The sequence below is a fragment of the Schistocerca americana genome, chromosome 3 (assembly GCF_021461395.2).
Source record: "Schistocerca americana isolate TAMUIC-IGC-003095 chromosome 3, iqSchAmer2.1, whole genome shotgun sequence".
NCBI lineage: Eukaryota > Metazoa > Arthropoda > Insecta > Orthoptera > Acrididae > Schistocerca > Schistocerca americana.
Genome location: NC_060121.1, coordinates 335,057,350 through 335,129,438, shown reverse-complemented (window position 1 = coordinate 335,129,438; position 72,089 = coordinate 335,057,350). Strand labels below are relative to the sequence as shown.

The window sequence follows — 72,089 nt, the reverse complement described above, 5'->3', positions numbered from 1 at the left end:
TATCATCTGCATTTCTTCTTGGTGTAGCAATTTTAATGGCCAGTAGTGTATTATGCGGATATTGTTTTAAAGTAATTACTGATCCTACAGCACTCAAATGATTACTGAGACTTAAAGATCCACCTATTACATTAACTCGGAGGACATTGTATTTTATTGCGTTTGATTTCCAACTAATACACCTCCCAGGAAGGTCACGCACAAATTCAGCCGGTCTGAGTCACAAAGTGCCTCAGAGATTGCGAAACGATGTATTGAGGCAAGTCCAGGAATTGATTTTAACTTGACACGCTGATCGCAGGGTAACAGAACGTAGAGTAGGGCAAAATTACTGAATTGTAACACACAGACAAGATATCGATCGTTACGTGCAGAAACGTACACCATGTGCACAAAGGGCAGACCAAGATAGCAAGTGAGTTTCTGCTAGAGTATTAGTTACTCTACATGTTTTACAGTCGTCCTTAATAAAAACTGATAACACGAAAATCTCACTAGACTAATTTGGAACCACTCTATCGAATGGGCATATAAAATCTTACTTTGAGAACCATACTGTTTGTAATTGGAAACAAACTGATGTTTTCTGCTGACACTGAGCGCTGCATGAAAGACGTATGAGTAGAATTTTTTTTGGGTTGACCTCAGCTACACACTGAAAAGTAAAATTACAAATATCTATCAAAACACAAGAGATAACTTTTAGGAGAAACATTTAGTATGTACAGACAATACAGGCTGACTCTCTGTAAGGGGTCCGTAGGCCCTTACTATAAGTTTGCACTCGGCACAGGTCGAAAGGGCAAACAATCGATAGTGTCGGGTTGCGAGAGCGAGTGAGAGTTGAGTCAGTCAATTCCCAGGTTGCGGGCCGAGCCGTGTGGAGGCCTGTTGCTATAATACAAGGCTGACCGACAAAGGGAGTGGCCATCGCCGCGGTTTAACCCCTTTGTGTTAGAATAATACGGGAAAGTGAAGACGTACAATTACGAGAGTGCTCAGTGATATTTCTGTGCCGATATTTTTGGTTTGGCGCCGGCATCATTTGGATTGCAGTGTTGGATTACAGTGATTGAATCTGCGTGTGACAATAATGAATAACGAAGAGGCCTGTGCTGAGATTAGCCGTAATTAATTATGTATGACGAAGGCAGTGGCTGTCTCCTTTTTCTTGTGTTTTTGAGACGAATATAGGTCTTGATTAGTGAAGCTGTGTTGTTGATCTCCTTGTTACCAGACATTTCATTATTACAGCATTGAGAAGAACAAAATGGAATGTAACAACTCTGTAGCAGTCAAATCCGATTGCCAGCCCCATTAGGTACACGGTCACATTAATTAATATTTATTTGGGCTGCTATCTGATCCCGATCGAGCGGGATACGTAAATCGGACATGTTACATCTCCTAAGACTCGTCAGGCACCTTTCCCCTGCTGTTTCGGCAGATTTTTGGAGTTTCATTTTTCAGTGTGTATTTGGACTCTCCCAAACAAATACTGCTCATCGCATCTTTCGTGTGATTACTAGTGTCAACGGAAAGCAGCAGTTTGCTTCCCGTTAGAAACAAAATGGTTTTTATGGTCGAATTTTGTGTGCCTGAGCCGTGGAAAAAAAATTGCTGTTTTGAAGAGCGCGCCGCAGCGCGTAGTGTAAAGCAGCCGCCCTCCGTTTCTGGCGGTGGCGCCGCTGTGGTAATCCCAGCTTTGGTGTCTCCCTCTCGTGGGAAAGGGGAAAAGTTGCCTGTTCACGTGCCTTTAAGGGGTGCTATAAACTCGCCAGAGTCGGTCAGTCGGGCGAGTCTAGGCAGTTGGTCAGTCTCGGCGAGTCTGGTCAGTTGGTCATCCAGGTCAGTGTGAGGCAGTCGGTGTCTGTCGTTCGGAGTGCTAGTATGTGTTGGGCAATGTTCATTGGCGGCTAGATCGATCGGTTGGTCGGTCGCACACTGGGACACTGGATGACTTGTCCGTCTTGAGCGTCGGCGCATGTGAGGTCGCCACGTCAGTCCAGTGGCCGCGCCGTATAGCGAGGCGTAGTGGCTTCGCGGCCAACACGGGAGCAACAGGAGTCAACCCATGACATCGGTCTGGCCGGTGCGAGCTGCGGCGCCGTGAGACGGGAGGTCGGCGCGCCATTCTGCGTCCGTTGAAGCGGCTGGCGGCGGACGGTTCGGGAGAGCGATCTGGGGGTGCTGCGCCAGGTCTTCGCCAGAAATCGCAGTTTATTAGAAGTTAAGTGACTCGTGATATGTTGTTTCATTTACTTGTTAAATTCTACTTGTTCAGTGCCATCACTGCATATTTTGTATTATCAGTGTGTAAATGCAGTCGGTCCAAGGAAATACTGCTCATTACATGTCTATGCGACTTCTAGAGTCAGTAGAGGGCGTTGGTCTGTTCCCCTCTACAAACAAAATTATTTTCAAAGCGGAATTTTACATGCACATGCGATAGAGCGATCACAAATGAATCTAGTATGATATTAAGAGGAGCACTAAGAAGCATGACTTGTACTCCAACAGCGACTGAGCAGCGCTGTTGCTTGGCGGTAGCAGTTAGCATGTGGCAAGGCAGCAAATGAGTTGCTGCTGGATGCGTAGCTATTCTTCGTGATTTTCAGTCCCGGTTAATATTAGTCGATATAACGGATTTCGCATTCGTGACCACTTTAAAAATCATTTTGTTTGGAACAGGAAACAAACAGACGCTTTTTATTGACACTGGGCGTCGCATGAAACATGTGATGAACGATATTTCTGTAGGCGAGTTGCATCCACACATTGCTAAAACAAAATCGCAAATATATACTGAAACACCACAGATAATGTGCCTGACGACACTTGAAGAGTCATTCGGTGTACATACATTCTAAGACAAAAGAAAAAGACGCACTACAGAGAAATTATCCGAATAGAGCGGAAATCGGTAGAGCGAAATACTTGTACAGACATACAAAAGATTAAAATTTCAGAAAATTTGAATGATTTATTCAAGACAAGAAGCTTCACAAATCCATCAAGTCAGTGACGCCTTGGTCCATCTCTGGCCCTTATGCAAGCAGTTATTCGACTTTGCACTGATTGACAGAGTTGCTGGATGTGCTCCTGAAGCATATCGTGCCAAATTCTGTCCAACTGGTGCGTTAGATCGTGAAACTCCCGAGCTAGTTTGAGGGCCTGCCCATAACGCTCCAAACATTCGCAGTTGTGGAAAGATCCGGCGACCTTGGTGGCCAATGTAGGGTTTGGCAAGCACGAAGAGAAGCAGTAGAAACTCTCACCGTGTGCGGGCAGGCATTATCTTGCTAAAATGATAGCCCAGGTTGGCTTGCCATGAAGTGCAACACACCGGGACCCAGAAATCGCTGACGTACCGCTGTTTTGGAGTGCGCAGCGGATCACAACCAAAGGAGTCCTGCTACGAAAAGACTGTCCCTCCTGGTCGATAGTGAGGCTGGTATCCCAGCGCTGTTCAGGAGGTCTCCATACATGTCTTCAGCAAGGAATCTCAATGACTGGAGGAGAGTTGTCTTCAGTGATGAGTCTCATTTCGAAATGAGCCCCAGCGACCAGCAAATATAAATATGTGAAATTGTGGCTTTCTTTACATTCAGTATCATGCCTCATAAATCGAAACACATTACAGCAGACCTCAATCAGAAACTCGAAATTTTAGATAAATTGGATCGTGATTCTTCGCAGAAAGCCACCATTGCTGCGGACAATGTTGGACCAGCTATTATTTATGAAAAAAAATGTTTTTTGATAGTGTGCAAGCCAAATGGAGAGCGAGTTGGGAAAACGAAAGGTTATGCGAAAGAGTGAGAATGAAGTACTGGACATAGCTGTTTCTAGATGGTAAAGGAATTCTAGTTAGTAGCCCAAGTACAAAGAAAAATGCAATTGAATTTAAAAAACTGCTTGGTGGCAGTAACTAGTTTATGGTTCAGTTGGCTGGTTATCAAATAGAAAAAACGACATGGCATGGGGCAACTGACAGTCACCGGGGAAAGTCACTCAATGAGCAAAAGAGGTACAGAAGAGTTTCTGAAAGAAGATGTAGAAGATAAAAGATGGCAAAGATTTTAATGCTGATGTCTTGTACAATGCTGATGACAACGGCTTCCTGTACAAGATAAAAACTAAAAAAAAAACCTACTCCCGAACAGGCCATGAAGGTCCAACGGTACCGACCGGCCGCCGTGTCATCCTCAGCCCACAGGCGTCACTGGATGCGGATATTGAGCGGCATGTGGTCAGCACATCGCTCTCCCAGCCGTATGTCAGTATCCGAGACCGGATCTCTTACAAGGCGTTCTCTTCAAAAATCACAAAGAACCAGAAGGAAGTTCGTGAGTATGGACAACAGAAATAGAGCGCAGCATTAATGGCGTGTGGTAACGCAGCTGGGAGTCAAACTACCGCTCATGGTGGTTGGAAAATCACAACATTCAACTTGTTTTCAACACAGTGATAGAGATACAATGTCAGTGCGATATTGTGCTCAGAAGAAAGTACGGCTGGACAGAAAAATACTATCTCGATGGTTTTATAAAACATTTGCAGCAGCTATGAGAAAACGGCTGAAGAATTGACTCTAAAATCGAATGGTATACAGACACTCTGTTTTTCCACTCTATGTGGCATCCCTAATTCAGCCCTTGTACCAAGGAATTTTGGAATCAGTTCGACATTCATTTCTTGTCTCCTTGCTGAATAATCGTAAAACTGCTCTGCTGCATCTATGTTGAAAGTGTGGAAACCAATCAACTTATGTTGTTATCGAAACATCAGAGGAATGGGATGAAATGGAGAACGCTACCATAATGAAGAGGTGGAGAAAAGCGTGGCAGTCCATTCATACACAATTGGAACCAGTACAGATCAACAGCGAAGACCCAGTCAATTCGGAATCATCAACTATTAACACTTCGTACACTGAAATGTTCCACAAGCGTCCAGTATGAGGAGGATAAACTGATGAAGAAGATATTCCTACGTCGATGAATGAGGAAAACTGTGAGGTAGACCAAACATCCAGATAAAGATGTAATCAAAAGTGTGCAGAAAAGCAGTGGTGAAAATGATGACGAAAATACATAAGAGAAGAGAGCACGACGATTTCTCGCACTGCTGAAGCTGCAGACATCATCCTGGAATACATTATCCAACAACCAAGAGCATACAATTCCACTGTAATGGTCGTAATGCGGCTCTGTAAAAAAGGTGCCACCATCGCTTGTCATCATTGTGACAACTAAAAATCTGGTCATTTAGTAGAGAAAGATAGTACTTTATGTGTACTCTCTGAGACTAAGTTTTCTTGAAAATAAATAGATCTTTGGATTCAACAGAGTATGGCCCAAATGTGTTTAAATATCGAACAGTCTCAACAATCCGGTACCTAAATTAACCCAGCAGCCATATATGCAAGAAATGGCGAATTAGCGACAGTCTAGTGTACATTCGGTTCAGATATTTCCAGAACAGAACCGTTTAAGCTGTCGTAATTCGTTTTTTACGAAGATGAATTGTGAGGAAGTCTTCTATAAACGGCGAGAGATATTGGTATGAACTTCGCTTTACAAATGGAGCTATGCAAATTATTGCTGCATGTATCGCAGTTCTAACAGAGAGAAATTCAACAGCGCTTCACTGTTCAAAATCCAATTACCAGTTTTGGAGTAATTATGATATTTAGAACTTAGAATTGATCTGTTTTGAACATGAAACTGATAGCTGTCTTATTCAGAAGTTCGTAATTTCATACCCAGGTATGGAAAAACATCACATCCGATAAGGAGGAAACAGACTGTAGAAACTCTGCAGGGTGACAGTTATTGAACTATACGAAAAAAAAAAATTATGGAGGATACACACTTTATCCACGCTTCATTCTGCGTGACCCGCTGAAGTGTTGGAACACCAATGATGTCGATGACCTCCTGAATAGCTGTTTTCAGCTTAGCAATGGTCTTGGGGTTATCGCTGTACATCTTGCCTTCAATATAGAACCACAGAAAGGAGTCGCATGTGTCCAGATCCGGAGAATATTACGGCCAATAGAGGTCCATGCCAGTGACCTCTGGGTGCCCCACAGCCAGAATGCGGTATCCCAAAATGCTCCTCCTGTTTCGATGCGGTCGAGCTCCGTCTTGCATGAACCACGTCTTGCCGAAATGAGTGTCACTTTGGATAACAGGGACGAAATCATCTTCCAAAACCGTCAAGTACCGTTCGGTAGTCGCTGTACCATCAAGTAATATCGCACCGATTATTCTGTGACTGGACATTGCTCACCTCACAGTCACTCTTTGAGGGTGAAGTAAGATCACGATCGGGAAATGCGGATGCTCAGTCCTCCAAATGCGCTAATTTTGCTTATTGACGAACCCATCCAAATGAATGTGGGATTCGTCGCTAAACCAAACCATAGATGCGTGTACTAATTCCCATCATGTTCTGCGGCCAACCGTGTAGTTTGAACGTCCTAACGCAAACCGTTCAGAAGCTATGACGATTTTATTTCGTATAGTTCAACAATTGTCACCCCATAAAAAAGGCACAGAGAAAATGTAGCTTTCATCCTCTCCATGTTGTTCACATTTGACACCTGCTGGATGGTTTGAAAAACAACATCTTTCACAAACTTAGATATACTGTTTCTTTAGAGATAACGCAGAAGGAACTTCAAGACAACAGTTGAGTTGTATACATAATGCAACAATAAAGTAATGAGACTAATTTTCTTTGCAAGATGTGACAACTCTGCAGGCTTGTGTAGGCACAATATCTTTGGTCTATAAGCTGCTTCTAGTCCAAGCAGCAAATCGATGCAACTGCTCAGTCGTGAGTTGTGCTGTAATAAGTTAACACGTGTTTGTGTCTCTTATCACGGAAATGGAAGCGCACAATATTGTGCAACGGTATACCATTTCTTTTTGCGTTAAATTAGGTGAAAACGCGACGACAACTTACGGTAAGCTTCAGAAGGCTTTTGGAGAGGAGGTTATGTCAAGAGCTCAAGTTTTTCGTTGGCATAAAATGTTTAGTGAAGGAAGAACGAATGTTGAAGATGAAGACCACAGTGGACGACCATCAACCTCACGGACGGATGTCAACTTGGCCAGGGTGCGTGAACTCGTACGATCTGATCGAAGATTATCCGTGAAAATGATTGCAGAAGAACTGAACATCAGTCGAGAAACGGTTCGTCTAATAACAGTTGGATTCTGGATCGCGATAATGCGCCATCCCATATTGCTCTGTCAGTACAGCAATTTTTAACCCCAAAACGAATTTCAGTACTACCACAACCACCTTATTCACCAAATATCGCTTTGTGCGACTTTGTTCTGTTTCCAAGAGTCAAAACGGTGGTCAAGGGACGCCATTTTCAAACAACACAAGATGTCCAAAAAGCTGTGACTAGGGTCTTGGAGGATATTCCAGAAGATGAGTTCCAGAAATGTTACCATAAATGGCAGAAGCACTGGAAAAGGTGTGTGCAATCAGAAGGGAACTACTTTGAAGGAGACACTTACCGTAAGCAACATTTTTTTTCACGTCAGTCTCATTACTTTATAGTCGCACTTCGTATACATAAGTATTCCGACAGACAGAGTCCAAGAATAACGATTCAGTGAAAGTCTGAAAACTGTTATTACAATGCCACTGAAATACTACACAGAGGCTAGGAAATAAGGGTAGCAAACGAAATTGATATCTGGACAGTTGCTCTGTAATGTCAAATCTACATTGTCCACATTTTGCGCGCAAACAGCTTTCATCTGCAGCGTATCACTTCACCAGCAGATACCCAGTGGGACTAAAGAAGATGTATGGACTATTCTCTCGGTTATGATGCCACATTATGTCATTTGGTTGTTTCTTCAGAGAGTTCTCTTTAGCGGGAAGTTACCTTTACAAATCATGGAAAGCTGAATGTAAGAAACGCACGTTATTGAGCCTCTGAGACTCTGCACTGGCTAAAACCGTCGGCACACTAATCGTGCAGTCGAACGTTGAGCGTGCCAGGTCCAGCGTGATGCTTAATGCTCAGAAACGTTGTGACTTGCGCATAAAGTGTATTTGCATAACACCGGATATTATAGAATATAATCTAATAAGAAAGTATAAGAATTTATTGGAAAAAGCGAAGTTTAGTAAATATATGTTGGAATCCAGTGAGACTCGGACCATCAACGTATCACCTCTTAGCCTACAATTCTGTATCTCTACTCGTTACGCGACACCGAATGTGAATAACTCACGACCATAATTTCCATCTTACCGTATCCTGAAAGCTCCAGTCGTAACTATATTATAAATTGACATTTAATTATGACAAATTGTGCCAAGAACAACGAGCTTTTCATTTATCTTCAGTGTGCCGTTGCCTTGAAACGGCATACTTTCATGATACACAAGGTACACTAATTTCTTTACAGCCAATATAATGTTTCCCGTCATTTTATTACAGCAAATCATACAATTCAAGATAGGTTTTCGAGATACCTCAGTTTGGTGATGCTTAGAAACAGAATATATTTATTTCCATATGGGTTTCAACTGAAACCAGTGGTTCACGTTCAGATACACGTTCAGTATCTGACATACTAGACATTAGTCAGCACGTTCTGAAAGACGGAAGACTTTCCACGCTATGAAGTCAGAAATTCGACACAGTCAACGTTCGCATGCGCGGTCCGTGTGCCGACGGCTTGGGCAGATAGCGGAGTGTGAATGTTTGCGTCAGCATTATCGGAGACTACAATCCGTGACTGATCCGTAATTCATTGCAGCAACCTCAATGGATAAAGGTTACACACATTTTCTTACCGAAGTGTTACCAGCTCTCCTACGGGAAGTATCACTCGAAATATGTAGATGTACGTCGTACTGGAACTGCGAGTGCCTGGCTCACTGCTCGCTTGTGGCCAGGAAAGCGCTCACCCAGATCTTTTCAGGTACCTGGATAGAATGTAAGGGCGGTATAAACTCACCTGCATGATCGCCTAATGTGATGCTACTGGAAGTTTCTCTCTTCAGTAAACTCAAAGATAAAGTCTGTGTCCAAGTCCGACGACTCAAGAGCATTTATAGCACCGAATTGTTGCACCATGTCCAATGATATCGAAGGAATCCCTTCAGACTTTCCAGAAGCGCTTGCACCATCAAATTTGTAGTGTAATAGACGGTGGGCATTTAAATCACCTGGTGATATAAGAGGAATTTTAATTGAATGTTTATGACCATTTTCTTTTGCGATTTTCTCTTTCTTGCTGTTGTGATTTTTCAATTTACTATAAACTCATGTCACTAAGCTATAATTTAACTGTCTATACACCCTAATTCAGTGTTTTACAGATATGTTCAATTTTTCATGTCCATCTTTCTATGAAGGCTCTGGCAGAAACAAGAGCAAAACTAAGTGTTTCAAAAAGGACTTAACAAATTTGAAAATTCGTATAAAGTAATTCGTTGTACCTACAGAGGTGATTTAGTGTCAATTTGTAGAGGAATACATCAAGTTTTGTCTGGCGTAGTTCGCTTGTGACGAATCGCACCGTAAGGAGCGCTAGCGGCAGTTGCGTTAAAGATGGCTGCCTTACTGAACCCAAGTGTGCGAAGCTGTGTGTTTTGGTTTGAAGAATCGAAGTCGGCTGCGACAATTGAGGGTCATTGCCGTACCATGTACGTTAAAGATCCTTCTAGTAGGCCTTCAGTTTATGAGTGGCATAAATGTTTTATAAAAACAGGGTGCTCGGTAAGATATGGGAAATCATCAGGTCGTCCAAGCATATCTAACGATGTCCTTGAGCAAGTGAAGACGACGATTGGTCAACAGCGCTACGAAATCGACCCGGCGTGCATCTCGTGAACTGCTAATCTCACATACGACTGTTTGATGTGTGTTGAGAAACCGTTTGTATTTGAAACCGTACATTTTGTCGATCGTACGAGTAATAAGAGACTGACAAAATCGCTCACAAGAACTTCTGTATGAATATGTTAAAACAGTTACATTGTTTTTTGTTGTTGTTGTGGTCTTCAGTCCTGAGACTGGTTTGATGCAGCTCTCCATGCTACTCTATTCTGTGCAAGCTTCTTCATCTCCCAGTACCTACTGCAGCCTACATCCTTCTGAATCTGCTTAGTGTATTCATCTCTTGGCCTCCCTCTACGATTTTTACCCTCCACGCTGCCCTCCAATACTAAATTGGTGATCCCTCGATGTCTCAGAATATGTCCTACCAACGATCCCTTCTTCTAGTCAAGTTGTGCCACAAGCTCCTCTTCTCCCCAATTCTATTCAATACCTCCTCATTAGTTATGTGATCCACCCATCTAATCTTCAGCATTCTTCTGTAGCACCACATTTCGAAAGCTTCTATTCTCTTCTTGTCTAAACTATTTATCATCCACGTTTCACTTCCATACATGGCGACACTCCATACAAATACTTTCAGAAACGACTTCCTGACACTTAAATCTATACTCGATGTTAACAAAATTTTCTTCTTCAGAAACGCTTTCCTTGCCATTGCCAGTCTACATTTTATATCCTCTCTACTTCGCCCATCATCAGTTATTTTGCTCCCCAAATAGCAAAACTCCTTTACTACTTTAAGTGTCTCATTTCCTAATCTAATTCCCTCAGCATCACCCGACTTAATTCGACTACATTCCATTATCCTCGTTTTGCTTTTGTTGATGTTCATCTTATATCCTCCTTTCAAGACACTGTCCATTCCATTCAACTGCTCTTCCAAGTCCTTTGCTGTCTCTGACAGAATTACAATGTCATCGGCGAACCTCAAAGTTTTTATTTCATCTCCATGGATTTTAATACCTACTCCGAACTTTTCTTTTGTTTCCTTTACTGCTTGCTGAATATACAGATTGAATAACATCGGGGATAGGCTACAACCCTGTCTCACTCCCTTCCCAACCACTGCTTCCCTTTCATACCAGTTGACTCTTATAGCTGCCATCTGGTTTCTGTACAAATTGTAAATAGCCTTTCACTCCCTGTATTTTACCCCTGCAACCCTCAGAATTTGAAAGGGAGTATTCCAATCAACATTGTCAAAAGCTTTCTCTAAGTCTACAAATGCTAGAAACGTAGGTTTGCCTTTTCTTAATCTTTCTTCTAAGATAAGTCGTAGAGCCAGTACTGCCTCTCGTGTTCCAACATTTCTATGGAATCCAAACTGATCTTCCCCGAGGTTGGCTTCTATCAGTTTTTCCATTCGTCTGTAAAGAATTCGCGTTAGTATTTTGCAGCAGTGACTTATTAAACTGGTAGTTCGATAATTTTCACATCTGTCAACACCTGCTTTCTTTGGGATTGGAATTATTATATTCTTCTTGAAGTCTGAGGGTATTTCGCCTGTCTCATACATCTTGCTCACCAGATGGTAGAATTTTGTCAGGACTGGCTCTCCCAAGGCCGTCAGTAGTTCTAATGGAATGTTGTCTACTCCCGGAGCCTTGTTTCGACTCCGGTCTTTCAGTGCTCTGTCAAACTCTTCACGCAGTATCATATCTCCCATTTCATCTTCATCTACATCCTCTTCCATTTCCATAATATTCTCCTCAAGTACATCACCCTTGTATAGACCCTCTATATACTCCTTCCACCTTTCTGCTTTCCCTTCTTTGCTTAGAACTGGGTTTCCATCTGAGCTCTTGATATTCATGCAAGTGGTTCTCTTTTCTCCAAAGGTCTCTTTAATTTTCCTGTAGGCAGTATCTATCTTACCCCTAGTGAGATAAGCTTCTACATCCTTACATTTGTCCTCTAGCCATCCCTGACTAGTCATTTTGCACTTCCTGTCGATCTCATTTTTGAGACGTTTGTATTCCTTTTTGCCTGCTTCATTTACTGCATTTTTATATTTTCTCCTTTCATCAATTAAATTCAATACTTCTTCTGTTACCCAAGGGTTTCTACTATCCCTCGTCTTTTTACCTATTTGATCCTCTGCTGCCTTCACTATTTCATCCCTCAAAGTTACCCATTCTTCTTGTACTGTATTTCTTTCCCCCATTCCTGTCAATTGTTCCCTTATGCTCTCCCTGAAACTCTGTACAACCTCTGGTTCTTTCAGTTTATCCAGGTCCCATCTCCTTAAATTCCCACCTTCTTGCAGTTTCTTCAGTTTTAATCTACAGTTCATAACCAATAGATTGTGGTCAGAGTCCACATCTGCCCCTGGAAATGTCTTACAATTTAAAACCTGGTTCCTAAATCTCTGTCTTACCATTATATAATCTATCTGATACCTTTTAGTATCTCCAGGATTCTTCCATGTATACAACCTTCTTTCATGATTCTTAAATCAAGTGTTAGCTATGATTAAGTTATGCTCTGCGCAAAAAACTACCAGGCGGCTTCCTCTTTAATTTCTTAGCCCCAATCCATATTCACCTACTGTGTTTCCTTCTCTCCATTTTCCTACACTCGAATTCCAGTCACCCAGGACTATTAAATTTTCGTCTCCCTTCACTACCTGAATAATATCTTTTATCTCATCATACATTTCATCAATTTCTTCGTCATCTGCAGAGCTAGTTGGCATATAAACTTGTACTACTGTAGTAGGTGTGGACTTTGTGTCTATCTTGGCCACAATAATGCGTTCACTATGCTGTTTGTAGTAGCTTACCCGTACTCCTATTTTTTTATTCATCATTAAACCTACTCCTGCATTACCCCTATTTGATTTTGTATTTATAACCCTGTATTCACCTGACCAGAAGTCTTGTTCCTCCTGCCACCGAACTTCACTAATTCCCATTATATCTAACTTTAACTTATTCATTTCCCTTTTTAAATTTTCTAACCTACCTGCCTGATTGAGAGATCTGACATTCCACGCTCTGATCCGTAGAACGCCAGTTTTCTTTCTCCTGATAACAACGTCCTCCTGAGTAGTCCCCACCCGGAGATCCGATGGGGGAATATTTTACCTCCGGAATATTTTACCCAAGAGGACGCCATCATCATTTAATCATACAGTAAAGCTGCATGCCCTCGGGAAAAATTACGGCTGTAGTTTCCCCTTGCTTTCAGCCGTTCACAGTACCAGAACATCAAGGCCATTTTGGTTAGTGTTACAGGGCCAGATCAGTCAATCATCCAGACTGTTGCGCCTGCAACTACTGAAAAGGCTGCTGCCCCTCTTCAGGAACCAGACGTTTGTTTGGCCTCTCAACAGATACCCCTCCATTGTGGTTGCACCTACGGTACGGCTATCTGTATCGTTGAGGCACGCAAGCCTCCCCACCAACGACAAGGTCCATGGTTCATGGGGGGCAAACAGTTACATGAGGATGAAAATTTCTTGGACAAAATAATCTTTTCTGGCGAGTCGACTTTTCACTAAAGTGGCAAGGCTAACATACATAGCTGTAGGACTTGGACGGTGAAAATCCACATCAAACTTTGCAACATGTTCGTGATAGCCATAAACTGAACCTTTTTTGAGCGTTGAGTAAGAACTAAGTGTATAGCCCCTTTTTTCCGTGAGAGAACCATCAGTGAAATAGTGTACCATATACCACAGATCGATGAGGAAGACCAAGAACGAAATGTTTACTTCATGCAAGATGGTGCACCACCCCACTACCTGGCTAATGTAAGGAATTTTCTCAGTGAAAATGGATTGGCCGTGATGCGGCAATTGCATGCCCCCCCCCCCCCCCCCGTTCCCTAAACCTGATATCAGTAGATTATTTCTATGGGGATTCATCAAGGATATCGTATAATCGTATTTGCACCTCCTGTGCCAGCTTCTCTATCTGAGCTTTAGAGCGAGAATTTACGCCGCCACTGAGCACGTTACATCTGCAATTCTACAGCGAGTTTGGGAAGAAATTGGCTTCCGATGGGATGTGTGCAGTATATCCAACGGTAGTCACATACGACATCTTTAGTGTAAGGTGAAAGAACTTGATGTGTTTCCCTAAAAAATAGCACTAAGCCCAGCTCTACATCTTATTTCAGTAAATTTATATGAATTTTTAAAGTTGTAAAGTCCTTTTTGAAACATCCTGTATTATTGTGGGACTGACGAATCATCCTCAGATGTCAAGTGCGATTTGTACCAGTTTTAAATTAAACTTTTCTGCACCACTGTAAGCTGACTGTCTTAGCTACGTCGAGCTAAAGTGTCCCTTTCAGCCTGAAGAGACAGTTCCATATAACGCGAAGTTTCTAGTATGACAGCTGTTGGCTTCTTGTTCAAAACAGAAAACGGTAAGTTCTAAATGTTGTAATTTCTCCTAAAATTGTAATCGGATTTTGAAGAGCAAATCGCCGTTGAATTCACCTCTATTAGAACTACGATACTACCTGCAAAAATTGTAGCAATACCATTAGAAAATTGCGAAGTTCATATCGATATCTGTGTGATTAATTTAGCTATTAAAAGAGACCATACATATTGTAGTGCGGCCTTTTCGCGATTCTATTCTGTTGAAAGAGAATAACGATATCTTATCAGCTCAGCTGAATCATCCTGTGTATTGTCTTACTGCACATTATTCCTTTAGCTGCAGTAGTAGCTAGCTCGTCACCGAAGTCACCTTTCCAAAATTTTATGCATAGTTCTTAAAACTATATTTGAGCTAAATAAAAGTGGTCTATTAATCTATGTCTTTCTTGAGGATAGTATTCTTATACGTTTCCTTAACCTTCCAACGTGAACTCATCGAAAACTAATAGTGAATTACATTCACATTACTAATACGTGATGCTAATGAATCACCTGTTGCTGCTTCAGTTCTTTGTCATTTCTCATAGATTCTTGATACTTTTAATGAACTAAGCTTTCAGAGTAAACGAATTCATGATTTATTTTATTCTAAAAGAAACAGTGTTCAGCTTAATAGATAGTTATCAATCATTAAAGTTGTGCTTCCATAACCACTTACATCTATTGATCCACAATAAGTTGTGTTAGGCAAATTTTTAGAATGTCTTAATTTTGCCTGCTTCTCTGGATGTCTTACTTTAATTTCTACACGTATCTTCATTTAATTACTAATGAATGGGTACATTATTTAAATTGAGTAGTTATTCAATATTTCTAAGTAAAAGATTAAGTGTTTCCTTTAAAGATTATTTTAATACTGTAGTAAAGGTTTTTGCATGCAACTGTTTTAACCACCAATTTCATAGCAAAAAATTACAAGTTATATTTTAATACTGAAATGATAGTATTTCTTGTGGTCAATACAGTTTATAAAATTAGGAAAATTTATTCATACAAAGGAACCTGCTACAAGCATGAAAGCATATGAATGTTAAAATCGAGCTATTATTGCAAGTTACATTAAACTGTACGTGGGTGTAAAGGATAATTCTGAAAGTTTTTCAGCTTTTAAAAGTCAGACTATTGCACCAGATAAAATGACTTTTGCTAATCTTGTTTCTAAAACTATGTCATTTGATATCATTAATATTATCTTTAATATAGGTAGCGGTATAGAACACTGTTTCTGAGGGTACCTCAATTAACAATGATTACTGTGATGAAATTACGCTTTTATTTTTTATTAATGAAGAAGTTTGAAGTTTATTTGGTTTCAGCTGCCTCCATTTATGAGAAGATAAAAAATAATCTACATATTCACAACAAGGATATAGTGATTAATATTAGTATTGATGATGAATAGTTGATCCTATGCAATCTAACATGCACAATATCTTTAGTATTATTCAAGGTGACTGAACAGACTATTCAATAAATCACAAAAAATCAATAAAATGCAAAGTGGTATTGACGTTGCAAAGCTTTTGGACTTCATTTTCGGCATCTAGCATGAATCGATCTGTTTCTACTTCCTTCATCAACAATTACAGAGAGACTGAGTTATACTACATAGTTCTTAACGGTTCAGAAGTTCACTGAACGTTGAACATCATCAGCTTCAATATTTCTTCCATACTTTCGTCTACATCTATATCCGAATCTACAGCCATTCAATGAAAAATCACAGTGAAAGGCGTGGCAAAAGGTACTTCCCATTGTACAACATATCAAGATTTCTGGCCACTCCATTTGCATGTGGAGTGTGGAAAGAAAGATTACTTAAATGCACCTGTGGATGCTGTTGTTATTCTAATGTAGTCTTGTTCAATCCAACAGGAGTAAAGGCAGGGAGCTGTAGTAAATTCCAAGATTCCTGACTAAATACTAGTTTTTTAATATTTTTAAATAGTGGTAAGCATTATAGTTAGTGTCAATCTTTAAATGTGTGCCACTTCAGGCTTTTCAGTTCTTCTATGATGTTCTCCTGTGAGTCAAACAAACATCTGGTCATTCGTATTGCCCTTCTTCAATATTACCTACTAGACATTGTTGGTATATGTATCACACGCTTTAGGATGAATTACACAAATATTTTGTAAACAATATCCTTTGTAGATTGACTGCATCTTCCCAGTATCTTACCAATGAACCAAATTTTGTCACCTGATTTGCTTGTGATTCAATAAATGTGATTGATCTGTTTCGCATCCCCATATGTCAAATACCTTTATTCTTCTTCATGAACTTCATTTTTTGGGTTTTGAAATTCAAACACAATTCCTTCAATTTTTACTGTTGTCACCACAATCATGATGGAAATGACACTGAATTCTTCTTACCTACACTGAATTCATTAAGCGAACTGCAGCATGAATTTTCACTTTTGTCACTTAGAATGGTGACGGTAGCATCAAATTTAGTTTTAGGCCATAAGAGAGATCTAGAGAACTGTGGCGTTTCAGAGACACTAAAGAGGAAACAACTGTGAGATGGACTTCCTCACATTTTAATTAAATTACAACTTCATTTTCTGAATAACCTATGTTCTTATGCATCTTACCTCTTCTGAGTGCATTCAGATATACAAAATATATGTGGCCTGACAGAGTGAAGAGTGGCTGGTCCAATGTACATGCACAAGCGTGAATTTCTCACTTTTATTAAAAATTATTGAAGTTCTATATTTATTACTTAAACGTAATATTTAATGCATCATCTATCGTATAGATCAAAAAGCAACACAATCTTCACACTGACATGATGATCATCCTCAGCTGAGAGCTTTATTTCATGCCTCATTGCATAATTAACGCTCTGTTCCAAAATATTGCATCAACACTCAGTGATTATGATTTCATTTTCTTTTTTAAAACCTTTAATTAGACACGATGACAACCTCACATCTCCAGTTACCTTACAATTGTTGGTCACCTGTTACCCACTACTAAGGAAGTTCAGTAATTGTTATTATCCATCTGGCATGTAACCTTGCTATCGTCTTCACCATGCCCTATAAATGCGACTGAGTGAAAAAAGCGCTGCAGGCTTCTTAATACTTTGCCTTCTAAGTTTCACTTATAGTTGTACCACTGTCAGGTTCAATCTGGTTTCATTGACTCTTCAGTATTGACACTGCCAGCTGTTTAGAAGGAATTGAAACAGATGCTGATGACCAGTGCAAAGCCAAAAACTTCCAGTTTCTCAAAAGCCTTTAGCTTGATTTGGGAAGTTTGTGTGCAATCTAGGTGTCTGGTTTATTTCAGCTGGTGAAGAAATCCAGAGACCTGTATTGTTCTTACTTTTTCTGATACTGCCACACCAACACAATAAAATATACAATTACTGGATTTGCAAAGACAACCAGCACAACTCTTAAAGAAGAATGTTTGGGGAGTCTGTTTAATTAAAATTGTGTAATAAGTACTTTTGTGTGGATGGAAAGTAAAGGGTCTTTGCAGAGTGATACCAATATAATTCTTTATTTAATGGTATTTATGCATTGAATCAACATGAAAATTACCGTTCCAGGTTGATACAGATGTTTAGGATGTATCCCATATCCTGGGCAGAATACACAACATCTAGCCAAGAGCATAAGGTGAAGAGCTTGCAGTTGCCAAAAAGTACGTTCCAGATGCGCTGAAAAAAAAGAAAATCTGTACAGTATCACTGAAACATAAGACATAGTTATTAATGATGTGAAAATATTTATAATGTGCACAGAGAGCATGTGCTACCCATAGAAATTTATAATTGGTTTGTCAGAGCAAAGAACTACTTCACGTGGCAGAGGACAAAAGACAGTGAAGTAAACGAGAGTTGCAAGCCATAACGTTACAGGAAAGGAAACACAGAACCACAATCCAATGGATCCTCACTGCATATAATTTCCTCGAAATTACCTATGACATAGGGTCCCGTGTGATTTTTTTTCCTTGTAACTTTAAATCTTACAAGTCTCGTTTCTTTCAATACCTTCCTCTTTCTGACCAGAAGATGTTGCCTCTCCTTATAAAGTTTATTGATTTTACGTCTTCCAGGAATGGTAAATCATAGTAAAATCTTGAGGATGCTTTATATTATGCTTTTTTCATGCTATTAAAAATGAATAAATGACGTAGTAATTACTCCAAAACTGCAGTTGCTTTCACTATCACTTTTGATATATTTTCCAATCTCGGCTGAAGATATTTCCTTGGTGATGACACAGACTTACACAGATAATAAAGAAGACCCAGCGAATCAATTTCAGATGCAGACTTGGTCTAGAATTGACTGATTCAAAAGCCGTGTGGAGAAACGTGGAAAAATTCATATTTGCTTATTATCTGCTGATAATAAAACTCCCGTAAACCCATTTTTATAATAATTTCATTTATCTTAACAACTCTTATATGTCGCATACAGTGAGAGTTTTCTCGATGAGATCCTCTTCACTCTATGGGTCTCATAAGACTTTTTACGTGACTCCAAAAGACGAAATAAAATGTCGTCTTATCAGGAGAACAGATTCACAGGAAAAGGCAAAAATGAAAAATAAACTATTCCTGTCCAACATCCAGGGAATGTCTGATACAGGCATTCTCAAGCAAAAGATTTAAAGTTTGTTGTAACTCTATGCCTGGTGATGGATCTTCATAAACTCAAAGTAGTCTATATATGTGATATTTTTGACTATTGAGCATTCTACCTCTGGTGCAACAGACCTCTTTCAAGGCAGGCACTTGTGCTGGAAAGTGAAGGGTTATCTCACAGCAATTGTTGTCTTAACACTACATGAGATCTTAAGGCAATAGAAGCTGTAACTTCCATTTCCTTTGAATAGTAAGGTGGTAAGTGCTGTTGCCATATTACTATTCAAGACACATGATCCAAGGTCAGCAAGAATTGAAGCTTTAATTTTCTGTGAGGGTAGGAGCGTAGGTGCTGTTGGTACATCACACAGTTCTGTTTATAACACCAGTAGCACATACAAGTGATCCAGTGCTGACAGATTCACGTCGACAAGAATTGCTTTTACCAACTCAGAAATCCATACAGTTCATTGGCCTCTCCAGATGTTGTATTGTTGTTTCACTTGCCTAAATTCCTCTAATGATACGAAAGGTCTTGAATAAGTTGGTGCACTAAGTAGATACTTGACCCAGAATAACCTTTCAGCGTCCTAAAGTTTCAAATGCTTATCTGTACAAGAATTTAATAAATGATTCAAATACCATTAATTATTGCCATAAAATTCATACTGTAAAAACAGTACACTGTCATAAGCACTCTTAGCAATTATCATGTCAGTGCTCTCGTTATGGAACATTGTGGTTGGCTGTGCCTACTTACAGTATTAGTAACTATGTACATAAATTATATTTATTTTATCAGACAAACAAGAATTCATTCGTTCTCAAATCATATGTCCACAGTCATCTCACAACTAATTTCTTATTTATAAAGTCACTTGTTTCCTGAAACACTTGCCCATCTCTCTCATAGAAATACATTGTTGGCTTTTTGATGTTAATGTGCGTATAGGTCATACACTGATAAACCAAAAACTTATAATCATTGCCCACTGAGACGTTGGTTTCAGCCTGTTGGCGTTGCGGATGCATGACGCGGTAATAAAATTATGTCAGCGGAGGAGACACGGACGGAAGATCACCCTAGCGAAGTCATGGTCTCCAAATAGGGTAATCCATTGAGATAAGGGCAGATTATTATTATTATGCAGAGCCTGTGAACGAGTATCTCGAAAAAGGAGAAGCTGGTCGCCCCGAATGTTCACGTGCTTCTGTCGTGAGCACCTACGGAAAGAAGTAGAAGGACAGTGAAGCTACACTAGGCGCTAAATTGTTGGACACCCATGACTCTTCACAGACCGTAGGGTTTGGAGGCTTGTCTGTTCTATAGAGTAGGGTCAATGGTGATATGTGGCATCTCTGCCGAGACAGGACAATGCTTGCACCCACACAAGTGTTTCGGAGCACACCGTTCATTGTACATAGTTGAATATGGAGTTCCGCAGCAGATCACCCCTACATTTTCACATGCTGACCCATTGACATCGTCAATTACGACTGTAGTGGACATGGGACTATCGAGTTTCGACCGTCGACCGAGGGCTGCCCTTTGCATGTCACGTAGATCGCGGACGCCAGTAAGAGACCGACCTGCTTGCACGGATGACTAAATTATGTGGCACTCATCATCATAGAATGATGAGCTATTGTTACCCCACCAGCAAAGGGCTGATAGAACGTGGACACTAAACACTGAAAGGAGACCTGGTGTGTCATGATGCAAGTTGAAAAACAACCCTACCAATGGTTTTGCTCGGTCTGGGAAACACTCACGAGCGCGATTTGGACCCTTCAGCTGCCAAACGTGTGTACAGTGAAACGTTACGCCTGTCAGGAGAGTTTGTGTATTAACTGTCCTTACAGCTACCCAACTTGACAGATGGTGGTTTTATTTCTCAGTCGAGAGAACACATCTCCCGCGTCAGGCTCCAGCAAACGCCCAGACCTTAACACGACCTCACACAGAATGGTACGCTCTGATGGCATCAAACCAACGTTACTACCACCTTACTACTGCACGCCCGATATCTTTGTTTATGGCAAAAGCAATACTGCCTCATTGGGCGCTTGAAGCCTGCATGCGTCTTCCAAGAAGAAGAACCGACGAGGACAACGCAGCAGCACAATCCCGACCCAGTCCCAAATGCTTCGTCACCACCAGCTCCGGCAACCGTTGATGCGAACGTCTCAGGACGCACAACACGTTCTGGTCGACGAGTCCATTTCCATAGGAGGTTTTTGGATACCGTTCCGCTTTCCCGGGGGGGGGGCTGATGTAGCAGACAGAAGTGACACGATAGCGCAGAGCAAGCTGTGTAGTTTTTGAGCGTTAAGTTGGGGGTGCTGTCAAAGTGCTTTCGAGCCAGCCGCCAGAGGCGCTGTATTCTGTGACGCTCTTTCCCTTACTCTTAGAATAGTTTTTCATTCTGTTGTCACCTATTTTCGGAGTTAAATTTGACTACTGAACGTTCTAGTTATCGGGGCAGCTCTACCTTCACGTAAAACGCCTTGATCTAGTTTCGTTGTTAGATAACTCTTTGTGCAATTGAATAAAATGTTTATTGATTCTAAGATTAAGAGTTTCTTTCGCTACATTGGCTAATAGTACGCACACAGTAATTTTCGTTAGGCTTTGATATAGATTATTCAAGTGTTCCTAAACTAAGTCATTTACTAAACAGCGTTACACACTACTGAATGTATTGTACCTGGTTGAGACAGTCTCTCCCATGAGAGCTGTTGGGTTGCTAGCACAGTTTCCAGCGTTGTAGTCGTCCCAGCTGCCACACTGGTATGCCTTAAATCCTGTTCCTGATGTTATGGATTCGGCAAAGAATTCAGTTGACCGACCATGGCTACACGCGCCTGTGGATTTATAGAATAAAGATATATGTATAATTTTCACTATAATGGTTGACATAATCATTTTAGTATATAAAGAATTACCAGGCAGAATTATGTGGCACATGAGCAAACATCATAAAGTAATCATTAAAAAAGAAAAGACAGCAACAATCTGGAAGTAACATTTTGACTGTACAGAAACCGTAATATTTGAAGAACAAGCTGTTCTCTATATCTACATTCTAATTAATAGAAATACCATAAAATGGTGTAGTAACTAGCGACTCAACCTGGCTTTGCATAGGTAGCACTAAGTACCTACGGCAGGATGACTCTCTGTCATAGCAGTAATAGATTGTATACACAAACCTTCCTTGTGAATCAGTCTATCATTACTGAAAACAGCATCAAAATCCCAACAGTAGTTCATGGCGATAGGCTTCACATACAGAGAGAAAAAAGCTGTTGGTGACTTTAATTCATTGTAGTTCAGCCAATCTGCACGAATAGTTTATACATAAACCTTCCATATGAATCAGTCTAGTTATCAGTGAAAACTGTACCAAAATGCCTATAGTGCTTCCGGAGATTTGCCTCCACATACTGACTGAATAATATGGCAAGGAACTTTAATTAGTAATATGTATAGATATACAGAACTAAAGACACTCTATACTTTTTAAAATGTAAGGATGTTTTGTCTGAAATATTTATGTTTGAAAAACAGTACCATACTTCACAATGGATATTTACACATATGTGAATTTTTTGGTTAACTGAAATATGAAAGCTGCAACTCTTCTGTCTTCTGTATGCCAAAAACAAAAATTTTATGCAGGCAAAGTCATGTATCGTCATCTGCCACACAATTAATTCGGTTGGTATGAAACAGTTTTCATGTCAATACTTCAACCAAGTCTATTTTGGTAAAAGGACTTAAAGTGCATAATTTCATAAATAACTAACCTGTAACATCAAAGTCACAACCAGGCTGCCATTGTCCACCATTTGGATAGAAGTCAGCTGTTCCCATAGCATCATACCACCCCAGAAGTCCACCATTGGTATGTATCACCTGTACAAAGCTAGCATCACTTGCATCAAGACGGTTTGAAGTGGACTCTGAACCAAAGAGTGGTGCTGCTGGGTCCATGCCTGTGGAGATAAAATTAGATTTTTGTGGAATTGAATTCTGATAGACAAGATGAGACTATAAATTTTATCAGTATATTGATAGCTGTTTTCTTTCCCTATTCTGTTACAATTATTGCTGCAACTAAATTCGTACTGCCTTATATAGCAAAAATCTTTGGATTTTGTCATTGGTTCTTTGTGGGAGCAATATTTTCATAAATATTACATTTAAGATTATTAAAAAGTCTTGCTGTACATTGAAATTAATAAATAAATCATCGGTGAATCATCCATTAATTTCATGTATTTGTTTTTGTTCCATGCAATCAATAGCTTTCCACATCAAATAGGTAACTAGAAGAGAAGATATTTATAGAAATGTTTTATTTTCTCTGAATTAATACTCTTTTGAGTTCAGCTCTAAGTTAATTCTGCCCTACACTCTAATTACTGTTAATGTTCATGTTTGACCGAAGTAACAAGTATTTATTATTTATTGATTCATTGCTTATTAAGCCTGACCATATTAGGACCTGCAGTTTCAAAGGATCTTAATTTCCCTAATGTTTTGAGGAAGATTGTTCCAAAGGTGGGTTTCTGACACACACAATGATTTACAGAACATGACAGTGTTGTGTAGTGGTAAAGTGAGCCTTTTACTTTGATGGGAACGAGTATTTCTGCTGTGTTGTTCAGATAGATCCGTTAAGAGTTGTGAGGATAAATAGGAAGGAGAGCAATGATTGTGAAGACGATGCAGCACACACAGGGTATGATAATCTCTATACTTATCGGCATATAGCCATGATAATTGTTCATAGGCAGGAGTAGTATGGTCGATATAGCGTACATGACAAACGTGTAGCACACAAGCATTCATCGCCAGTCCCAGCTGATGTGAGCTCTCATACGAAAGTTCTTGGAGAATAGGAACACCATACTGAAGGATGGGGAGGATCAGTGACTCTGTAAGTTTCTCTTTAACCTTACGTGGTTCAGTGCTCAAAAAGTCTTTCTCTTGTTTACGCAGGTCATTTTTCGTTTATTTAATGTGATATTAAACTATCAGAATATCACCATCATTAATGAATGTTAATCATGTCTCACACATAAAAAGTGCAAGAAAGTGAATTCGCAATTATCAAATAGCGCAGCAATTTAAAAATTTAGTTGAGTTCAAATTGTGGATTCATATCACTTAAGTAAGTTACAATGATCCAAGCTTGTGATAAAAGACAAAGAGAGTCATAACAAACATGAAAGTTAGCGTCAATATTCCTTGAAATACATGGTCCAGAAGCGATTGTTCCTCTTGCAAGAAATACGTGAACAGCCATGATGTCAGTATCTAATATTTGCACAAGAAGTAAAAGCATAACGAATACAGACTTTATTTGTAAGATCTTCTGATCAATGAAACATAAAACAATGACATGAATGAGCTTTTGTAAATAAACAACATCCATCAGGACTAGAATGAGCAAAGCAGAAACGAAAATGTGTAAAGAGATAATAGAGAAAACAAACGGAAGTATGGCACATTCAGAAAACTGATTCACAAGACAAATAAAGGCAGGAAATTAATGAATCTGTGACAGATCAGCAGAAGTATAAGCTATATCTAGAGTTATTAATGCGTTTAACAAAGTGCCTTAAAATAACACACTACCTGTGATTCTGTTCAGTCTTCCTGCAGTAACACGATTGCCTGCAACACCACAGACGTGAGCACCTAGGCTGTGTCCTACAAGCTGTATGTTATTGGTGCTGGCTCCAAGAGAAGCAAGCCAGTTGATGAAAGTTGCCACCACTTCTCCAACTCCTGCTACAGCAGCTTTTGCCTGAGCGTAATTCCAGTTTCCTGCGTGGACTGACCAGTCTATGACAATCACATTGTAATCTCCAGCTCGTAACCAGGCTGAAAAATATGCAAATAAAGCGCTCTCATTATGCCTGGCATTAGAGAACTAATGAGTTACAGCAAAGGTAAAATACGAGAAGCTAATTATGCTAGTGGGATGGAAATTATGCAGTCATTTCTATTTGAGAAAGGTAACAGAAGTTACCCTCCACGCAGCAAGGCATCAAAATAATCCAAAGGATTTATATTTTTATATTTATCTTCTGTACAAGTTAATTTTCTTAAGTATAAAAAGTTTTCCTTTATGACTTTCCTGCTAGCTTTGTGAAGAGCTTAAGAATATTGCCATAGTGATTGCGAATAAACTTATACACTTCTTCAACAATTTAATTCAAAGATTTCGTAACTGGAAAGTGACAAACATAACTACAGTACTAAAATAAGAGTTAGAAATAGAGGTTATAATACCACTCTCTCTCTTTCTCTCTCTTCCTATAGTTCCCTGTCTACGGTTTATTCTAAGATTCCATTATACCCTGTAAGGGAAGAGTTGTAATGGGGACAAAGTAAGTATTATTTACTTAACTTCGGCGAAGAGATAGATAATTTCTCTGTTACAGGAACAAACATGTAAAATAACGTATCCTACTCTCCCATGTCTGCCCTGTAGAACAGCGATAGTATTAGGCACAATACTTAGTGTTAATTGCATTACATATTACAAAGCCACATGTAACTCTCTTCTGTGAGGAACGGACAGTGTCTTGCTATATATTTTAAACGAATTTAGTTTTGTTTCCTGGCAATATATAATAACATTTCAGTCCAACTGCTGCACATTTGTTACATAATATGTTTATTAAAACCAGATTATTTCTCACCAGAAAGAAGTAGTTATGAGGAGGAGAGAGACAGAAGTGCAAAGAAACATAGTTCTCAGATTTTGGACAGCATCTTTCTGCAAAGCTAACAAACACACACACACACACACAGCAACTGTTAACTCCTGGATTCAGCACTTCTTCTAATTAATGAATACTGATTTACTCTCATACACTTATTTCATGCTGGATTTTACAACAATGTCTTCAGTATTTATGGCAGTTTTGATATTTGTTTCGTAACTTGTAAAAAGAATTATAATTTGTGAAATTCTGTTAATTCTTTCTAATTTACAGAACCTATAAACTGAATCACCTGGCTGGTATTACGTATACCTGGATCAAAGAACGTGAGACTGCATGGAGGCATAGAGCTGTAGAATTTTGCTGGCATGAGAAACGAGAAAAATTTCTGCACAGCATAGTCTTCAGAAGTACAACTTCTTTTCTCCCCCATCTCGTTGATTCACTTTTCTTTTCAATCATTTCCTTTTCTTCTGAGACGCTTTTAAAATTTGTTATCACAGCATGCTTTCTCCGGTGTTAATGTGCTATCTGAAGAAGCTGCATGAATTGAAACGTAAAATTTTTGTAATACGACTACACCTATTATAAGATTGATAAGTGAAACTGATGAATTTAAGTTTGTGTGTCTGAAGTGAGGGATAAATTTATTTTGTTTCAAAACTGTTCATGAACACTGCAGTCGCACCAATTGGAAAGGATTTTTCAAACAAGAGCATCAAATCAGTAGTATTGCTATTAGTATATTTGGTTCTGTTTAATAATTTAATGAAGATTGTTTTGTATTCGTTTCAACCCAAGTAGACTGAAGGACTTCTTTCACTGTAGATACCTGACATGCGATATTAAAATATTCCAGTAACCATAAATGATAATATTTCTGTAACCTGTAACTAATATTCACTTTAGATGATTGGAATTATGTATGACATGTCAACTGACTTTGTAGATTTGGATGTATGTGATGTACACCATTTTGTTTTACAGAATAGCACTTACCATCACGGATGTCACTCATGTGGTCCCCTGAGTTCATCCATCCATGGCTAACAAATTTTGTTTGTTTCGAGGCAACGAAGTTTCCAATATAAGATCCACCTGCTGTCAAAGTTTGAGGGCTACTTGGATTTGCTCTGTTGACAAACAGAAAACATTGTTGATAATATATCTCCATCTGATCAATCAAATCAATCTGTGTGTCATCTGAAATTGTTATTGGGGACATGTTCACCTTGAGAATATAATCTTAGTGGCTTATTGTTAACTCCACAAAATCCTTAAAAACTATTTTGGGTGTGATATCGTAGCATAGATTATATTCATGCTTATCTGTGATATATGCCTATGAATGGTCGGTATTGACTAGTTCTCAGCAACTAACAGCTCTAACAATTCCCAAAACTAAGCCCTTCTTTTTATGTCTCCCACAAAAGACTTGAGCTTCATGGAGGAATTTTATCGTGCTTAGTGGATCATCCAAGGCGACAGTCGCTGAAATTTACAAGCTGTTAGTGGTAACACGTGGCTTGGCTCCTAGATGTTTCTTCCCTCTTTCGGCCATTTGTCACTATCTTTATAGAGCAAAAGGAAAAGTTACCACTTAACATTATATATACGTTTCTCAAACATGTAAGAGGAAACATCTTTGACATGTGTCTGAACAACTGTTTCTCCACGATAGAACGCATTTGTTAAAGCTTTTCGCAGCGTTTTACCAGTACTCTATAATTATGAGAAACACGCAGGAACAGAATACACCAGCACAACGCAGAGAAATCAGTCTTATGGAACGAGGAATTCCGTCTTATGCAAGACACCTTTTTTTCTCTTTTGTTTCACCCAGACATGTTTCAGCCCTTTTTGGGATATCTTCAGTGGGTTATTTATTATTTTATAACTGTAAAATTGTTGTTACATATTAACATTTTGCGGACCTTTTGGTACATAATATTTACATTGTGAATGAATAATTGTTGTAAAATATTATACATCATATTTTCATAGTTCACAGCTGAGATATGTATTAACGACCTGATGCACTGTGTGTTGTCAATAACATTATGTCAGACTTCTATTTATAGCTTAATTGGCGAAAAGAGTGGATCTATGCATAAGTTTATATACTTTACATGATGCTATTGGACATTTATTTTGGTAGGTATTCTGCTACCAATCTGCAACTTCTCATCTGCAACTTTTTCTGTAACAACAATTTTACAATTAGAAAATAATAAATAAGTCACTGAAGATAGCCCAAAAAGGGCTGAAAGATGTCTGGGTGAAACAAACAGAAAAAAGGTGTCTCGCATAAGCTGGAATTCCTCGTTCCACATTTTCGTAGCAACCACGACATAACAAGAGGAACTGCAACACCATAAGGTGATTAAAATCATTCTTGTTTCCCTTTAGTCTTCTAGGTGATTTGATGTTGCTCACCGTGACCTATATCCTGCGTGGACGTCATCACTTATACACATTGACCTAGCTGTTTGTTGGAAATAATTATTCCAGTCTCTGTCTTTGCTACAGTTTTTGCGTTTTATGGCCCCCTCTAGTAACGTTACACTTACCTCCAGTGTAACACACGCTATTATCTTGTTCCTCATTGTGGTCATTGTTTTACACGTATCTCTCCTTGCCGATTTGTCGGAGGACTTTCTCACGAGTGAGAGATCTCAAAAGGCCAGTGATGTTTATTACATTCGACACCCCACATATTGGCTACCATGCAACCACTACATTGGCTGCTAATGGTAACAGGGGGCGGGACTGGAGGTGACTAATAGAGAGCACAGTATGAGGCTACAGAACGTAGTTGAACTGCTTAGTAGAAGAGTAACTCACAATGTTGCAGTGCTAGTGGTGTTGATACAAAGAAGAGCAATGGTGACGATAAACAAAGCAAACATTGCATTGTATCTACAACAACAGTTGCCGAAATTGACATTTCGTCAGGAAGTAACCCAAGGAATTTCGCGGAGTGAGAAAGAAGTAGAAGATGAAATATCAGCGTTTCTGCAAGATGAGTCAGAGGAATGTATGGTGTCTTACATGCTCGACTGTGCGGACAATGAGGAGTACAATGATGACGGTATGTGCTTAACAAGTGCAAGCGATATTGAAACAGGTGTCGAGCCATACAGGTCATCATCCTTGTCGGACAGGGAGCCACAGATCCCGTCTCCAGCAAAATGTAGTAAAGGACAATTGTCCAAGGAGCGGATACTAAACATAGTTACATACATGAAAGATAATCCACAGCTAGTAAAAAACAATGAGGAATATATTTCGAATAAGTCCACAGCAATATGATCATGTGGCTCATAACAGAAGCTACGGATATTCAAGGGTGGAAAAGATCCACTATGGAATCGACCCTGAAATTTCTAGATGATATAAGCAAATTTACACTTTCGGTTAGTAAGGTATTTGTTTTCAACTCCGACCAATCGGTATACGAAGAGGAAATGCATATGAAAGGTACTCTGGAAATTAAAGGTACCAAGAGAATTGTGTCAAGATCAACTAACATCAATGCATTAACTTATATGTATACAATTATGACGAATGTTAATTTGGGTGGCCCGAAAGTTGTTCATTGTACTGCGAGAAGTTGGAGGTGTTCTGCTCCCTGCGATTCTTTCTCGCGTGCGTGATCTTGCAAGGGCAGCAGCGAATATTTACGTTACAGCAAACAAGAGTGGGAAAATGGGTGTAAGAGAGCTACAACTATGTTATAAGCTCTGTTTTCAGCCAGTAGTCGGTCAAAATAACTTACTTTTGCTTGATTCCTGGTCTGCGTATAAAAACCATACTCCTTTAGAGCAAACTATCCCTCTTGAAAAGTGTGTAACATTGCAGTTCATACCACCTACAACCACTGGACATTTTCAGGCCCTGTGTGTTTGTTTTTTCCCTATCTATGAAACAGTAGCTACGCCTTAAGGGATACCCAGTTTAATGATAAGCTCCACGACAACCTGTTTCGCATTCCGTTGCATGCCATCACATTCCGTAAGCTCTTATCACCCAGTTACTCCACTACGATACCGTATGCATTCTTCAAGAGTGCATACCGAGCTGAATGTCCCAGACGGTTTGTATCTTCGAAGGAGTTCGCCTTAGATCTTCCAGTATATCCAAGTGGCTTGATTTTTCTTTAAGTATTGTCTCTATTATCAATCTCAACGTCAAGACTGCGTCTCTGGTGTCTTTTACTTCTCCTAAGGCGAAAGTGATTGTTATCTAACATATCCTCGTTTTTCTTTTGCAGTCTTCTCCGTATTATTCTTAACAGCAACTTGGTTACATTAATTGCTAAGCAGATTGTGCATTTAAAATAATAACTAATAAATGAAGGAGACATGAAAAAAACTGAGAGTGACGAGTGGAAATTGTGAGTAATCGCTACGAGATGAAGGTTATCATTAGTGGAGCATGTTCGAAGCCCAAAGGCATCTACGAATACTTAAACTGATAATGGAATAAGCAGGAGGTGTGCAGAGGGGGTGGAAGGTGGAGAGGAAAGGAAACGGTGATGAGGATATGGACCTCGGAGAATAGATGTTCATTATTTGAAATTAATATGCTGAGAAATAAAAGGAAAAGTAATATATTCTGGGATTCCCCTTCACATATGACTCAGGACCTAAACGAGGATGAAACATTAAATTGGTATTGGTAGAAGACAAATAGGGTCTTCACACCCATGAGAGCCGGTCCACATGTCACTGTAAATGTTTCCAGTATTAAATGTCACACTGAGTTCAGTATTAGACTAAAATTTACACAGAAGAGACGCAAGAATAAAATATCGTGGTTATAATACGTATCGCAGATGACATTTGTCTTACTGAGTGTAGAGCTGGAAGACGACGTCACTCGCATCGACCCGCACTTCCGGCAGAGGCTGGGTCAGGTCGTAAAGCTCGACTCCGCCATCCTTCGTGGGAATCAGCTCCCACCGACGAGGGCGGGCTGTAAGAGAAAGATTATGTGTCTGCGTAACTTAGGCATGTGATTCTGCAGGTTACAGACATTTAACGTGAAGACCTAATATGAAATGCAGTGGAACTTCGTTGGTCTAGACTAGGTGGGACCTAAGATATTCCGAGTTATCGAAAGTCCAGAGAATCTGGAGATTGAGAAAACTTGAAGTCAACTTGTCCAAGAAATAACATTTTGGAATTCATTTTCGAAATTTTCAGCTGCAGCTGTGTTCTACGGTAATTGAGGGAGCAGCAGAGAGTAAAAAGAGTTCGGGAAGACAGCGATTGTAATTCAAGCAACAAATAATTGAGGCCGTTGGTTGCCAGTACTGCTCTCAGATGAAGAAGTTGGCACAGAAGAGGACGCTGTGGTGGGTTCCACCAAACCAGCCAGAAGCTGGTTAAACACCAAGGCCCCTCCGCTCCCCACACCAAACGAAATTACATTCCTTCACCAAATCAATTCCTCTGTTGGGTTATTTCCTACGATAGAATATCTGGCTGTAGTGCTCGGAAATCATCAAAGCCATTGAAGTCATGTTAAGGTATCCCAATTGTAAAGGGGGGGACGTACATGAAAGCAACCGACATTGTGATTTTTTTTTCATTTGGCTCTTCATTTACTACATGGTACTGAAATTTCAATTCCTGAATATTGCGTTCCAATTATACACCTAAAGGACGGCCGGAGTGGCCGTGCGGTTCTAGGCGCTACAGTCTGCAGCCTAGCGACCGCTACGGTCGCAGGTTCGAATTCTACCTCAGGCATGGATGTGTGTGATGTCCTTAGGTTAGTTAGGTTTAATTAGTTCTAAGTTCTAGGCGACTGATGACCTCAGAAGTTAAGTCGCATAGTGCTCAGAGCCATTTGAACACTCCTAAAGTTGATGAAAATAATAACTGGCAAAAGCTTGCACGTGGCCACGGCTCTTTCTCGTTCTGTATTTCCTCATATTATTTATTCCTGTGGCCTTTTCTTCCAGTTTTATGTAATCCTCATGCAGTGAAGAAACTAATTCGTTCCAGTAGATGCCTACTGAGGACATCCTCCAGGATGTAGAACATTTCCCAAATACAAGTGTGCACAATAAATATTTAATAAGAAAAACAAAACTGCTAATTTACTTCTCACAAATTCCAAGTGAAAAAAGGTCCTCGTGAATGTGGAATAAGTCAAAGGAAATCTTAATATATTTTCATTTAAAATCTAATAGGTAACTTGTCACAAATTACGTAAATGCTCAGTACACTGAGGCGCACATGATACTTCTTAGGCTCTTGTAGCCATCCATCATAAAATAAAATAAAAAAATCATATTATAACACTTGTTTGCACTGAGGCGACAAAAGTCATGGGATAACGATATGCACTTATACGAATGGCGGCAGCATCGCATACACAAGGTATAAAAGGGCAGTGCAATGGCGGAGCTCTCGTTTGTACTCAGGTGATTCACGTGGAAAAGTTTCCGACTTGATTATGGCCACACGACGGGAATTAACAGACTTTAAATGCGGAATAATAGTTGTAACTAGAAATTAACAGACTTTGGGCGTGAAATGTTGCTAGAACTAGAGGCATGGGATACTCCATATATTGCGAGATCCACAGTGTCAAGAATGTCTCGAGAACACCAGGTTTCAGGCATTACCTCTCACCACGAACATCGCGGTGACCAACGACCTTTATTTAATGACCGAGAGCAGCGGCGTTTGTGTAGAGTTGTCTGTTCTAATAGACAGGCAACACTGCGTGAAATAACCGCAGAAACCAATGTTTGGACGTACGACGAATGTATCAGAACAGTGTGGCGAAGGCGTAGACCTCACGAAGCCATTGACCCAAGTTGTCAAAAAGACACTGTGCACGCTGGTGGCGGCTCCGTAACGGTGTAGGCTGTCTTTACAAGGAATGGACTGGGTCTGTTGGTCCAACTAAACTGATCGTTGACTGGGAATGATTATGTTCGGCTATGTGGAGACCATTTGCAGCCATTCATGGACTTCATATTTCCACACAACGATGGAATTTTTTATGGATGGCAATGCGCCGTCTCACCACGTCACAGTTGTTCGCGATAGGTCTGAAGAACATTCTGGACAATACGAGCGAATGGTTTGGCTGGCCAGATCGTTCGACATGAATCGAATCGACCATTATGGGACATAATGGAGAGGTTAGCACGTGCACAGAATCTTGCGCCGACAAAGCATTCGCAATTGTAGACGGCTGTAGAGGCAGCAAGAGTCAATATTTCTGGAGGGGACTTCTAGCGACTTGTGGAGTCCATGCCACATCTAATTGCTGCTCTAGGCCGGGCAAAAAGAGGTCCGACACGATATTAGGAGGTAGCCCATGATTTATGTCACCTCACTGTGCAACCAACGCATTGCCGGAGGAAACCAAATCCATGATGGAGATACCTGTGGTCATACGGATGCCGTTACAAAGAAAAAAGGAGAACGAGAATAGTAGACGCAATAAAGCAGAATACTTCAGAACTAGGACGCAAGTGATCCACGCTAACGCACTATGTATTTCATATATTACTAAATAAAAGTGAATTTTAGTATCTGGCCGACCTTTTACTTCAATGAGAAGGTGGTGAACAGCATTAACTGAATTATCCTTCGGCGTTTGACAGATAGTGACAATAATATAAGGAAGAGAGCACTTTATGTATTTTATAACGCGTCATTTTTTTTTTCGACCTGACGAAAGTCTAAGACTCTGAAAGCTTTCTTGTGATATACGAAATAACAGTTTCAGAATATCAAGTAAGTGTTCCTTTTCAATATTATGATGAGTAATGATTATTGTAGTATAATTGGCCCATATTTTGGAGAAATTCAGTTTTAAAGAAGAGTAATGGAGGCAATAATTTTCGTATAATGTTGTAGTTGTGGATATTATTACTCAGTTACAACATTTAATGATTAATTTCAATAAAATTCACTGATACTGTGGTCATTATAGGGGAACACTGCATGCATGGTGTCCCATTAGGAATGTTCAATATTAGTAGATATGACAGGAACGATCATTCGAAGCAAAAATGTGAAGTAAACGTGTGGTCTAAAATGCATACCTTACAAGCTATGAGCACTTTTTCATCTTCAGTACTGTAAAACAAATCTCTTCTACTGCAAGCTCTCTGATTTCCACAACCGAGTGAGTCTGAGACAGACACACATGCACATGTGGGAAAGAACGTTCCCCAAAATACACTGGCTTCTTCTGAGGGCAATACGCGAACAGTATACACTACACTTGAACTAAACAGAAACAGACATACATGTATACGCAGCAATAAGAGACGAAGAACAATGGGCGCAGCTAAACTGATTGACAAACAGTATCTCAAAAACAACACATGAAGAGTACCTGCGGACACTATATAACAGAAATGCCTATATGAAATTTTAATTTTTTATTTGCACGTCAAGTTCCGTAGGACCAAATTTCGGAGCAATTGGCCAAGGTGGTAGAACGTGTCAATATATGAAATTACAATATAAAAGTAATAACAGATAAAAATAAAATGTTAATGAACCCGAAAAAGTAAAGCCATATGTTTAAGTAAACGCAATCAACAAAACAACAAGTATCGGCTTACTTTTTCAAGGAACTCCTCGACAGAATAGAAGGAGTGACCCACGAGCAAACTCTTCAGTTTCGATTTGAAAGTGCGTGGACTACTGCTATGATTTTTGAATTCTAGTGGTAGCTTATTGAAAATGGATGCCGCAGAATAATCCACACCTTTCTGCACAAGAATTAAGGAAGTCCTATCCAAATGCAGGTTTGATTTCTGCCGAGTATTAACTGAGTGAAAGCTGCTTATTCTTGGTAATAAACTAATAATGTTAACATGAAATGACAGCAAGGAATGTATATATTGAGAGGCCAATGTCAGAATACCCAGACTCGTGAACAGGGGTCGACAACAGGTTCATGAACTTACACCGTTTATTGCCCGAACCGCCCGTTTCTGAGCCAAAAATATCCTTTTAGAATGGGAAGAGTTACCCCAAAATATAATACCATATGACGTAAGCCAATGAAAATAGGCAAAGTAGACTAATTTTCGTGTCGAACGATCACTCACTTCAGTTACCGTTCGAATAGTAAAAATGGCAGCATTAACTCTTTGAACAAGATCCTGAACGTGGGCTTCCCATGACAGTTTACTGTCTATCTGAACACCTAGAAATTTGAACTGTTCAGTTTCACTAATCATATGCCCATTCTGTGAAATTAAAACGTTAGGTTTTGTTGAATTGTGTGTTAGAAACTGTAAAGACTTTGTCTTACTGTGATTTAGCGTTAGTTTATTATCTACAAGCCATGAACTTAACTCATGAACTGCACTATTTGAAACTGAGCCAATGTTCCACACAGCCTCCATTTCTACCAAGCTAGTGTCATCAGCAAACAGAAATATTTTACAGGTACCTGTAAAACTAGAGGGCATATCATTTATATAAATAAGGAGCAGGAGTGGCGCCAACACTGATCCCTGGGGCATCCCCCACTTTACTGCACCCCATTCAGACCCCACATCAATGTAACAAGAATCTCCAGAGGATGATAGCGACCCTCACACTGACAGTGTGAACAGTGACACTGAAGAGGAACAGGAAGAGGAAGACGAGATGTGGCAGTAAATAAGCATAAGGTGCTGGCCATTTAGCCAATAAAGCACCAAATATTGCACTGGAATGAACACCTAAATTTAATGCATAGTATTAGCAATACCGTTTCTCTATTACTAATCAAACTGTTTTTGTTGTGACTGGCGGTCAACAACTCGAAGAAACCATTCCGAGGCATTCACCGCCAGTCACAGTCGGTGATGGCTCTAACAAATCTCACCTCTGTCCTATCATCTTTTTATACTCTTCTTACAACAACAAAATTGTATTTATATTTCAGTCCTGGATTATTGTTATCTTAAAAAATATTATTCTCTGTAAACTGTTGTAGATAGAAACAAAACAAAAGAAAACTACAAAATAGATGAGAAGCGAAAACTGTATGATGGACGATCTATTTTAAAAATGTAACAGGTCTATAATTCGACAATAAATAAATAAATAATAAATACAATAATAAATTTCTATAATTTGAGAGAGGGTAGTATGGACCAAAACAAGGAAAAAATGTCCATTAAACAAGCCTTTAAAGTGGGTACCTTAAGAACTATGAGTACTTGTTCATCTTCGCAACTATGAAACACATCTCTTCTACTGTACAAGTGCTGTAGCGAACTAGAAGGACTGGCGCTCAGGTCGAAGACATGGCAGAATATATACAAAAAGAGTCTTATTTGGCTCAGAGAATCTTTTTACTGCAAATGCATGTATTTTATACTATGGCAGCAACAAACAGTTGAAATACCACAGGTATGAGAATACGTTATTTTTTTAAGTCACTATACAAAAGTGTGCAGTTTTGTTACTAACCTGAGGCTACTGCCGCAAGTGTAAGAATCAAAGCAATGACTTTCATCTTGCCAGCTCTTGATCTACATCGTGCTATTCGACACATATATAAAGAGAAAACTTATCATTTAATTAGCACGTTTTTAATGGAAAGATAGGAGTATCGTTTCCATATCGTTGTCAACATCAATCGTAATTCGTTATCAATAAATTGATCACTCATATCGGCTGATTTGTCTTACATTGCTCCCCACTTAGTGAGTTGCTTTTATTGCTGATAATCTATTTATTGTCAGGACAGTTAAGAGCAGTCGCGCACGAGAGGAGCTACTTGCATTATGTAGAAAACTGAACGCAACATTACTCGTGCAACAACTGATATGTGAGATTTCAGAATATTCAGAAATAGTTTTTTGACACCTTTCAGGAATCTGCTGTTTTGATACGTTGATTAGAAAATAAGGATCAATTATATCGGTCAGACATGCACCGAGTAACGTAGCGAAGTGGCGACGGATTACTCGAGAGGGTTCCGTAGGGCATCTGCATGGTAGGGCACTCTTTTTAGGAAATTAAAAAATAAACAGGTATCATTCTCTGCGTTAATGAAGAAATCGAATCCTCACTGGCGAATAATTTCCCACTGTTTTCTTCGAAAAACAAAAATAAAGGTGAAGAAAATGTTTTTGAAACAATTTTTTGACGATAATAGACGCATTTTTTGGCGCAAGAACACATATTTATTACGCATTTGCTCATTTATTTGATAGATAAATAAAACAGATACATTTAATACTATGTAAAAATGGCTTTATTTTGTATTAGCAGTTTAAATCTCTTCTACAAGTGAGTCAGTCAGTCATTGTGTTCCATAGATTTCAGGAACGTAGAACGGCTCAGAGTATAGATTAACTAAAAGCATTATTTCTTAGAAACTTCATCTGGACATTGAATTAAAATAGTCGCTATTGCACTTAGTATGATTTATTTTGTTCACAGATTCAGTTGTTAATTGCTCTCCTTGACTTTTTCGAATACAGTTTATATAGGTGCGAAACCATCCTTCAAAAACTAAAACAAAAAAAGAAAAAAAAACGTGTGTACAAACAGAAATTGAAAGTTAAATAGCATGTGATGAGAGAGCTTGAAGACTAGAGGCTGGGGGGGGGGGGGGGGGGGGGGGGTGGAAGGCGGGAAAGACATGTGAGACAGTGTTACCTACATGGCGATAATTTTGGAATCCACCATCCTGGACGTAACTCAAAATTTTGGAATGGAAAGGGAGGTCATGTTACGTAACAAATAGACAGTTACACGGGGAAAACAATGATGTAACTGAGTTGAGCGTAACTTAATTGGGTGTCGAGTTACGTCCCATTACTCGCGCACACATGTAGCGGAATCTACATCCTTATACACACTCCGCAGCCTACCGTATGGTGCATGGCGGAGAGTACCTTCTACCATTACTATTCATTTTCTTACCTTTTCCATTCGCAAACTGAGTGACGGGAAAACGACTGTCCAAACGCCTCCTTCAGAGCCCTAATCTTTTTATGTTCGTGGTTCCTAACGCGAAATGTATGTTGGCGGCAGTAGAATCGTTTTGCAGTCAGCTTCAAATGCCGATTCTCTAAATTTTCTCAGTAGTTTTCCGCGAAAAGAACGTCATCTTCCCTCCAGGGATTCCCATTTGAGTTCCCGAAGCATTACTGTAGCACTCGAGTGATGATCGAATCTACCGAAAGCAAATCTAGCAGCACACTTCTGAACTGCTTCGATTTCTTCTTTCATTCCGACCTGATGGGGATCCAAAACACTCGAACAGTACTCAGAAATGAACCGCACTAGTTATCTGTATGCGATTTCGTTTACAGATTAACCACACTTACCAAAAATCCTCCCAATAAACCGAAGTTCCCCATTCGTCTTCCCTACTACCATCCTTACATGTTCACTCAATTTCATATCACTTCACAACGTTACGCCTAGATACTTCATCGAATTGACTGTGAAGAAGCACACTAATAACGCTGTATTCAACATTACAGGATTGTTTCTCCTAATCTGTGTTGACTTAAATTTTTCTACATTTAGAACAAGCTCCTTTTGGTCACACCAGCTAGAAATTTTGTCTATGTCAACTTGCACCATACTCCAGTCACTCAACAACGACACTTTTCCGTACACCACAGCATCGTCAGCAAAAAGCGCAGCACAAGCAGCAACACTCCGCTCCCTGACGCACGCAAAGTTTTTGATCTTCACCGCATACACTAGTGGCTTCACATGTCTCGACAGATAGAGATCCTATGGAGTAAAATCCTGGGAATGTGGTGACCATACAACACGACGTTCACGATCTATCCATCTGTGGGGAAACTAGATTTATAGGTTTATCCGGACAGCTGAGGTGGGGCACTGTCGTGATGAAAGAAAGTTGGCAATGTCCCGCCTTCAGGCAGTTGCGACCACGGCACATCTTCCTCTAACAACTGCAGATAACGGGCTGCCTTTACAGTGCCCTGAATGAAGAAGTGCCCTACGACATGAGAACTCTATTGTCCACACCAAACCACCACTTTTGACGCCCCACCTACCTTCGATGGAAACATTCAGTGAGGGTTCACAACTGAGCAGTACTTGTAATCCTTTTTATTTGCGTCTCCGTTTCCATAGATATTAACTTCATCCTTAAACAGTAGTGTGTCGTACGAGAAACGATGGCTTACGTCCAAACCTGAAAATTTTTCTTGGTGGACGAAGACTAACTTCAAACAAAGAATTGATAGCCGGAGTTGACAACTATTTCGCAGGCCTGGAGGAAACTAATTTTCGAGACGGGATCAAGGCACTGTAACATCGTTAATCTAAAGGAGACTACATTGAGAAATAAAAAAAGTTTCAGTGATGTAAGTACTTTTTTCTATTCCGTTCCGAGAACTTTTCAAACCACCCTCGTAAGATTCAAGGAGCATTTTCAGGCACATAACAAAACTGCATTGGGAATGCATTTGACAGAAACCGGCTACGCTATAGGGAATATTCAGAGTTGTATGCATATTCTGCACAAGGCGGGAAAAGGTCGTGCTCTCGACTTGTTAGAGGAGTTGGAGATTTATAAGGCCAATAAGCATGAGCCCACAAGGGTGCAGAACGCCTACTTTGCTTTATTTGATAACATATTGCAATAACCACTTTTTTTTCCTTTATTGTGTTTCAATGTCCCATCAAGTGCGGGCTGGCAGCGCAAATGCGCTGCTCTCCACCCGAAAAACAGTAATTATACGAAGCAGACATTTAAAATAACAGAATGGAGAAAATATGGCGCACATAGATATAAAAAATGGGGAACAGTACGAAAGAGAACAGACAAAAAGGGGCGACTGTAAAACGGGAATAAAAACAGTAATAATGTACTGCACACAAAAAAACCACACACTGGGACAATTAAAGAGGCGCGGCAACGACCAGGGGTCAGAGAGGAAGTAGGAAACCAGGGGATGGGGGGGATCAAGCCTGCAGACAGTGTAAAGGATGCAGAGATGTTGGTGGAAGAGGAGGAAGTGGGGGAAGGGGATGAGGTTATACAGGAGTCTTGTGGGGATCGAAGGTAGATAAGGAAGGCAAGGCGGAGCGCATGGCGTTCAAGGATTTGGAGGGCCTTGTAAAAAGTGAGGGTGTGGATGGGCGGAGATCCAGGCAGTGCTGGCATAACAGAGGACAGGATGGATGAGGGATTTATAGGTGTGGAGGATGATGGAAGGATGCAATCCACATGTCCAGCCAGATATGAGTTTCAGGAAGCAGAGGTGGGAATGGGCTTTCTGCTGGATGGTCAGGAAGTGAGGGGTCCAGGTGAGGTAACAGTCGAGGGTGAGGCCAAGGTCTAGAGGTATTCTTTAGCACCCAAAGCAGCATTCACATAAGAACCATAAAGTCGAAATTAGAATAAGTATTGAGGTCTTAAGTAGTCATTCTTCCTGCACTCTACACACAGCTGCATTTTTTTCCCTTTATTGTAATTTCGTACCCCTGCCCCATACGGGCAGGGGAGGGCTGGCAGAGGCACAGTCCACCGCTCTTCAGCCAAATGGTTTTACAAAAATACATGAAGGGGGGATTCTTACATAAAGGAGGGGATAAAAGGGGGACATGAAAAACACAGTAAATAGAGATGATGGGGGTTAAAATATACACAAATATGGGGACATGCACTGGAGTACGGTTTAAAAGTCGACACAAAGTTAAAAGAACACAGCTGGCAATTCGTTGCATACTTAAAATCACTGCGGTCAAACACAGTCCGCCACAGTATAAAAATCACACAGAGTGACACACTTAAAAAAAAAACACGGAAAACAACAGAGCATGCATGAGGAATAAAAACCGCTGGGAGGGACATGCCGAGGGACTGGAGGCCAGGGAGGAGGGAAAAAGTGGGGAAATTCAGTATACAGGAGACAGAGGGGAAAGGACGGAGCCTTAGGGCTTGCTGGCAGAGGGATAGAAGGTACGGAGTTGGAATTGTGGATAGTGACATAGGAGGGACTAAGGGAGACGAAGGAAGCAATGAGACGGACGAAATTGACAGGGAGAGCATAGGTCTGGAGTTTGAAGAGGAGTCCTGGATGCCAGACACAGTCCTAGGCATTCTGTAGGTCGAGGGAAATAAAGATAGCGAAGTGACGGGAATTAAGTTGGAGGGAAAGAAGATAGGTAAGGTTAAGGAGCTGGTTGTCGGCTGAGAAGGAAGGCTGAAAGCCACAGTCACACTGAGTAAGTGGAAGGAGGTAGTGCTGGTTAAGGTGGCGAAGAATACGGCGGGAGAGGATGGACTCAAAGACGTTACTGAATACGGAGGTGAGGCAAATGGGGCAATTGGAAGAGGTGTGACAGGAGGGTTTGTTTGGTTTTCGGAACAGCAAGACATGGGAAGTCTTCCACAGGTCAGGATAAAGGCCAGTGGAGAGAAAGGCGTTGTACAGGGTAGCAAGGGGAGCCAGGAAGAATGAGGATAAGTGACACCATCGTGACCAGGGGCAGTGTTGCGTTTGGAGTGGAGGACAAGTGCGATGTCACATGCTGTGATGGGATTGTTGATGTCTGAGGGAGGTAACTTATCCAAATACTGGGAAATAGGGGCAAGTGGTGGGAGAGAGGTATCAGTGCGGTCAAGGATGGTGGGGAAAAGGGAGTAATCAAAATGGGGATCGTCAGGAATGGAGAATACCTTGGATAGGTGGGAAGCAAAATGGTTAGCCTTACTGGGGTTGTCAGGGAAGGGGCGACTGTCGTGGATAATAGGGTAATGCAGGGTGGGATGGCTACCAGTAAGGCAATGTAAGGCTGACCAGTACTTGGAGGAGTTGACAGGGAACGATGAGTTGAAGTGTGTGCATGTCTGGCGTCAGTCCTCTCGTTTCTTTGCTGTAAGGAGCCTCCGGATGTGTCACTGTAACTGGATGAGTGTATCCTGGTCACAAGTGCAGGGGAGGGAGTGGTAGAGCCTGCAGGATTCACAAAGAAGGAAGTGTAGGGTGGTGAGAGTGGATGAGTCTGATAGGAACATGAGCCTCCAAAGAATTAGTGATGGGCTTCTGAAGGAAGGAAGAGGCATGGGTGATATCAGTGGGATGGCATAAGGTGAGAGGGTGGCTGTCGACCAGTGAGGCAATGGATTCCCAGTAGGTATCTCAGTCGGCACAGTGGTAGTCATGTAGTCGTGGATGGACTTTGGAGGGGCAGCTGCACAGAGGGCTGTAAGAGACTGTGAGAAGGATGGGGCAGGGTGGTCACTACCAATGGGATTAGAGTCAGTGTCACTACCAATGGGATCGAGGATGTCTGGAGCAATATGACCAAGGAGGTTGGGGGAAGTGAGGATAACATCTGGGATGCAGTTACTTTCAGGATGGGTGTGTTCTGGGAGAGGAACAATGTCACTATGGAGGGTGGCAAGGAGCTGATGCCACTGCCGAAGGGTGGCAGGGTCACGGTTGTGGATGTTGAGGTCAGTGGCAATCACATAGGTGGAGGAGTACAGTCAACATTGGAAATGAAGTATTAGGGGAGGGGAGCTGTGGCACAGATGTAGATGGTGGCACAGGTGATGGTGAGGGAGAGAAAAAAGATGCTGAGGAGAAGGTGTTCAGTCAGGTCATTGAGTAGAGGTTGTGGCCAGACAGGGAGATGCTTGAGTTGGCCAATAGGGAGGGGAGTGTTGGTGCAGTGAAGGCGATAGGTAGAGGTGTGGACAACATGATGAGGTTGGAGGAAGGTTTCATTAAGAATGAAGGAGTTGACCTGGTGCTGGGATAGAGTATGCATGAAGAGGTATTTGTTGGCAGGGAGGGAGCGAATGTTTAGGTAGAGGAGACAATAGTGTTGATTCACCAGGAGGTGGGAGGGGGAAGTGGGGGGAGGAAAGAGGGGCTTAACGAGGGTGTTGAGGTGGGTGAAGGTAAAGTGGGCCTGGTTGTGGGAGTAGGTAGTGTAAGTATTCAAATGGAAAGCAGAGTGGGTGGCAAGGGAAATTTGCTGAAGGGTATGGGGGCATTAGAAGGGGTGGATGTTCTGCAGGACAATGGTCAGGAACTGGATGATGTCTTCAGCAGTAGGGGGAGGGCATAGGGAATTGTTGGGGTGGATGGGCTGGTCGATGGGGCGAATGGGGACAGTGAGCTAAGGGTTGGTGGGAAGGGGTTTGGCTTTCCATTTGGAGGAGTAGGTGGGGTGAGGTTCGTTGCAGGTGCTGCAGGAAGGGGGCAGAGGCGAGGTTTGGACACTGTTTAAGGAATTGGGAGGCCTTACAATGGGGGCATCTGGGGGGGGGGGCAATTCTTACAGTTTTGGGTGAGGTGGTCACTGTGCAGGAGACAGTGCTGGAAATGGTAGGATTGAGGAGGGGAATGGGAGTGGTCGACAAGGTGGCGGTGGTTGAAAATAAGGGCTCCTTGTGTGAGGAGGTGATCTATGGAGGAGTTGCACTCAGCAAAGATGTGTATGAGTAAGGTAGGGCCAGAGGAGTTGTAAATAGTATGGGCCAAGCAAAATTCCAGGGTGGGATGGGCGTTTGGTTCTGCAAACACATCCACTTCTGTGATCACAGGGCTGAGTTTTATGATCGTGGCTGTGAGGATTGGCCGACAACAAGGGGGTTGGAGCTGATGAGGAGGATGTAAGGAAGGGGGTGAGGGATACATGGGGGCCAAAGGTTATGCAGGGAAGATGCCAGAGGAGGTCATTATGGAAAGAGGGAGAGGAGGATATATTGAGGATAAGTTGGGTAATAGGGGCATTGGGGATGTATTTTCAGATTTTGAGGGTGAGGGTGTGGGCATCTAGGGTTTCAGATCAGGGTTAGCAAGGATGAAATTATACAGGGTGGGGTCTGGGGAGGCAGGAGGAGGGGTGGTATCCATGACAGGATCAACAGGAAGAGTGGTGGGCAGTGGTTTTTTGGAGGAGGGGTGGAGGTGAGGTTGCCACTTGGCCACTTGGGTGGCTTTTTGGTGGGTGTGACCTGGAATGAGTAATGAGAGACTGACAGGATGGGGAGGTGGTGGGAGGCAGGCCCCTCTTGTGAGGCAGTGGCACTGGGAATGGTGGGGCGCTCTGTGGTGACGACTGTGCAACTGTGGTATGGCAGGCGGTGATTCTGGTGTAGGAAGCAGGAGTAGTTGTAGCAGGGCAGGTGGGGAGGGGTTGGGAAGTCTTCCTGGTGGGCAATAGTAGTGGGAGGCGGGGTAGGAGCAGGAACATGGGCAGGAGCAGGGGAAGGAGCAGGGGTAGGGGCAGGAGCAACAGACAGCTGAGGATACAGGGATGAGGAGTAGATAGAAGGGGAGTAGACTGTGAGGAGATGAGGTGGAGTAGTTGTAGCAGGGCAGGTGGGGAGAGGGTGGGAAGTCTTCCTGGTGGGCGATAGCAGTGGGAGGTGGGGTAGGAGCAGGAACATGGGCAGGAGCAGGGGAAGGAGCAGGGGTAGGGGCAGGAGCAACAGACAGCTGAGGATACAGGGATGAGGAGTAGATAGATGGGGAGTAGACTGTGAGGAGGTGAGATGGAGTAGTTGTAGCAGGGCAGGTGGGGAGGGGGTGGGAAGTCTTCCTGGTGGGCGATGGCAGTGGGAGGCACTCCAAGAGGTTACAGTGGGGCAGGGGAAAGGGAAGTGTAAATGATGGTGGTTGTGTGGGTGTCCATGATGGATGGCGGTGTCCACTGACGACACAAGTCGCCAGAGTGGGGAAAGAATTAGAAGGGGGCGGCGGCTGCGGCGTGCACCGGGTGGCGGCAGTGGCGGCGTGGGCAGGCAGCAACGACGGCGGACGGACGGACGGACTGATGGATGGCAGTGGCGGCAGACAGACAGGCGGTAACAGCGGGGGCTCCTCCTAAACCGTTGATTGCACCCTGAGATTAGCCCAGGCAGTGTAATCCTTCGACTTGGAACTGATGGGATCCAACCCTCGAGATGGCAACAGCAACACGAAGAAACCCTCACATATGGTACCATTCTAAGTACCCTCTTACGTGCACTTCAGACGGGTGTGCACGGTATGTAGCTGTAGATCCTCTTAAGTCACAATACTTTCTCTTTCTATGTAAGAGGGGCGTTCAGTAAGTAATGCAACACCTTTTTTTCTCGATCAGTTTTGGTTGAAAAAACGCAGAATTTGTTCTGGGGCATCGTGGAATATTCCCGCTTCAGTCCCTATAGTTTGACTTAGTTCCAATAGCCTTCAAAACGGCTTCTGTAACGGAGATGCTTTCCAAGCTGAGAGCTGTCATTAAGTTCCTTTGGCAGAAAATCAGAGCGTCGCTGATGTTCATAAGTGCGTAGGAAATGTCTGCGGACACCTGTCTGTGGGCAAAGCGCGACGAGTCGTTGTGATAGACGTCTGCCATCACTGCAAGGAGGTCGCGCAGTCCTGTCCGATCTCCAGCGAGTCTGCCGGCAACACACAGTTGTGACTCAACACACAGTTGTGACTCCTGCAATGATGGAACGAGCGGATACTCTCATTCATGGTGATCGACAGATCACAATCAAACACTTCACTGCACAACTGGACGTCCCTGTTGGTGATTCTGATACACTTGTACACACTTGGATTACTCAAAAGTGTATGTCTGTTGGGTTCATCGCTTCGAACCGGAAACAAAACGTCAATACGTGGAGTGGCACCTCGCCACCTCTCCTCCGTAGATAACGATCAAAGCCTCACCCTCAGGCGGTAAAATCATGGCGACCGTTTAGTGGAACTCTGAATCGGTTTATCTGTTCGATGTCCTCTCTCACGGTACAACGATCTTGTCGGAAGTGTATTGTGCTACCCTCAGGAAATTGAAGAAACCACTACATCGTGTTCGCCGCCATAAAAATGCAAATGAAAGTTCCGTTCTCCATGATGACGGAAGGCCTCACACAAGTGTACGCAACCGAGACGAGCTCAGAAAAATTCATTGCACTGTTCTTTCTCAACGACTCTGCAGCACGGATCACGTACCTTCTGACTTCCATCTGTCTGGCCCAAAGAAGAATGCACCCCGAGGGAAGTAGTATGTGCATGATGGCGAGGTTATTGATGCAACAACACGTAGGCTGTGACGTCGACCAGTAGAATGGTACCATACACACCATCGCAGTACGGTGGCGTATGGCTGTCGCACTGGAGGAAGATTATGCTGCAAAATACATTTTTGTAGCCAAAAGAGCACGGAATAATATGATGTATTACAATCCTGAATATAGCCAACCTGCTCTCAGAAAAAAATTTATCACATATTGGACGCCCCTCGTATATCCCACGCATACCTAGGATTTCATTTTCAAGGACTTATTGCTAATTCTAGGCGTTAAATGTGCTTCCCGTTATCATATGTGTTCAGACACTAGTTGGCTTTCGTGTGTATCAGTGAAAAAGTTCCACTTTTTGTCGGTCACTAAAAACTATTAACTCCTCTGGTTATGATTGTGCCTCGGTCAAAGTAGTAAAATCATGTGCTGGCTTGGTAGAGCCACTCCCGAAATACCTTTTGTTCAAATGGTTCAAATGGCTCTGAGCACTGTGGGACTTAAATTCTGAGGTCAGCAGTCCCCTAGAACTGAGAACTACTTAAACCTAACTAACATAAGGACATCCGTGCCCGAGGCAGGATTCGAACCTGCGACCGTAGCGGCCGCGCGGTTCCAGACTGTAGCGCCTAGAACCGCTCGGCCACCCCGGCTGGCATATCTTTTGTTATCAGTAGATGAGTCAAGGTGTATATCCTGAAATGCTGAAGGGTTCGGTTGGAATAACAATACACAAAAGTGGAGATAAGCAACTGATATCTAGTAGAGGCAGCTCTCCGTCCTTCCTGTGTTCTCAAAATTTTTGTTAAGATACCTTGCAAACTGAATATTGAACATCTTGCTGAAAATAACTTTTTATCAGCAGCTCCGTTCGGATCCCTAGGCTTCCTGTGAATGCAGTGCATGATCTCACGAACTGAATTCTGGCAGAATTAAACAATGAAAATTACTCTGGTGGCATTTATGTAACCTTGCCATGACTTTAACTCTATAGATCATACAGTTCTGCAAGGAAAGCTGAAACGGTAAAATATTACAGATCTTTCCCTAGCACCTACGGAGTCACATGTTAACGATACAAGCCAGAGGGTCACAGAAGCAACAAATACGACAGGCGTAATTACATGAAGAGTGGAGAAACATTACGTACTGTATGCCGCAATGTTCTGTGCTTCCTCCACTCCTGTACTTAGTCTACATAAATGATTTACATAGGACACTGGAGAACTTTTTTTGAATTCTTGATGACACAACTAGAAGCGACAGTCAAATGGAAACAAGCATATTGTATAATGAGCATGGCGCGGACTTTGGTTTCGCAGGTAGGTGTGTGTACGGAAGTGTCCCCCGCTGGCAATCGGGGAGGAATAGCGCGAACATTCAACTCCGTGCCATGTGTCTGTTAGGCGTGCTTGGCGTGACGTCAGCGAGTCGTGTGTGCGTCCGACTTCAGTATGGAGGCCGGGAAAAAGGAACAGCGAGGTGTGGTGCTGTTTATGACTGCGGAAGGTGTGTCAAGTAGTGAAATTCTTGCCCGAATGTCTGCTGTGTATGGCGAACAAGGTATGTCACATGCGCCTGTGTTTGCGTCGGTTAAATGATTTCGAGAAGGGCGGATGTCATAGGAAGATTTGAAAGACAGCAGTCGACCAAGACAGGCTCATTGTGTAATTATCCCTTCTCTTGTTGCTGTGGTGGACGCCGCCGTCAGAAATGACCGACGGTGGATGGTGGAAGACATTTGACTCATGTCGGGCGTCAGTTACGGTACCGCTTACGTCATCATGACAGTACACCTGAAGATCCAGAAAATCTGTGCGCAATGGTTTCCCCATGGCCTAACGGAGGAGCAGTATCAGCAACGTTTTCACGATGAAGGATATCGTTTCCTATCCCATCATTTTGACCTGGAGAGCAAGATTCAGAGCCAATAATGGAAGCACGTGAATTCACCTGCACGGAAAAATATCCGATGCCGTTCACACCAGCTCCGGGAAAGTCACGATGGCGTTTTGCTTTGGCTGCAAGGACCCGTTGCCCATTGTCTTTCTGGGACAGCGGTTCGTGGACACCTTGCAAAAATGGCAATGCGCCGTCAAATTCAAATGCCCAGGACGATATCATTCTGTTGCAGGATAATGCTCGCCCACATGTTGACAACGTTGTTTTGACTATGATACAGAATTTATGCTGGGAAACGATTCCACGTTCTCTATACAGTCCCAGTCTCTCCCTGTGCGATTTACATATTTCTGGAGCCTTGAAGAAAGAAATTCGTGGCTGCCGATTTGCTTCGGACGAAGAGGTGTACACATGGGTACAATCATGATTCCATAGGCAACCTCAAACATTTTTCAATGAAGGAGCTGACCATCTTCTCTCACAGCGGGATAAACGTCTAAAAAGTTATGATGATTAGTTTAGAAATAATGAACAATGTATTTATTTTTGTTCCATCTGTCTCGTTTTTACCGTATTTGACTGTTCCTCATACAGTATACTGCTGAAGGACCAAAGCACATCTATAACAGACACATTAAGGTGAATAATGAGACGACATTGACACTAGTTCACAGCCAACGGCGTAACCCTTAATCTTATTAAAAAGCACAGAACACAATTTCAAAGAAATAAAATTGACTTAGAGGTATCAGAAGTACAGATTCATGGCCTGGATGTGGCTGCATGTATGAAGGTCCTGGGCTTACAGATGGATACTAAACGGATGTGTCAACCCCAGGTGGGTCAGTTAATCAAAAAGGCAGTTCTGCCTGCCTTAAACTCAGAAAAATTTCTCATTGTGCTGATGTGCAAACAGTGTTGTTAGCAGATTTAGCATACTTTCACTCAGTCATATCCCATGTTTAATCTACTGCGCCATTTCAGCAACGGTGAAAAAAGTATTTTTCCTGTATAAGCGTGCAGTAAGAATATTGTACAAAGCTGATAAACGAATATCATGTAAAAGCTCCTTTAGGGACCTAGGGGTTCTTATACTTAAATACCAATACATGTGCTTCCTAATAGTATTTGTGGTTGCTAAAAAGACTTAATTTAGAGTGAACTCAGCAATTCACGACGACAATACTAGAAGAAGTAATTTCTATGCAGATTATATTCTCTCCCAAATGTCTATAACAGGTTATCAGTGGACATTTTTTTAATACTAGTTCTTTTATTGAACTGAAATGAGAATTATAAGGTTCACAAGTGTTTAGTATGTTTATGCATGTGCAGAACATATCGTTTCCCTAACCTACGCATATAATAATAATAATAATAATAATAATAATAATGACAATGAAACTTTCTAAAAAGAAAAAAGAGCACGAAGCTAGACCAAACAGAGATTTGTCTCTTGTGCATTCTCAATGCGTTCTCAAAACTTTTTTTTAAATCTTTTTCTTCGCAATTTAAAATGATTTTCTAAACCGTCTCATTCGATCAGGATAGTTACTAAGTAAAGCGTGCCCTTTACCATCATTTTCCTTTCTTAATCTGTCTCAAGAATCACAGGTAGATAATTGTGCGTTGTTTTAAATAAGATTTAAAACTCCAGAGCTGCAATGACAAATAGTAAATTCCCTATATTAATGCCCTTGAGTTTGGCTAGAAAAAAATATCAAGTGTACGACAAGCCAGGCAGAAGCATTGTGGTTAGCCTCAGGAAAAAATTTCCAGTCTTGTTGCAAAATTTGCTGGAAGATTATCTTATTTATAGAAATAATCGTGATAATAGAGAGATTTTTTCTTATCCAATTCCAAATATTAAACGTTCTCTATATATATATGTGTGTGTGTGTGTGTGCGTGTGTTCCATTCGATTTCAACACCGCCCACTTCGCATAAGGTTCAGGGGGGTCAGTTTGATTTTATATTTCTCAGCATGAGTTGCTTAGGTTTCGGTGATGACATTTACACACATTGCTCTATTATTTGTAGGTACCTTTGCTTGGACATTTCTCCAATCTTGTGACCATTCGGTGTGAAGACATTTGCTTGTCATACGGCGCTTAGGAACGTATTGGATTAAATGTTGCTAGACTCTTGTTGAGGACTCACTCAGTACATCCTAAGTAGCTTGTTTCTATGTATCAGATGTAGACACATCTATAATTTTTTGCATTGTGCATCGATATAAATAGTCAGCCTTAAATCTGACGGGCGTAACATTACGAAGATCTTTCCTCTTATACTTCCAGTGACTTCCATGAGCATCTTGACCTTTTTATTTTTTTAGCTAATTTGTTATCCAGTGCTTGTACTGATTTCACAATACCAATCCACCGTTGACACATGGGATTGTTGTACTGAGAAAAGGCAATTTGAATAAGCTGAACCTCCATATATGCCTCTGCGCCACGTAAAGTATTTGTCTCGCATATTGTCTCAGGAATAGATAGGAGTGCAGCTACATGATTGAGGTTAGGTAAGACATAAGACTTGATGTCATAAGCCATTTATATTCTGTCTAGACTTCGAAGGTTTTGGCTCCTTAATAACATTTTAATTGGTTGCATCATCAGCTGAATTCTAACATGTGCGTAGGATTCACTCTAATTACTATGCCCAAATGTTGCTTTTTGTCTGCAGCCATGGGTGCTACCGATGCTGAGAATTGGATCTAGAGTCAATACAAACTCACTATTCCATGTTGATTCTGGTTCTGGGAATCTTTGACATTTTTTGATTATGTCAGCTGCACTGATCTTATCCTGCCTATCATTTAGAATTAGACTGAGGTCAACTGCTTATAGAATGCTGCAAGTCCCTTGTTACATAATAGACACTCCTGTTTAATTCATTGATGAGGTAGTCTAACTTATCTGCAGTCATCATCGTATATTCGAAAATTTTGTCTTGTGATCTTTGTAGTTGGTGATACACACTAAAGAGGCAAAGAAACTGGGACACCTGCCTAATATCGTATAGGGCCCCCGTGAGCAAACAGAAATACAGCAACGATATGTGGCATGGACTCTACCAATGTCTGAGGTAACGCTGGAGGGAATTGACACAGTGAATCCTGTAGGGCTGTCCATAAATGCGTAAGAGTACGAGGGGGTGGAGATCTCTTCTGAACAGCACGTTGCATGGAATCCCAAATATGCTCAATAATGTTCATGTCTGGGGAGTTTGGTGGCCAGTGGAATTATTCAAACTCAAATGTGTTCCTGCTACCAATCTGTAGCAATTCTGGACGTATGGACTGTCGCATTGTTCTGCTGGAATTGCCCAAGTCCATCGGAATGCACAGTGGACGTGAATGGATGCAGGTGATCAGACAGAGTCGTATCTACACGTATCAGAGGTCCCATATCACTCCAACTACACAACCCCCCCCCCCCCCCCCAAACACACACACACCATTACAGAGGCTCCACCAGCTTGAACAGTCCCCTGCTGACATGCAGGGTCCATGGATTCATGAGGTTGTCGTGCACGTCGAACAGCTCGATACAATTTGAAACGACACTCGTCCGACAACATGTTTCCAGTCATCAGCAGTCCAATGTCGATGTCGACGGGCGAGGTGCAGAACTTTGTGTCGTGCAGTCATCAAGGATACACGAGTGGGCCTTCGGCTCCGAAAGCCTATATCGATGATGTTTCGTTGAATGGTTCGCACACTGACACTTGTTGATGGCCCAACATTGAAATCTGCAGCAGTTTGCGGAAGGGTTGCACTTTTGTCTCGTTGGACCATTATCGTCAGTCGTCGTTGGTCCCGTTCTTGCAGGATCTTCTTTCTCCCGCAGTAATGTCGGAGATTTGTTGTTTCACCGGATTCCTGATGTTCACGGTACTCTCGTGAAATGGTCGTATGGGAAAATCCCCACTTCATCGTTACCTCGGAGATGCTGTGTCCCATATCTTCTGCGCCGACTGTAACACCACGTTCAATCTCACTTAAATCTTAATAACCTGTCAATATAGCAGCAGTAACGGATATAACAACTGCGCCAGACACTTGTTATCTCATATAGTCTTTGCCGACCGCAGCGCCGTATTCGTCTGATTATATATCTCTGTACCTCAATACGGATGCATATACCAATTTCTTTGGCGCTTCAGTGTACGTGATGAAATTCTTCATGAAGACTCCTGCCTTTGCGAATTTCATGCACTGCGCTCCTTTATCACATTATTTTTATAAGTAATGCTAATTTTGTTACCTTATTCTTCAGCTAAAACATTCCAAGGTTTATAGACGCCATATTTTAGAAACAGCTTATAGTATCCTTCTCTTTACCAAAATACGTGGTGGTGTATGAGTTTGTTTATTTGTTAGCTTGTTGTTTGGCAACTGAACTGTATGTATCTATAACGAAGTATATGTGATGCGTAAGACCAAGTGGTTTGGATGGCAAGTAGTGTAATCTAATGAGTTCGGGCTACACAGCATACACTTACACAGAGCACACCACTTAGTGTTGAGAAAGTTATGAATTTCGAAGTAGCTGGATATCTGAACTCTTGAATCAATAGTTCACTAACTGGCACTGGCAGTCAACAGATTTGACTTTCAAAGTAGCTCTTGTGTATGAATTTCACTTCTAAGTTATAGCAGTCATTGCCATGAAACACGTAGAATTACATTAAATGACCAAACATAAAAATCTAAACTGATATACAGTTGCGACTCCCGATTTTTAATACCGAGTGGAAGAATTATTTAACTGCATAATCCGTCGATATAGCTTTACCTCTTGATCACTCAGGCCAAGCACACAGTTTTTACTTACTTGATGAAGTTCAGTCACCTTTTACATTGATGACAGGAAACTGCTGCGTCTCCTGAAAGGCTTTAGTACGACACACAAAGAAATAGTTTCTATGCCATGCGGATAGACCACGGGCTCACCTGCGCGCAGCGGTGAATTGTCACATATAAATTCGGAGCAGATTGAATACGATTTGCAAGTTAAATCATCCAGTAATGAGGAACATTACGAGCTCATAGACACTGCATATTCTTCCACACACAAGAGACTTTCTCCGCTCAGGGACTGGGTGTTGTGTTGTTCTAATCATCATTTCATCCCCATCGACGAGCAAGTCGCCGAAGTGGCGTCAAATCGAAAGACTTGCACCAGGCGAATGGTCTGCCCGGCGGGGGGCCCTAGTCAACCGACACATTATATGCAACTCTAGTCTATAGCGTAGCAGTCACTCAATGATATCGGTTCTTGGTAAATCGAACATTTCTTTCGAAGACGTACCTTAGTCTTCTCATACTTCTACAGAGTAATCTTTTTACAGCACTCTCCATATATTTGACCGATCGAGGTGGCGCAGTGGTTAGCACACTGGACTCACATTCGGGAGGACGACGGTTCAATCCCGCGTCCGGTCATCCTGATTTAGGTTTCCCGTGATTCCCCTAAAGCGCTCCAGGCAAATGTCTGGATGGTTCCTCTGAAAGGGCACGGCCGACTTCCTTCCCCGTCCTTCCCTGATCCGAGGAGACCGATGACCTCGCAGTTCGGTCTCTTCCCACAAACAGCCCAACATCTCCATATATTTGACATCAAAGTTTCATTTTCATTTAACTTCAAACATGAAAATCTCTTACAGTATGTGCCGAAGATGGCACACAACAATTAACGAGAAATACTCTAGTGCAGAACACGTCTACCGTCATGCACGCTCAAAACCAAAGTCCTTCCATCTAAATTCTGTTAGCGATTACATAAAAACTAAGAATAATGAAAAAGTCAACAAGAATATTGCACAGAGCGGCGTCTGCACAAGTACTTCGTCACTGACACTTGTGGTTACACCTTTCTCATTTAGCTGATCAGGAGCGCGTTAGACAAGAACACAAAATGGACGCCTCAACGCCGACAGATCGCACATTAGTACAGCGTTATTTGATCCTGCTATGGGTTTACACAGGAAACAAAAACAGACTGCACAAGGTGGTCAGCTCTTGTAGCCATCTTGTACCGATAGTCAGTCGCTCGCACGCAGGTTGCCCGAGTATATAGTCTTATGCTGCTGCCTGTAGCAAAAATGTCGCACGTCCACATGTCGGGCGCTGTCGGTCGCTTCTGTCGCCCAAGTGGGACGCGGCCTTATGCCGAAGAGCCACGCCACCAGCACAGTGTCCACGCCTTCCACCCTGTCTCCGTGCTCGAAAATCGACCTCTTGTATGGAAACTGTACTTAACTAAGAATGTTGTTACTGAGTGAGCATTATGGCTCTGTGCTGGAAGATCCCTGCCGATAGTTTGCACACCCGCGATTCTAGGGAAGAAGACGCAGTCCTGGCTAGTACTGGTGTCAGCATTGTCTGCTGTTCGTCACGTCATCACACCATTTATACATTCCATATTCATTTCCAGACGACATGCAGTCCAACTGTTGCAACAGAACCAAACCTCACACACAGCTACCAGGAGCCGCCATCACATCCCCAAAAGAACGTATACCTAATGTGTGTGTGTGTGTGAATTCCTAAGGGACCAAACTGCTGAGGTCATCGGTCCCTAGACTTAAACACTACTTAAACTAACTTAAACTAACTTATGCTAAGAACAACACACACGCCCATGCCCGGGGTAGGACTCAAACCACCGGCGGGAGGGGCCGTGCAATCTGTGACGTGGAGCCTCACATTGCGCGGCAATTGTATACCAAATAACCACTATCTTGCTTAAACAGCATCACATTTGTTAACCTCTTAGACTATTTTTCGGTTTATAAACTATGTACCAACAGCCTTGCTGCAGTGTTAATACCTGTACGCGTTAGGTCATCAAACATATGCACTGTCGGGATTGACTAGCGGTTGAAAAGGTGACTACACGGGTTGTCGAGCACTGTTGGCAAGCGCGGTGCTCTAAGCCCTTGTGAGGTCAATTGTGCAGGTACTTGGTAGAGAAGTAGCGGCTGGTTTACAACTGACAAGGCCGGGAGAGCAGTGTGCTGATCACATGCCCCTCCACTTGAGCATCCAGTGACACCTATTGGCAAAGGATGACATGGCGATCGGTGGTGCCGTTGGGCCTGCTGCCTGTTCGACTTTTGATAACATAATGCATATATTTTTCGTTTTCTTTTGTGGTGGGATGTTCTTTCTGTCGTCACAAATGCAAGTTACCCTAAGAGACGGGAATTCTGTGCGCCTTTTTTTCGGTGAATCATGTAAACTTTGTTCCGTGTGTTATCGTATCGTGTTGTTCTGTATTCTTTTCATGAGATGGATAACCGTTTAAAAATACACTCATTCTAGCCTGCGAGCCAGATCAGACTTCGTTAATCCTTCTCTTGCTGCTTGTTAGTCCATAGCACATGGTCATTAACACACCCTTTCTGAAATACAAAACAGTGTTTTAAAACGCCCGTTTTCGAATTCCCTCTGAAATAACTTATTTTTTAGGAAGTAGTGATCAATGTAATTAACTGTTTTTTTTCGACTGATTACAATGTTTGTCGACAGAGCACAGATCCTGATCCACAGACAGGAGATGCTGCAGGTGAACTGTTCGTAAGGATCGTGCTGCATAGTGAAACACTGTGTATTTACGTGTAATTGACAGCGTGTTTTATGTCGGAAGCCAATGAACTTTCCTGGGTCATTTATGAATACAGTTGACTGAGAGGAAATTTAAAGGTAATAAGGTTATGTGTAAAGCAATGGACTTTGGGAACTGTCTTCGAAAAGTAGTTCAAAACAGAACTGACAAAAAAAGAACAAGTAAACACGGAAATGGACCTTGATGAGCTAGTTAATTATCTCATTGTCTGAAAAGAGGGGTACAGTAGATTAAACTGTGTATTATTCGACTGAAACAAGAGAAACATTCTTACTAGTTACGAACAAGAACAACGTTTCCGCTATTTAATTACTAAAAAATTATTTAAGCTCAGCATTTTAAGTATAACAAATATCTAATTCCATCTGAATCTCTGCTTAAGTTAGGACTGTATAACCATCATAGTGTTATGGAAATCTCTCTTTTCATTTCCATTTAGTGTACTGCTTGCTCAGTGCACGAGTCTGGTAAACAGATGCTGGGTTCAGCAGCCACATACGATTACTATGTGTGGGCTCCTCACGGTTGTGCCAAGTACTACTGTCGCCATAATTCGCTTCATAGTCAACACAGTAAGGCAAGCTGTTCATTGAGATTGTCCAGGCTGCTGGACAGTATCGCCAGGTGGTTTGGACAATGTGTTCCCTATCGGTGTTGGCAGGCCCAGTAATTAATGAACAGAATATTTAATCATTTATTGCGAGATGACCGTCTCCAGAAACCTGCAACCTTGTAATCGAGTAGGCCCTACCATCAGCTCCGTTCCCTTTGTCATGCATATATCACCGCACCTAATAGGAATACTATCTGTTCCTCTGCATTTCCTTACAATATTCCAGCAATGACACTTTTCAGATGGTAACAGAGCCGGCAAAGGATAATCTGATTAGGTTAACCCTATCTGATAAATCGTTTACTAATGCTGAGAACGTTCGCTGGCTTGCGACACTTCCTTGCGTCACACTTGATGTTACTTTGATTTGCGTTGAAAATTCGCACTGGATTCGTACTGGATTCTATTAGTATAGATTCTTCGGGCTGACACGCACCGGCAAAGCTATTTGTCGCAACTAATAAAAATGTCGGCCAGACCGACATTCGAACCCTTTTCGCTTGAGGTTTTTTGGGTACAACGCTGTGTTAGAAGGTGACTTTGTGCCAAATCTGTATGCGTTTGTACCCATTACTCGCTATTTTGCTCATTTTTCGTGAGCTCACGCCTGTCTTCAAGGGGTCTGTGTGTCAGTTATTGGATTTGGCAACGGTAGTTTTATAGGGTAGCTGGATGCCCTTTCTTATCGCCACCCCTTTCCCCCCAGGACGGAATTTGTGTTCACCATTTGTCTGCGTCTAGTGTTATCCCATGTGAAAGGGTGTGAAAGTTTTCGAAATGTTTGCGAATCGTGTGTCTGAGACGGGACAAGAGATTCAGCTGGGTATTCACATGATGGGATGTGGGGAAACCGCCTAAATCGATAATATGGCTGACGGCACAGCGACCCTCGTCCTTAAAACGCCAGGCGGATTCGACTCGAGGCCAGCGCGTCTCGACTGAGTCGAAGCTGCGGGATGGCATGCGCGGCTACCCTGGTGCGTTTCATCTTCATCTACATCTACATGGATACGCTGCAAATCACATTTAAGTGCCTGGCAGAGGGTTCATCGAACCACCTTCACAATTCTCTATTATTTCAATCTCGTACAGTGCGCGGAAAGAATTAACACCTATATCTTTCCTTACGAGCTCTTATTTCCCTTATTTTATCGTGGTGATCGTTCCTCCCTATGTAGGTCGGTGTCAACAAAATATTTTCGCATTCGGAGGAGAAAGTTGGTGACTGGAATTTCGTGAGAAGATTCCGTCGCAACGAAAATCGCCTTTCTTTTAACGATTTCCAGCCCAAATTTTGCAAAATTTCTATGACACTCTCTCCCATATTTCGCGATAATACAAAACGTGCTGCCTTTCTTTGAACTTTTTCGATATATTCCGTGAGCCCTATCTGGTAAGGATCCCACACCGCGCAGCAGTATTCTAAAAAAGGGCGGACAAGCTTATTGTAGGCAGTCTCCTTGGTAGGTCTTTGACAGTGTGTAAGTGTCATGCCAACAAAACGCAGTCTTTGGTTAGCCTTCCCCACAACATTTTCTATGTGTTCCTTCCAATTTAAGTTGTTCGTAATTGTAACACCTAGGCATTTAGTTGAATTTACGCCTTTTAGATTAGACTGATTGATCGTGTAACCGAAGTTTAATGAGTTCCTTTTAGCACTCATGTTGATGACCTCACACGTTTCGTTATTTAGGGTCAACTGCCACTTTTCGCACCATTCAGGTATTTTTTCTAAATCGTTTTGCAGTTTGTTTTGATCTTCTGATGACTTTATTAGTCGATAAACGACAGCGTCATCTGCAAACAACCGAAGACGGCTGCTCAGATTGTCTCCCAAATCGTTTACATAGATAAGGAACAGCAAAGGGCGAATAACACTACCTTGGGGAACGCCAGAAATCACGTCTGTTTTACACAATGACTTTCCGTCAGTTACTATGAACTGTGACCTCCCTGACCGGAAATCACAAATCCAGTCACATAACTGAGACGATATTCGATAAGCACGCAATTTCAATACGAGCCGCTTGTGTGGTACAGTGTCAAAAGCCTCCAGACTCTAACATCCATACTTGTAATTAAAGTATGAATACGTTTTAGGTGTACCCATGAAGATATCAACTTTAGCGAGCTGTGTAGAGACTGGCCATGTATGTATTAAGTGACCGACTCTCATTCACCAGTATGATAGTGCAAGCCAAGAAATCAAAGAGCCAGCATGACGGTCTCAAGGCGCTTTAGCGTTCTGCAGCTTTTTCTGGACTTTCAAGTTGAGTCAATTCAAGCCACGGACAAGGATACTGTGATGTTTCTCTGCCATGAAACACTCTTTAAACGACAGGGCTACCATGTAACGAAAAATATTGCTACCTATTTCATTTTATTGCGACATGATCATATTGAAACGCGTCGTTTTTCTTTGGTTGTAGATGATCGCCTTCACCTATAGCAGTTTTAGGATATGTGTTAGGATGTCTTACCCGAATGTATTTGTATGGGGCGTAGCCTCGCACGAAGTGAAACATAGACGGTAAGCAATTCAGAGAAGATGGTAATAGATGTTTTCGAAGTGGCACACTACTGAAGAAAGTTGAAGGTTAAGACCAGGTCGGTTACGTAATGACGTGGAACTGAATAGATTTGGGGAAGAAAATGAATTAATGGCACAACTTAACTAGAGGAAGGTATCGGTAGGAAGGGCACCTCCCAAGCCATGGAAGGGTCATAAATTTGGTAACAGAGGGAGTCGTGGGTGGCTAAAATTGTACGGCTTCACTGCAGTAAGCAGGTTCAGAGGCACGTAACTCGCAGTAATTAGAGACGTAGAGGCTTGTTCAGGGTAGACCTCTTGCGGAGCTGCATCATATCAACCTTTAGACTGAAAACTTCAGCAACAGAAAGAGCTAAATAGGCTATCATTTCTACACTGTTCTTGTGCTGCCTGTAACATCCTCTTTGGTTGAACTCGAGTACTTGTAGACGCGACCACATTTATGGCTTACCGCCGGATTCTAGTAAGTGAAGAAATGTAAGCTTATAATGATGTCGCCCTGCAGTAAACATTATATTGCGTCTCTTCCAGCTTCAGAGTGGCGCAGCATCAGATTAACTTTGTTATCGTTGGTCAATTGCAACGGACTATTTTCTCACTTGTCTTTTCCTCCTATAAGTTTTGAATTTGTCGTTTTCTAACATATCTGTAATATCTGTATTTCATTAACTGATACTGTTTTTCTCTCTACACGTGAATTATTTCGGCGACCTCATCACACCATTTGTAAAATTCTTTGAGATTCAGAGCTATTCATCCAGATTTAATGTGTGACAGGGTTTCTTTCTGTTCCGAAAACTTCCATTAGCTTCAATCTATTCTTTACTCCTACGGGAGTATTACTACAAATATTATTATTCAGTTAATATAGATACATATTTTGCAGTGTGCTTATAGAAAGGAGAACAAAAAAAAATCAAAAATGAATCAGTGGGCTTAATTTTTAGTCACTTATACATATATATTGACAGTACTAAATTCTTTGATTTTCTTTATGGTACAGCCAATGATAAATTAAACCTTGAAGGTATCTCCGATTGTGAACGATGTGTAGGGTCTATTCGGGGCTCCATCCAGAGACGTTTCGCTTTTCAGTCACTAGCTTTACCACTCTATCACCAGGTCCGACACGAGGAGGCAGAAATTCCGTGGCCGTTACTTATATCGGAATTTTTTGTGAGAGACTGTGTCAGTCCAAAAAAGCAGGTAACCACCGCTTTCACGAATATAAGATCTTGCATTACCACCTGAAGATGAGTAAGTGTTACAGAAGGTGACGTTTAGTGGCTGTTTTGCTAATCGGTTGTTGAGGTGGAAAGCTGTCACTTCAGTTTTTGTAGGGTTAGGGCACAATCTCCAATTTCTGTAATAGTCATCAAGTACTCTAGGGCCTTGTGTGAGCATATTTTCTCCCTCCTCTAGGTGCTTGCTTTGATACGCAATGGCGGTATCGTCAGCGTAGCAGAACTACCTAGAAATAGTTTCTGGAAGTCGCTTATGTACAGGTTGGATAGGGGGTCCTGGACAGAACATTGTGGTAGGCCATTCTCAAGTTTGTCATGAAGACAGAGTCGGCAATATCGGTTTCTCAGCATGTTGGACAGCCGTGTTGTTATTCTTAAGCGTGGAACAGTTCGCTTTAGCATTAACATTAGTCCGTCCAGCCACACCGTGTCGCAAGCAGCAGTTAGAGCTACAAATGCTGCTGAAGTTTTCAGTCCTTTCTGGAAACCAGCTTCGACATATGAAGTGAGCGCCAATACCTGCTCACAGCAGCTGAGGTTTTGCCTAAAGCTTGCTTGGTAGGAAGGAACTTTGCTGTCAACTGTTTGGCAGATTCTATTGTAGATTAGCCGTTCCTGTAGTCTGTAGGAGACACTGAGAAGCGCAACTGAACGATAGCTTGAGTGATCGTCTTTCGGTTTCCCTGGTTTTAGGATTACAAGGCTTTTGCTATCTTAAAATCTGCCTGTACCTGATCGTTGCACAAGCAGTCTGTAAAGAATCTCTGTAGCCATGTCCTTCCATTTTCGCCAAGATGGATCATAAATTCTGGGAACACTCGACCTAGACCTGCTGCTTTCCTTGGCTTTAGACATCTTATGGCTTTCTCAACTTCGCTGTCAGTAAAAGGAGAGCTGAACGGTGACCTTCCGTCGAGGGTGCCGTTGATAGTTTTAAGCTCTTCTTGTAAACTTCTTGTGCTGCTGCTGTCCGGGGAGACATTGTCTGCTCGTATCTTGATGTGTTGTGCAATGCGCGATGGGGTGATATGTGGTTTCTGGCTGATTTTTGGTGATGCTGCCCTAGTCGTCTGAGCAGGAACCGTGTTTTGCGGCTTGAGTGGGTGAGTCCCAGTTCTTTGGTAGTTGTCAACCATCTTTTTTTCCTTTGGCTGTTAAGAGACTGGAGTACCTTGTTGCGTGCCTCTGGGTCACCATGAGCTTCGTATTTCTTGCAGAGCTCTTCTGTCTCCTTGTTCCAGCAGGACATATATTCCTTCTTGAAACCACGTGGTATATTGCGTTTTGCTGCTCCACTAATGACACCAACAAAGTGCTCGTAATTTTCAAATGTCGCCGGGATCCAGCGGAGATGTCCATCAACTTCCTTTGCATTAGACATCCAGTTGGTTTTGTTGAAGTTCCTCCTTGGTTTTTGGACACATCTGATTGGAGGAGTCTGACTTCCGATGGCTACGAGCACTGGTCTGTGTTGGCTGTGAGGGAAACCTCATAACACCTTCTTTGTGTGGGTTACTGAGGTGTGTTGTTGATCAGTTGTTAAAGTACAGAGATCTGGGTTTGTATCAGCCTGCCATCGGGCAGAGTGAAAGGGTTTCAAATCCTTTGCATCGTTTGAGAGGTGTGGTGGTGATTTTCGATTCAAACTGTAAGAGCTTCTCCGTTCGAATCTTTTGTTCTGTAACCCACATTTCATAATGACTGTTAAAGTCCCCTATATAAATTCCAGAATGAGGTACGTCCGGTAAGGGGGGATTTTGCCACGTGTCATTAGGTGGTTTGTATGTGTACATTGTGTACATTGCAGGTCCTGCACAGGCCATTCTGGATACAGACAATGTTTGACTGCTGCCTTGGCCAGCACATTCTCCAGATCTCTCACTAATTGAGGGCGTCTGGTCAATGGTGGCCGAGCAACTGGCTCGTCACAATACGCCAGTCACTACTCTTGATGAACTGTGGTATCGTGTTGAAGCTGCATGGGCAGCTGTACCTGTACACGCCATCCAAGCTCTGTTTGACTCAATGCCCAGGCGTATCAAGGCCGTTTATGCGGCCAGAGGTGGTTGTTCTAGGTACTGATTTCTCAGGATCTATGCACCCAAATTGCGTGACAGTGTAATCACATGTCAGTTCTAGCATAATATATTTGTCCAATAAGTACCCGTTTATCATCTGTATTTCTTCTTGGTGTAGCAATTTTAATGGCCAGTGGTGTAATTTTACTGATAGCTTCGAATAAGGTTGTCGAAGCTTTTGTACTGGAAAAGGGCGTCGTCTTTTTGCCGAAGTTTGTCGTGTAAATTTCCCTGCAACATTCACGAACTGGCTGAATCCAACAACCACGAATTTTGCAACACGACTGCTTATTATAACGACCCACTACTTCAGTCCAATGTAATTAACTTTAATCAGTAAACTGTTGAGGTGCGGTAAATCTGATACCCGTCTTGATAGCCAGGTCAGTGATACGTGTGGACTTCGATTTGCTGCAGCCTTGACGATTCTTTATCAGCAATTAAAAGACAGTTCCAACATAGACCGCTAGATAACAAATGGTTCAAATGGCTCTGAGCACTATGGGACTCAACTGCTGAGGTCATTAGTCCCCTAGAACTTAGAACTAGTTAAACCTAACTAACCTAAGGACATCACACACATCCCTGCCCGAGGCAGGATTCGAACCTGCGACCGTAGCAGTCTCGCGGTTCCAGACTGCAGCGCTAGATAACATCAGCTCAATGAGTACTCATGATGAGTTGTCTGTTTTCATGCCGCTATCGAGATGACATCGTATTCTGCATAAAATGTTTCGCATCAGGCATACGTGCACATGCAAAAAAACAATTTTGCACGTGTGCACGAAAACAATGATGTCGGAGGCCTTTGTTGTGATACGCACACTCATTGCAGCTGAATAAATGGGAAAATTTGCTGAAACCACGAACGCAAGATTACTGCCACTGCCACTCAGAGGATAGAAAATTGTTTTCAGATTCGATTACAGATGCAGTGCGGGCCCCAAAACATATTTAGCAAGATTATCGAAAACATCAGTGTGGCGCGTTGAATAGTCTAGTGAAACGAGGCTGCTTTTAATGTATTTAAGATGTACCCAGAGTCACTGTGAACTTTTATTCCCTCGTATCCAGGAGGCTATGTTGGTATGCAGAAGTGACTGACAGAAGTCTGTATCGAATTGATGATGATGATGATTGAACTACAAAACTAGTACGATCTCGTCATCATCATCATCAATTCGATATAGACTAGTGGGTAAAGATCTCCTCCAGACTTTTCCATGGGTCTCCAGGTATTCCCGTCCACGTTTCTCATGCAAAGACGTCTATCTTACTTCCATGTTGTCATTCCAGTCTTTTCTTAGCTCGAGGAACCCAACCAACAACTTCCTTTGTGCATCCATCGTCCACGGACTTGTATGCATTACCCACACACTTTACTTTAGTACATACATCGCTTTCTGTTGCTTGGATCATTTGTTTGATTTCCTGCCCCTCCTACTGATTCCTAACATGTATCTTTCGGTATCTGAATTACACTCTCATTAATGGTCCGTATCTCACCGCTGTATGCTTAACTGGTAATGTATAGCAATGATAAAGTTTCCTTTTAAAACAGATCCGACCATAGTTTAGAGAACCATATTTAGACCAAGTGCACTCCAACTATTTTTTCTCTTCAGTTTATTTCTTTTCACACCAGCACAGTCGCTGTTTTCAGCTGTCCTAAGTATAGTAACGGAATTAGTTCTACATCATAGGTTAATCTACGAAACGCCTAAACCAGGGTACAATCCCAGCTGTAGGTTGTTATCTAACGGCTTCCAGCGGTACCAAATCTGATTGCCAATATTTCATATAATTACTGACTAAATTTAAAAATTTTAAATTTTGTCGTAACACGACTTTTTCCATGAAGGCATTGAACGTGCCGTCTTACAATTATATACATGTGTTAACAGTTGTGGCGATTACTTTTGAGATAATGAACTGTTTACTTATTCTTTTCCATGTGTCTCGTTTACATTTGGATTCTTAGTCGTTACATATTCAACTTTCAGATGATATGCACTTTTTTAATGTTCACGTTTGCTAAAATTTACCCACGTTTTCTTTGTTAGCCCATAAATGTGCAATGAGGGCACAAGAAGTCAAAGGTTGCTATCATAAAAAAAATGGCTCTGATCACTATGGGACTTAACATCTATGGTCATCAGTCCCCTAGAACTTAGAACTACTTAATCCTAACTAAGCTAAGGACAGCACACAACACTCAGTCATCACGAGGCAGGGAAAATCCCTGACCCCGCCGGGAATCGAACCCGGGAACCTGCTATCATCACTTGTGGATGTCAACAAAGTGAAAGCTACTTGAAATGTCGAAGGAGCAGAACTGCATGGAAGTAAACCTCCGCGTAGAACTGAGTTCTCGTTTTATTAGACCGTCAGTGCGTCAGTGTCATTGTAGTTAATGCATCTTACAGCTTTTTTCTTCTCCTTTAATATCTAACCTTTAATGCTGTAACTTCATGTTACTCATTTTCTAACAATACTTCACAGTCACTCACACATTGTAAACGAAGTCCGAACTGATAAATTGTTTACTAATAATGCAAAGACCGATCGACATAAAATTGCGTCACTTTGGGCAGTCGAACATGGCTGGAAAAGGAATTTTTCTCGGTAACTTGAGCAACTCATGTGTTTACTGTTACCCAGACTGTGGATCAAGTTAGTTCTTAAGTAAAATGAATGAATCAGAAAGTCGGAGAGTTAAGATGAACATTCCAGTCCTGTACAGAATATAAATACAAGAAAAAGGAATGCGTGTGATGCGAAGAAAACCAAAGAAGAGTCCAGACGAAGCTGCATGTCATGATAGTTGTGCTGTCTATAAGGTGCGTATTAATAAAGATGGACAGATACAATATGCTCAGGTACGTGAACCAGAATTCTTGACTTTGCATGTAATCACGAACAGATGTCCTACTACATTTAAAAAGACATTGGCATTGGCTACAGGGAAAGCACATGTGGAGACCGTAACACTAGGCCAAACTAACTTAAAGGAGAAACCGTATCTGAAGGGCATCAATTTATACAGTCACTGAGAGGCCGCAAACCACACTATGGATGGCATTCTTCACAGCAAACGGTTGGATTTAACAGAAGAATACCTTTTATATTCAGAGAAAAATCCTGCAAAGCTTGTGTCGTACGTACAATATCGACTCATGTTCGTGACGAACTGCAACATAGGTTTTAGGTACTCCAAAACTGACACTTGCTCAGTATGTGACCAACGAGAGAGATGCAACTCAGACACAAACTATGAATGAGCAGAAACAACATCTAACGACTGGAAATGAACTACGTAAAAGGACAGTAGACAAGTTATACGATATTAGGCGTTCGGAGCGTTTGATGTCCAAAATACCTAAGATTAAGAAAGCCATCTGTATGGATTACCAGAATAATCTTCCGCTTCCTAGTATTTCAACCAATGAGGCGTTTTATCGCATGCAGTCATCATTTTATACATTCATTACTTACCTGCTTTCGTCTGGGAAATCTATATTTTATACATACAATGATACACTTTACAGGAAAGGACGATTATAACGAATAGTAGTAGCAGCACATAAGATGGCATTTTTGATCAAATAACTTTCACTACTCGAGTAATTTCGTGGGGCAACTAAGATGGTGCACGTCATCACAATTCTCCTTATGTCTACATCCATAGTTTCAGCGATATTAGCGACAAGATTACATGTCAATGTATGAACATTATTTCGATGTAGTAATTATCTGTGAAAATTTCGATTTTATTTTATTAAAAAGTTATTGATAGTCAGTCTTCCTTCTTATTGTTCGAGCCTTGGTACTAGAAGGTTGTATCAGCCATTGTGCGATAAATTTTTATGGTGAAATAGTAATCTCGTTAAGTTATATTCGACTTTATTTTAGTAGTTGATTGCACAACCCTGCACACTTGTAACAAAGAAATCTTTTGTATATTTTTCAGCCCGTTAAGTTAGCCGTAAATAGCCAGTTTGGTGATGCAACGATCGCCAGCCATAAGCGCACGATTGTACTCCCATTTCAACATTCGTAAGTAGATTACGAGCAATTAATGAACAAATTACTAAAATAAAAGTTTTGGAAGTTAAATGTTAATGATCTCCATGACGATGCATTTTAAAATTTTACAAACTTTGCCGTGAATGGCCTGCAGTCGCACAGAGCCAGTAAAAGTACATTTTGAAACCCGAAATATGTCCTGAACACCGTGAATAACAGTCTCACTGCACGCAATACATTTAGTTGATGTATCTTTCGATAATATCACACGAAACATTTCAGTGCTACTCAGTGTCCTATCACTTACAACACATGTTGTCTGTACACTTTACATTCCCAATCGCGACTCCTGGAGACGCTTAACCACCGTTTCGCGCCTGTCTCCTCCTGCTCTGTTCTGATTAGTCCATCTCAACATCTAATGAAAGTTCATCTTAATTAAAACATCTAATTTTTCACATAAAAATAATTGAAGCTGATGAAATTATTAAATGATCATTCTCAGCACAAGTGAGACCACCGGTAGGGATGGAAGTTAAAATGTAATACTAATCTGCAAAAGCAAATTGTGAGCGATATGCGACTTGGCTGCCAGTCCGAACGGTTACTCCCCCCCCTGCTCCACCATCGGAAGCCTCTCTAACGTTCCGCTGTTCCCACACTACGTGACCATCTGGCGTCGCGTGGTGTGAGGTCGACTACCAACTACCGGCTACTGACGCAGTTATGCTCTATACACTGCAGGCTATAACGTAACGTACGAATAAAAGCGGGGCACGATACGGCATAAATGCCACAACGGTGCTCTAACAGGCCTTCTGGGTCTTGAAGTCCTTTCTTGTCACCTGTTCCTTACAACCTGATCGGACACAGCGGCTCCAGTGGCCCTTCTGAGCTCGTCTTCCAGTGCTCTGGTGGTAACTCTATGACGCGTCAACGCATATGTGGCCAGATATCAGTCATCACGTGGGGCTTCAACGCTTCGTCGATCTTATTCAGCTCACCTTATACACTGACCGGCCTCTCTGTAGCGTGCCCACAACCACTGGATGAAAGGTGAAGAGGCAATGGCAACTGCAGCAATATGACCAAATCCATCCTCGTTGGGTCAAACACACTTGCATTGCATTAAAATGTCGCATTGCATGTGTTTGGTTGAATGCAATGTCCACAAATGACAGCTGACGTCTGTGTACCTCACTCAAGGACACTGGGTCACCGGTACTCACTCCTTTCTGGAGGGGCTACCTGATACTGTAGTGTGGTACTTTACCTTACGAGGAGAACACTCCAAGTGCCATAACCCGATTTCCTCAGTTCACTCAGTGGAAGAGGAGTCAAAATAACAGAACACCTTTCTCAGCTTATTCGTGGATAGTGGACAATTTCTGAAAAAATGGCGGCTTAGTGGTTAGTGTAATGGCTTCTTAATTTAACGCTCCGTCTTCGAAACATGATTATTTTTATTTCTGTTTGCCGTTTACATATCCAGGTCTGAGGAAGATTACTAAACAAACATTTTCCAGTATATTGATGTAGCATTGTCCTTATTCGTCTACTAATTGTGTGACAGATGAATGACAAAATTATTTAATGTTCTTTTCGGCGAAATTCCTGGTAGTAAGAACTCACAATAAGTTGTCGCAAAATGGTCCGTTATGCTTGTTTCTAGGAGACATTATTGCCAACGCGCTAAATCTTTAACAATGATAACGAAGTTTTCATCTCGTGTCAGATTCATACAAGGAAAGGTCAATGTGGCAACCCTGCCTTCACACAGTGCTCAGACTACGATTGGTATCATCCAAGGGAATACATAAAACATTCCTGAAGGATAAACATATGAATAAAATGTAAAGGTTGGCCTTATGAATTAGGACTAAGAGTTGACAGTAAAAACTGACAATAAAAATTGACAATACTCAAAACTTTTCCAGTATATCGAAACGTCTGAGTACCTCACTCAAGGGCACTGGGCCACAGGTACTTACTTCTGCAGAGGTCATGTGATTCTGTAATGCATAACACAATAGACTGATAAAGCATGACTTTAGTTGTTGCATGCATTGCAAGCGAAGGTCTCAAGTTGTACAATTATCCATCAAAATAGATTTAATATGAAACTTCCTGGCAGATTAAAACTGTGTGCCCGACCGAGACTCGAACTCGGGACCTTTGCCTTTCGCGGGCAAGTGCTCTACCAACTGAGCTACCGAAGCACGACTCACGCCCGGTACTCACAGCTTTACTTCTGCCAGTACCTCGTCTCCTACCTTCCAAACTTTACAGAAGCTCTCCTGCGAACCTTGCAGAACTAACACTCCTGAAAGAAAGGATATTGCGGAGACATGGCTTAGCCACAGCCTGGGGGATGTTTCCAGAATGAGATTTTCACTCTGCAGCGGAGTGTGCGCTGATATGAAACTTCCTGGCAGATTAAAACTGTGTGCCCGACCGAGACTCGAACTCGGGACCTTTGCCTTTCGCGGGCAAGTGCTCTACCAACTGAGCTACCGAAGCACGACTCACGCCCGGTACTCACAGCTTTACTTCTGCCAGTACCTCGTCTCCTACCTTCCAAACTTTACAGAAGCTCTCCTGCGAACCTTGCAGAACTAACACTCCTGAAAGAAAGGATATTGCGGAGACATGGCTTAGCCACAGCCTGGGGGATGTTTCCAGAATGAGATTTTCACTCTGCAGCGGAGTGTGCGCTGATATGAAACTTCCTGGCAGATTAAAACTGTGTGCCCGACCGAGACTCGAACTCGGGACCTTTGCCTTTCGCGGGCAAGTGCTCTACCAACTGAGCTACCGAAGCACGACTCACGCCCGGTACTCACAGCTTTACTTCTGCCAGTACCTCGTCTCCTACCTTCCAAACTTTACAGAAGCTCTCCTGCGAACCTTGCAGAACTAACACTCCTGAAAGAAAGGATATTGCGGAGACATGGCTTAGCCACAGCCTGGGGGATGTTTCCAGAATGAGATTTTCACTCTGCAGCGGAGTGTGCGCTGATATGAAACTTCCTGGCAGATTAAAACTGTGTGCCCGACCGAGACTCGAACTCGGGACCTTTGCCTTTCGCGGGCAAGTGCTCTACCAACTGAGCTACCGAAGCACGACTCACGCCCGGTACTCACAGCTTTACTTCTGCCAGTACCTCGTCCCGAGTTCGAGTCTCGGTCGGGCACACAGTTTTAATCTGCCAGGAAGTTTCATATCAGCGCACACTCCGCTGCAGAGTGAAAATCTCATTCTGGAAACATCCCCCAGGCTGTGGCTAAGCCATGTCTCCGCAATATCCTTTCTTTCAGGAGTGTTAGTTCTGCAAGGTTCGCAGGAGAGCTTCTGTAAAGTTTGGAAGGTAGGAGACGAGGTACTGGCAGAAGTAAAGCTGTGAGTACCGGGCGTGAGTCGTGCTTCGGTAGCTCAGTTGGTAGAGCACTTGCCCGCGAAAGGCAAAGGTCCCGAGTTCGAGTCTCGGTCGGGCACACAGTTTTAATCTGCCAGGAAGTTTCATATCAGCGCACACTCCGCTGCAGAGTGAAAATCTCATTCTGGAAACATCCCCCAGGCTGTGGCTAAGCCATGTCTCCGCAATATCCTTTCTTTCAGGAGTGTTAGTTCTGCAAGGTTCGCAGGAGAGCTTCTGTAAAGTTTGGAAGGTAGGAGACGAGGTACTGGCAGAAGTAAAGCTGTGAGTACCGGGCGTGAGTCGTGCTTCGGTAGCTCAGTTGGTAGAGCACTTGCCCGCGAAAGGCAAAGGTCCCGAGTTCGAGTCTCGGTCGGGCACACAGTTTTAATCTGCCAGGAAGTTTCATATCAGCGCACACTCCGCTGCAGAGTGAAGATCTCATTCTGGAAACATCCCCCAGGCTGTGGCTAAGCCATGTCTCCGCAATATCCTTTCTTTCAGGAGTGTTAGTTCTGCAAGGTTCGCAGGAGAGCTTCTGTAAAGTTTGGAAGGTAGGAGACGAGGTACTGGCAGAAGTAAAGCTGTGAGTACCGGGCGTGAGTCGTGCTTCGGTAGCTCAGTTGGTAGAGCACTTGCCCGCGAAAGGCAAAGGTCCCGAGTTCGAGTCTCGGTCGGGCACACAGTTTTAATCTGCCAGGAAGTTTCATATCAGCGCACACTCCGCTGCAGAGTGAAAATCTCATTCTGGAAACATCCCCCAGGCTGTGGCTAAGCCATGTCTCCGCAATATCCTTTCTTTCAGGAGTGTTAGTTCTGCAAGGTTCGCAGGAGAGCTTCTGTAAAGTTTGGAAGGTAGGAGACGAGGTACTGGCAGAAGTAAAGCTGTGAGTACCGGGCGTGAGTCGTGCTTCGGTAGCTCAGTTGGTAGAGCACTTGCCCGCGAAAGGCAAAGGTCCCGAGTTCGAGTCTCGGTCGGGCACACAGTTTTAATCTGCCAGGAAGTTTCATATCAGCGCACACTCCGCTGCAGAGTGAAAATCTCATTCTAGATTTAATATACTGGATTTTTGTACCTGTGTTCTCTCAACTCTTTTGTGCAGTGTATTAACAACGAAACATAAGATTGCGGATAGATCGATGTAATCCAAAAGCTAACAGGTTCAGTTTGGTGTGACCAGCCACAGACAATGAGAAGCGGTGCTTTACTTTATGAGGAGAATACTACAAGTCCCATAACCCGATTTTCCAGGAAATTCACTGGGTGCAAGAGGGGTCAAAATAAGCAAACACGTGTCTAGGCTTATTCGTAGATACTGGATAGTTTCAGAAAAAACTAGTCAAATTTGAATATATTCATGGTAGTTTATGTGCCTTTAACCGCACCATATTCTCAGACAAAATGGAGGCATGTAGTTAGCATCGTGGCTTCTTAATTTTGCGCCACATTTTATTTTTCATTTATATACTCATCCCTGTAGAAGATTATTGCACAAATGTTATCCAGTATACTGATATTACTTGATCTTTATTTCCCTACAAATTGTATCTCAAATGAATGAGAAAATCATTTGAAGCTGTTTTCGGTGAAATTCCTGATAACAGGGACTGACAATAAGAAGTGATATTAAGTTTTGCAAACGTGATCTGTTATGCTTGATTTGTGGCAAAATTATTTTCCAACGCTCGAAATCTTCAAGAATGATAAGAACGTTTTTTTCTCATGTGAGATTCACACAAGGAAATTTCACTATAGTAAACTTGCCTTCGTGCAATGCCCAGACTTTCTGTATTTCGAATGTTTCTACAATCGATATTATCCAAGCGAATGCATAAAATATTTATGAAGAATAAACATATGAATAAAATAGGATAGTTGGAAATAAGAATTGGCAATAAGAGTTGATATATTAATTGACAATATGAACTGACTAAGAACTGACAATATGAATTGATAATGTAAATTGACGATTTTATTGAACTGACAATAAGACTTGACATGTAGAATTGATGCAAGAATGAAATAGCAAAAAGAGAATTTAGGAACACTGTACTTGTCTGCTTTCCACACACACATGTATAATAAATGTGTGACTTTGTACAGGAGTGGGTAGATCTACAGCTGAAAACAGTGAGGATGGGTCTTCTGTGCAAATGCTGAGATAAGGTGGGCAAGAACGAACAATGGTACATTGTTAATTTTTTCAATTTTTATTGGCAATTATCATTGTTTAGTTATTATTTTAAGGTAAACTTTACAATAAAAATTCACAAAAAAATTGAAAATAAAAATTGGCAATAAAAATTGTCAATTAAAATTGGTAATCTATAATGCAGCAAAAAATTGCAAAAAGATTGTCTAATAAGTAGCACTAAAAATTTGCAGTAAAAATTGGCAGAACAAAATTGGCTATAAAATTAATGATAAAAATTGACAGTAATAACTGACAGATCAAAATTTGCGATAAAAATCAACAATAAAAGTTGACACTAAATACTAACAATAAAAATTGACACTAAAATCAACAATAAAAATTCACAATAAGAAATGACAACTACACAAACTTTTTCTAGTATATTGATACATCTGAGTACCTCAATCAACGACATTGTGTCACTGCTACTCACTTCCTTCTGGTGCAGTCACCTCATCCTGTAATGCCTAATACAATCAACTGATGAAGCATGACATTACTTGTTGCATACATGGCAAACGAAGACCCTCAAGTTATGCAATAAGACAACAGGTACTGCCTGTTTCAAAATAGACTTAACATACTGGATTTTTGTACCTGTGTTCTCTAATTCTTTTGAGCAGTGTAGTAACAACGAAGCATAAGATTGCCCTAAGAACCAATGTTACCCGAAAGCCAACAGGTTCCTCCTGGTGTAACCAGCCACACACAGTGAGAAGTGGTACTTTACCTTACGAGGAAAACACTCGAAGTGCCCTAACCCGATTTCTCA

At 41.8% G+C, this 72,089-nt stretch overlaps 1 protein-coding gene across 1 annotated transcript; it reads right to left on the bottom strand.

The window, feature by feature from the left end:
* Positions 1-17,781: 17,781 nt before the first annotated feature.
* Positions 17,782-36,160, bottom strand: LOC124607122 (lipase member H-like). The gene is made up of 7 exons (XM_047139328.1): positions 36,094-36,160; positions 30,493-30,616; positions 26,639-26,772; positions 24,543-24,791; positions 22,706-22,894; positions 21,604-21,760; positions 17,782-17,960 (listed from the first exon to the last, which is right to left on the bottom strand). Exons 1-7 carry the CDS (start codon positions 36,137-36,139, stop codon positions 17,903-17,905), a joined length of 957 nt encoding a protein of 318 aa, XP_046995284.1. The 5' UTR covers positions 36,140-36,160; the 3' UTR covers positions 17,782-17,902.
* Positions 36,161-72,089: the final 35,929 nt, after the last annotated feature.

Bases quoted from the DNA above. Each gene is read 5' to 3' on its own strand.
- LOC124607122 (XM_047139328.1), bottom strand. From the start codon at position 36,139: ATGAAAGTCATTGCTTTGATTCTTACACTTGCGGCAGTAGCCTCAG. The intron at 24,792-26,638 runs GTAAGTGCTATT...CATATTTTTCAG, and splicing joins CATGAGTGACATCCGTGATG to CCTGGTTACGAGCTGGAGAT. The intron at 21,761-22,705 runs GTTAGTTATTTA...ATAAATCCACAG, and splicing joins TTGTGACTTTGATGTTACAG to GCGCGTGTAGCCATGGTCGG.